This window comes from Prunus avium, chromosome 8 (genome assembly GCF_965620075.1).
Source record: "Prunus avium chromosome 8, drPruAviu1.hap1.1, whole genome shotgun sequence".
Classification (NCBI taxonomy): domain Eukaryota; kingdom Viridiplantae; phylum Streptophyta; class Magnoliopsida; order Rosales; family Rosaceae; genus Prunus; species Prunus avium.
In genome coordinates this window covers 32,276,447-32,331,038 of record NC_142291.1, presented here as the reverse complement: position 1 = coordinate 32,331,038, position 54,592 = coordinate 32,276,447, and the positions used below count along the sequence as shown (strand labels likewise).

The window sequence follows — 54,592 nt, the reverse complement described above, 5'->3', positions numbered from 1 at the left end:
CCAAATCCTAATCAACATATTGAATATCCATCAACATATTCAATATCCAAATCAACCAAATCCTAATCAACATATTCAATATCCATTGAATATAACATATTCAATATCCATCAACATATTCAATATCCAAATCAACCAAATCCTAATCAACATGTGCAATATCCATCAACATATTCAATAGAAAATTATATATCTGAATAGTATTCGGTACGGTACGGTATTGATCGGTACCAAATACTTGATACCGCTACCATATCATACTCTATTGGTACGGTACAGTACGGTACCGAATATTAATCGGTACCGAATGAAACGGTATGAAATCGGTATGGTACGGTTCGGTTAGGGTACGGTTTCGGTATTTCGGTTTTAGATGCCCACCCCTAGTCCAAACAATAATTTAAGAATTATTTTGTTTTTATTTAATAAAAAAGTCCAATCAGATATCTTCAACAACAACAAAACAGACCTATCAGGAAAACGAAACAGAAAAGAAAGAAATTAAAAATGAGTAAAGCCAGTGCTTATATCTATGTCTCATTCGCTTCTTCCATGAAGAAGCCAGTGACATCTTTGCGTACCAACTCCATAAGGAAGCCAAAACCATGAGACCTCCTTCTCCTCATCATCCTCAACAACTGCCCCACCAGTCAAACTCCAGCCCATCACCACCCGAAGACGTCCCGGACCGAACCCGACCCACACCAGCCCCGCTAATGGCCCCACTGCCCACTGGGGGCCAGCGGAAGAAGAGCTCCAAGGGAACGACCGGCGTCCGGGCCTGGCTGCTAATGGACTCCGGCGGGAAAACCCAAGTAGTGGAAGCGGGTAAACACGTCATCATGCGCCGGACGGGTCTACCCGCCCGGGACCTCCGGATCCTCGACCCGGTTCTCATGTACCCGTCGACGGTTCTGGGTCGAGAGAGAGCCATTGTGATCAACCTGGAGCACATCAAGGCCATCGTCACCGCCCATGAGGTCCTCTTGGTCAAGTCCGCCGACCCTTCTGTCAGTCCCTTCGTTGACGAGCTTCAGCGCAGGCTAATCAGCCATAACCAAGCAACCACAGCAGCTCTGGTTGGTACAATGCGATCTCTTCTTTTATTTCTTGAGAGATTTTGATGGATAAGAGTCTTTTTAGTAATTGCATGGGTGGTGTTTGTGAAAATGTGTAGGAGGGGAATGAAGAAGATGGGTCGAAGTCAAACTGGACCAGGCTGCATGATTTGGGAGAGTCACAGTCGAGAGGTGAGAGCCGTGAGAATTCCCCAAAAGGGTTTTCTGATCAGTTTGATGAACAGGGTCGAGTTGAGAAGAATCAATTGTATGGATCAAAGGTTCTTCCTTTTGAGTTTGTTGCATTGGAGGCTTGCCTTGAATCTGCTTGCAGTTGCTTAGAAAATGAGGTATAAACATCAACTCCAGTTACTCCAAATTTTATAACTTTTTTGTTTTTATTGTTTCATTAATTAGTAATTGTTTGTTTTTGTATATTATTTTGAAGGCAAAGAGATTGGAGGAAGAAGCTTATCCAGCTTTGGATAAGCTGAGTTCAAAGATAAGTACTCTCAATCTGGAACGTGTCCGCCAGATCAAAAGTCGCTTGGTTGCTATAACCGGACGTGTTCAGAAGGTGAATTGGGCACTTGGGTTTTGAGGGTTTTGATTTTTCTTTAATTATACACGTGATTATGTGTCTATTTTTGGGTATTTAAATGATATGGATGGTTCATTTTGTTGATCTGCAGGTGAGGGATGAATTAGAACATTTGCTAGATGATGATGAAGATATGGCCGAGATGTATTTGACTGAAAAGTCTGTTGAGCGAGACTTAGAAATTAATTCTTCTGCATCTTCATCCATGAACGAGCCGATTCTGTGCGATGAAATGGATGATGAAATTGTTCAAGCAGACATGGAAATCGACAGGCATGCACGTAGCTAATAATAATCTCTCTATCTCTACTTTGATATAAATATTATAGGTCAGCAATTTTTATTTTGCTTTACTTTTTTGCAGGGACGCCCAAATTGGTACAACTACTACTAATACAAGCAAGCAGCTTGATGTGCAGGAGCTTGAAATGCTTTTGGAGGCATACTTTGTCCAAATTGATGGCATACTAAACAAGCTATCCACGGTAAGAAAATAGGGTAATCTTTATACTTTGGCCAGATTATGGTTTTTGGTCCCCGACTTCTAGTTTCAATTGTCACGATTTTAGTCATATAATTTACTAGTCGTTGCAATTCAAAGACAATAGTTTGATTTTGTCAATTTTTTGAATGGGGAGCACACATGATGGGTACATTTGAGGTGTTTTACATCTCTAAAAAGCTGAACTTACCCTCGCATGTGTCGCTCGTATGCTAATTCGGTTGGATAAAAAACCTAATGACGAAATTAAGGCATTTGTCCTTGAATTGAAACAAATAGCAAACCACAAGTCTAAAATCGCAGAAATTAAAACTACAGGTACCAAACTTGGCTCAAACTACGAGGACCGAAATCATACTTTAGCCATTTAATCAGTAGAGTTCATCTCCTTGTAACCATTGTTTGACTTTATTTTTATTTGGTTTGTGTGTGATGGGCTTGAAAAATAATGATGAAGCTGAGGGAGTATGTGGACGACACAGAGGACTACATAAACATAATGCTGGATGACAAACAGAACCAACTGCTGCAGATGGGGGTGGTGCTGTCCACAGCAACCCTTGTGGTGAGTGCCTTAATCGTTGTGGCTGGAGTCTTCGGGATGAACGTAAGAATAGCACTCTTCAAGGAATCAACCAAAATTGGGATGCCAAAGTTTTTGTGGACTGTTGGGGGAGGTTCCATTGGGAGCATTGTCTTATTCGTCATCGCTATTGCCTGGTATAAGCATTCACGCTTGCTGGATTAATTTATGTGCTAATTAAAAGTTAAATAATGTATTTATTAAGTATATCTAATGTATTTATAAATTACTGATGTGATCATGTGGCTTTATAATATTCTACATTATGTGGAAAGTGGTGAGTCTACCTAACATTAATAAAATTAAAATAAAAACAAAAATCATCCATGAATTATTTTTAGGAACTTTTTTTCCCAACCAATATGACTTTGGGTCATAAACATTAGTTGGTTTTCCAAATCTATTTATGTAGTGTTCTAACAAAATGTCACATCTTTCTTCCGGGTTTTAAATATACTCAAATATTTTAAGAGTATAGCATGTATTAGAATATTTTAAAAGTATAGCATGTATTCGAATATCAAATGCTATGTCATAAAAAAAAAAAGCACTTAACTTAATAAATTGAGGGACAAATCGAGTAATAATGTAACAACTTGTAACTTTAGGTGTGTTTTTATCAAGTTTAAAACCGTTACATGTAATTAACCCTAATAATAAATGTTGTACTTTAGTACGTATTAGATGTATTAACTAGGAAAGTGACACATGACGACATGAGTGAACTTCTCACGTTAGAGTAAAAGGAGGAAAAATTAAAACAGAGCAAAGCAAATCTTCCCAACTCTTCAAAAGAGAGGGAGACAGAGACAGAGAGAGAGTACCCAAAATCCCAATCCCAACCCGCGAAGCCAAAAAGCCATGAGAGCTCCTAATCCAATTCACCACCCCTCTAAGTCGGGCGCAGCGGAGGACGACCCGGACTCGACCCGGCCCACAATGCCAGGGATGGGCATGTCGGTGGCCGCCGGGATGCGGAAGAAGGGCCTTGGTGTGCGCCCATGGCTGGTTCTGGACGCCAGCGGCCAAACCCAGGTGGTAGAGGCGGGCAAACACGCCATCATGCGCCGAACGGGTCTACCCGCCCGTGACCTTCGGATCCTGGATCCGCTTCTTTCGTACCCGTCTACTGTACTGGGTCGAGAGAGAGCGATCGTGATCAACTTGGAGCACATCAAGGCCATCATCACCGCTCAGGAGGTCCTCTTGCTCAATTCCAGAGACCCATCTGTGACACCATTTATTGATGAGCTTCAGCGGAGGCTTTTGCGCCATCACCAAGCCACCACCAAACCCGCCAAAACCCAGGTACCAAAAAGTCGTCATTTTTTGTCTAATTATGATTTTATGTGGTTGTAATTGTGATTTGTGGTATTGGGTTGTGTTGTTTATTGTGATTTTGGTGTTGTTAATTGTGATTTTGGTGTTGTGTGGTGTTGTTGATTTTGGGTAGGATAAGGAGGGCAATGGTGAAGAATCAAATTGGTATGACATGGAAGAGGCAGAGGCTGATGCACAATTGAGACGTGTTGTTGGTGGTAATGATGAAGATGAGGCAACAGGGAAGCAAGGTCTGGAGGAGAATCGTGATGCGTTGAAGGTTCTGCCTTTTGAGTTTGTTGCATTGGAGGCATGCCTTGAGGCTGCATGCAGTTGCTTAGAGAATGAAGTGAGTGAATATCTTATTCCTCATTGCCTCATTTTATGATCTGTTCCGTGCTTTCTAACTTGGTTTTATCTATTTGTTTGTTTTGTTTTGTGAATTGACAACAGGCAAGGACATTGGAGCAAGAAGCTCATCCAGCTTTAGATAAGCTCACTTCAAAGATTAGTACTCTCAATTTGGAACGTGTCCGCCAGATCAAGAGTCGCTTGGTTGCAATTACCGGCCGCGTTCAGAAGGTTAGCTTAACATTTGATAATACACATACCCTTTACTTTTATGGTGAAGATTAAGTGGTCAGGCTTAGCACATAGATGCTTGTGGTTGTATAATTACTTTTTGAATGAGATGATTTAGTTCAACTTGTTTTTTTTATTATGTTGACCTCTAGGTGAGGGATGAACTAGAACACTTGCTTGATGATGATGAAGATATGGCCGAGATGTATCTAACTGAAAAGTTGGTTCAACAACATTTTGAAAATTCAACCACTTCATCTTTGAGTGAGAGAGAGGACATGGATCATGAAGCTCCACGAAGAGACATGGATGACAGGCAAGGCAGCTCATAATCTCATTCTCATTTTAACTTATAGGCATGCCAGTCTTCACTCCTAAGTTTTCCCATTCTATTTTTGTTAGGATTCCTACTGAAATCTCATTGGATGCTTCCGGGGGTTCCTCCAATTTTGAAGGTGATCTTCAAAACCCTGACAATCCCCAGCCTCAATTCCTTAGCAGGGACAGCCATGGGACCTCTACTAGCTCCACTCATAGTGCTATGGGAAAGGACCTTGACGTAGAGGAGCTTGAAATGCTTTTGGAGGCATACTTTGTGCAAATTGATGGTACACTAAACAAGCTATCCACGGTACGCAAGTACATTTTATCTGTCAGTTTTTTCTATGTGAATATCTTTAAGTGAACATAATTCAAAATAGAGTGACACTATTGCCACTCACATCTTGCATTCTCCACCCACCTTAAAGCCTGTATTGAATTATACTGAAGGACAACATGTAAAAGTAAAAAATTTTAAAATGTCAGTTGAGATCACCGGCCAGTGGTGATGCGAGAAGCCAGCCTAGGCAGTAGAGGTCAGTTCAGAGATCTCCATCTTTAGAAGGCCAGCCAATGGTGGCCTCTGGTCATTGCTCCCATAGGGACTCCATGGCAGTGGATGGCCTCTGCTGTTCAAGTAAATAAAATTAAGGTATATATATATATATATTTATATATAATCTTAGGGTTAAGGGTATTTTAATAATAATGGGTTTAGAGAGTGGGTGGGGTAAGAAAACTGGGGATGAGAATAGCGCCACTCTAAAAATATTCAAGTACTCCTCTTTTCTTCTTTTAGGTGAACATAAAATATTCTGGTTCTAGAGGATACTAATGAGGGGTTAGTTGGAAAGAGGTTTGAAATCCCCAAAGGTACCTACCTAGCTATTTGCTAGTGTTTCCTGCCTCCCAAAGGTTGTAGGGTTCGGCGGGGGCCCCAGTTTCAAATCTGTGTCCAATTTGAGGATTGGTGGATTTCTGGGTATGAAAAAAAAAAATTAAGCATATTTGGCATACCCTTGACGTAGGAAATTATTAAGGCAGCCCTCTTAGTTGATGTTCACCTGCTGTGATTTATCAATTTTTTTTTTCTGAGCAGCATAGTATACATCATTTTGTCTTCTGCAAATTGCATGGCTGCCTCAATTACTTCTAATACCGTAACCTCAAAGCAAGCCGAAAGGGGCCGTGAATGCCTTAAATTAGATTTTCCTTCCATTACGCCAATTCTTCACAGTTAGATATGAAATTGATGTTTTTAGCCACAGTTTTGATTCTGTTGAAACTATCCCTCAATAGAGACTTAATCAAGATGTAGATAATTGTAACCAATTTTCTAGCTTGTTTGATCAAGTGAGAGATAGATCTTACTAATTGAATGGAAAAGGTGGGCTCATTATATTGTAATTTGGTTCCTTGGTGGGAAGAATTTCCGCTGTGACAGAAAAATCTGGGTCATTGTCTTCTCACTATGGTGCACTTTTATTGCACATTTCTCTAGCAGGAAGTGGGATGCAATAAAAGCTTATGTATACGAGGAAAATATTTTCAAGTTCTTTTCCTTTGTTTAAAGTGGGTAACTAAACCTTGATATTTTGTAGCCATCATATATGGGATTGCTGGGAAAGAAACGCATGTTGCAAGTCTGCTAAATCTTTATTGATAGTATTCATTAATACCTTCCAAAATCCTAAGACCAAAATTTCGGTTTTTCAACACCCTATTCTTCTTTCGTATCAAAATGTCTTATGAAGTTTATGCATTAAATCTTTTTACATTTATCTTTATATGTGGAATCTGTTCCTCTTGTCATGAACACATCTTTTCGTGCGTGTTACTGGTTTTTTTTATATTGGTTGTTTCTTGGCAGCTGAGGGAGTATGTCGACGACACAGAGGATTACATCAATATAATGTTGGATGACAAACAGAATCATCTCCTGCAAATGGGGGTCATGTTGACCACAGCAACCCTGGTAGTGAGTGCCTTTGTTGTTGTAGCTGGTATCTTCGGCATGAATATCAAAATTGAGCTGTTTGATTCAGAAAAAGCAGGGATGCGAGAGTTCATGTGGACTGTTGGTGGCAGTACTGGTGGGACCATATTCTTATATGTGATTGCTATTGGATGGTGCAAGCATAAACGCTTACTGGAGTAGTGATGCCAAGCTCCTTTATGAAAAGAACCTCAAATTGAAGTGTATGCCACCTTTTGGTAGATATCCTTTATACAGACAAACACCCAACTCTCCATACAGCTTACTTCTTTGTTTACCATACGTAATGCAAATATTCATGTAATAAATAATAATCAGCATTTGCGTTGTTCTTTAGTTTGGTAAGAGAATAATGTTTCAGGGTGTGTAGTTGATCTAAAATGGTGATCCCTCCTACCCTGTGTTCTGTGACAACTCCTGATCATTAAGTGGAGTTGTAGTCGAGAAATCGGTAGCTGCTTATGAAGATTGGAATCAAGTTGGAGGAATATTAGGCAACCTGAATTGGCCGAACTCAACTTGCAACCCTACCAGTCTAATAAGAGCGGTCGATAGATTTCATTCGGAGTTATGTTAGAGAAGTTAGCATTATACTTTTTACCTTTATTCACTCAATTTCAAAAGCCTTGAATATCCAAGTATGCTTATGAATGCATCTTGTATGGCATTGCAAGCTTTTTCATGTAAATATCTATGTACTCCGAATTTGAGATTGGTAAAGGAAGGTTGGGTTCCTTCTTACATTTGTTGCCTTTAGACAAATGTTTGTACTGATCACATCACTGACCATTCCATGTGTAAAAGTATTTACGTGGGACCAAACTAAGTAGGTGAATCTCATCCCAATATTGTCAGCAATGCGATCAATTAATGCCCTAAACCCTAAACCCTGAACCCTTGATTCGAATGCAGTATCAAACAATTCTAATACTTTGGTCGCTATAAGGAAAACTGCAATATCAAAAAGCTGTCTAAATAATACAAGTCTTCATATCTTTGGATCAACTAGGAAGGTCTGTATTTATTACAAGACTCCCTTGTCCCCTGATTACATGGTATAACTTTATAAGGAAGAATGATAAATATTTCCATGGAATTTAAACACCCATGAAATGTATTATTGTGTAGGTGGGTAAAATAAAAGGAAAAAGGAAATCAAACTCTTGACCTAGCTAATTCCGCAACTATTACTTTTTGTATGACTTGATTCACATAAATTTTTAAGAAAACTTATCTGTAATACTGATTTTAAAACCAACAAAAAGTTTACAGATAGGGAAATTTGAAAATAGAAGCTTATGGTAAAAGTAATAATAATATGCCTTCTTCAGGCTGAAGAGTGCTGACGTGGAATTGTAATCAAAGAGCTAAAACCCAAGGGATAAGTTGAATAATTACATGGACAAAGAAAGCCTCATCGTCGTCATCATAATCTACATGTTCAGAAAACCAGTGGTCGTAGTGGAAAAGCCATGAGCTCAATAGGCCAAAGCATATTGATGGCCCTGACTGTTACAGTGAACAAGTTTGCTTCATCTAACGTGCAGGCAGTCCATAGAAGGCAACGCAAAGATAGAAAGAAAACCACTTACTCCAAGGCAGCCAACGATTTTGGAAGAAGGGGGCTGCTCTTATCTGCTGCATTTGCTACTCCCACTGTCAGTGATTCTGGGGCCGAACTTCTTAAAAGTACAGCACATATTATTATCTTCTTGGGTTTTTTTTTCTCTTCAGCCGAAATTCATTGTGCTTATTTTGCTTGTTTATGGGTTGCCCATGTGTTTTTTTGGTCTTGTTGGGTTTTTCCTTCTTTGTTTTTCTTGGTTTATATGACTTAGTAGTAATTGAAATTTGTATCAGAGTATCTGAAGAAGTCAGAAGAGAACAAGGCCAAGAATGACAAGGAGGTAAAAATTTCTTGAATTTCCCTTTTCTTGTGTATTTGGATATCATGGCATTCTTCATAAGTTGGAAGTGTTGCCAAAGATTTTGAAATCATTCTTCAGCATTTTGCTCATATGCTAGAGGAACAATAATGCAAATTTTCATTCTTTTATATGTTTTGTTCTTACGCAAATATATTTGCAGAGAATGGACAGTTACTATAAGCGCAATTACAAGGATTACTTTGAGTTTGAGGGAGGAACTATAAGGGCGAAGCAAGGGGAGCTCACCAAATCGGAGAAGGGGATTCTTGATTGGCTTGAAAATAACAAGTGAAAACCACTTTTTTAGTTACAACAACTATTTGAAGTTCAAAGTAAAGAAGCTGCTCATATGGTGTCTTGGTTGTGCACCAATCTTTTTTATTTGAATGAAGATTCTTACTTTTATCAGCATTACAAATCTATATGTTGTGTCTTTGCAAGCACTGATCTCATAGTTTCTTCATCAGATACACTGACAAGTCATTTATCTTTGTTTCGATTTCACATCGTTACGATGCGAGTGGACATATAGTATTTCTTCCTTAAGTTGTACTGTAAATTTCTGATCAACCTTTTCCTTCACTAAATCTAGGAGGTCAAGCATGTCTTGAGAGGTTGAGCCACCACAATTTATGAAGAAATTTGCATGCATTTTGGATACCATTGCCCCTCCCACTCTAAAGCCTTTCAGCCCAGCTTTCTCAATCAATTCAGCTGCAGCAACTCCCACATCCAATGGATTTCGAAAGACCGAGCCAGCACTTTGTTCCCCAACTGGTTGAGAAATTCTTCTCCTGCAAATTTAGCCACACTAAACCCATAAGCATCTACAAGTTTAGGAGTCTTACAGGAGAACTTATCTCTCACTTTTTCTCTAGTTGATGTAGATTACCTTTCCATGTATTCATACTGCCTTCTCTTTGCTGATCCTGAGGGCTGCAGCTTAAATTTAACTGCAGTTATAGCTGCCAATTCTTGCATATCTTGAAATGGAGATGAACGGTACCCGAAATTGAGATCAGTCCTGTTAAGTCTATGAAGCCTTCCATCCATTGTTATAATGTCAACACTATGTATAGCATCAGCAGTCTCCTGCCCGTTTGCTCCAGCATTCATATAAGTAGCTCCTCCTACAGTACCAGGAATTCCTCCAGCAAACTCAAGCCCTGTGAATCCTTCATTTGAGCAGTGTACCCCTAACCGGTTAAATCGGAAACCACTTCCAACTCTATATAGACCAGGTTTCTCCTTCTCCAAGAACTCAATCCGGTTGAGTATGACACAACCATCAAAACCCAAATCATCAAATAAACAGTTTGAGCCTTTGCCAATGATAACGAACCTAATCGAATGCTCATGACAGAATCTGCAGAGTTGTCAAGAAAGCAAGGAACTTTACAGAATTTAATGCCAATTATGAATAAATTAGTGTACTTTATCAACTAAGAAAGAATCTTGACTGCAAAACAGAAGATAATGCCAAGTTTGTCTTTATGAAAAGCAAAATAGAAGGATCAAATGAAATGGTCTTAAACAGACAGACTACGTTTCAGACAGTGTAAAATGCATAAAATTATCTGATAACCCAAAAGAAAAAACCCAGAACTCAGCTTCCTAAATTTGAACCCACAATCAAAATCGCATTATATAACACATACTAGTACTAGAAAAGAAGAGCAAAGCAAAACCTGATAGCAGAAACAAGTTGGGTTTGATCCAAGACTTGGATAAAATAATTACAAGGGCCCCCAATGCCCCAAGTGCTGAGATCCTTCAACAGCTTCTTGCCCCGAATAAATTTCAACCCGGTCCAGTTGTTGTGAGTTTGTTCTTGTTTGCTGAAGCTGCTGCTGTGATTGCAGAGTAAGGGGCCTCTGGTTCTTGGTGAATGTAGCAAGAGCCCAGGAGGCTTGTAGCAGAGTGGGATTGACATGGAAGAAGAGCTCCTAGTTTACAGTTTACAGTTTTACATGCATTTTTTTAATGAACTTTTGGTTTTCACTTTTCACAACTCATTGTCTGAAACTTAACATGCCTGAAAACCCTCGTTTGTTGGAGAATGCCTTGCAGGTTTTTTCTTTTTTCTTTTAATAAAAAACTTCTCAACAAGGGCCCAGAATCAACCACTCTGGGCCTCAAGGGCCCAATAACAAATGTATAATTTCTTGAAAAAAGAAACTATATTGCAGTAATTATATTGGAAGCAGTAAGTCAAAGTTTTTGCATATTGCCATATGATATTGGGCAAGCAGACAGTGAAATTTGTCATTGGCTCAACATGTTTTTATGTTCCAAACTATTTGCAGTGGTGCTTCCTAGTTCTATCAAGCAGTAAATCTACACATTTTTATGTCTTGAGAACTTTTTTCCAGGATTAGCTTCACTCTGTATACATCAAAATCTGTAATTCTGAGACGGTGGTAGATCTTGGTATTGCTCTTAGCTGCAGGTGCTGTGCAGGTACCTTCTGACTTAGTTCATAATTTTCGCAGATATTTATCGTGACATGCAGGTCCATGGCAGAGATGATAAGAGCTGCTGAGACTTTGTCTTAGGAAATGGGAACACTTGGAATTAAAATGGCATTGTTTTGGCAGGAGCTCAATGTTACAACAACTCAAGTAAGAAACAACAAAGCACTCCCTTCCCCCTTGCTTGTATATATGTCTTGCAGGAATTGAAGGTTTTGTCTTGTAGGTGGTTGGAAGGGCAAATGATGTTTTCCCATACCTTTTGGGTTCTTCTTATCCAATTATCTGTGCTTTTCTGCAATATGATGGAATGCAGTGAGGCAAAACATGACTAACCATCACTTTTATATATCTTCAATTTTTAATTCAATGTTTTTTTTATTTGTATATTTTTTGTTTTTTTTTGGGGGTTTTGATTGACTGCATGGAAGACTCCCATTGCTGAACCACCAAATTTAAAAATACAAAAGAACATGTGGGTAGGACTTGGAATTTTGACAGCTTTGACATCCTAAATTCCCAATTGCATATCTCATCTTTATCCTTGTTCAGCCTTTTTAAAAAGAAAACAAAGTTTTTATTTCAATTGGGAACTGACTGGGAATAGTTTTAGCAATTTAAAAATGCCAAGAATGACACAGAATTGTGCTAGACATAAAGTCCAATGACAGCTTCACAGCAGACAGACTTGAAGTGTGCAAAATTACATTAATAAATAGTGTTTAAAATATTTGTTTAAAATGGGATCCTTCCGAATGAGATAAAGAGCACATATTAAACAAGATGGGGCATGTTCCATTGGGTCAGGGAGATCTCAGGCAGGATCTCCTGGGCTTAGAAAAAGAGTCATGAAAATGCATATGAAATATTCCAAGTTTCCAACATCAAGTTTGGCCTTTCCTCCCTCTTTTCTGTGCTCTCATCAGACTGCCCATCACTCATTACACTTTTGCATCATCCTGTCCCAATTTTCATATGCATTTTTAAGCCTTAATTTTTTTCTTTTTTGGAGAAGAAGAATATAATTCAGCATGGATGGAGCCTTGTCTGGACTCTAGGGACATGAAGCCAGGAAGGTCTTGTCTTTATTATTAATGCCTAAGCCTTTTCCAAGATTTGGTTTTACTTATTATGGATAGGTAGGAAGCTTTCCAAGATGTAGATTTGAGCAAATCCCACCTAATCCAATCTGATGATGATTAGTATTAGCTTGTTCTTTTGATCTTGTATTTTGTAGACTGGCCGACAGTTAGGTGGATGCTTCATTTTGTCCTACTATTTGATTTAGCCAGGTTAAATAATTAAGGAAACACATCTATCTACTTTGTTGGACTGCTAAAGTACATGAAATTAGGTGGAGAATAATGGCAGTTGACAAATTTTTTTTGTTATCTTTGATGGAGAGATTGTTGATGTTTAAGGCCTGTTTATTCATTCCATAGTTTTTTACTAGCTGAGTTGATTTTCACTGCAATGGCATGATTAAAAGAGCATGGAGCTCCATGGAAAAAAATAGTGCCAGTTTGGTCACACATAGGCTGCCTAAAGAAAAGGCTTAGCCTTTTTCTTTTTGGTGAAAAGAGGGATAAGCAAGAGAGGCCAGCTCATTTGCACCACCTGCTAGTTGACAAAAAATTTAATTTAATTTTGGAAGCATGAAAATTTATTTCTAACTTCTTCTCTCTTAGGTTGTTTCCCACTGCATTGACAGGTAAAGGGGAAAAAAAGAAAAAGAAAAGAAAAAGGAACATGCAAGATCCCTTTTGAGATCCAATTCCTTCTACTTTTTGCAGCCTTTCCCCACCATCTCTACTTGAGAAACTAATACAGCAGCTGCTGTAGTGGTAGAAACAAGAAGAGACCAGCAACTGATGATGAAGATATCCCTTTCCTTCATCTCATGCCAATCCCCTACCCTTGAAACCATCTGCATGTTAAGAAACAGGCTCCTTTAGTCTAAAGAACATAAGGAAACACTGCATTGTATTTGTAAAACTAAACTGGAAAAAAAAAAAAGGCACTCAACTGGTTGTTCTGAAGGTTATTTCCAGATAGAGTAGATTGTAGGAAACCAAAGTGGTCTTGGTATGCAGATCTCCCCTGCAAGAAGAACCTAGAAGTTAGTTTACCCAAAATATACCAAAAACCAAAACAAAAACAAAACTAGAAAACCAAGTACCTGAAAATGAGTAGATGAGAAGCCTTGTGAATAATCCAGGACACTACTACTACCGCCAGAAGCTTGATTATTGGACACAATGAAGTTATTCTGCAAAATTTGTCAAGCACCCATCAAATATAATTCAATCCCATTAACAATGGATCAGAGCATGTTGATCAAATTAGTCACATTAATGAAGTTAAACTGTGATTAATTAATTATTAATTACCTTGGGGTAGTTGAAGACAGGGGAGCTGGCAGTGTCATCTAGAAAAGATGGTTGTTGTTGTTGTTGTTGATCACCACATGAGCGCCTACCTTTTTCTTTGATTCTCTGCTTTTTTCCTCTAAACTTCAAAGGTCCAAGATCCTTGGATGGAGGATAAAAACAACCATTAATATTATTATTAGTATTATCATCTAAGTAAACTTCATCTTCATTGAAATGTGGAGGCCCAGAAGATGCATCAGAAACCATTGACTGGTCCTCTTCTTCTTCATCCTCCTCATCACCATCAGCTTGTTTACTTCTTTTATCCTTGTACTCCTCACAGAAACCACTATCTCTGTGTGAAGCACTTGGATTATGAGAAAGAAAATTAGACTGTTCCAAGTATAGAGTCCAACCAGACTCACAACCACTACTGCATTCTGAGGCCAACACATTCATCTTTTCCTCTTCTTTTTTTTTTCACAAAGAATACCCTCTGATGGATTTTCCTTTTAATAACACAAAGAGAGGTGAACAACTAAACATATATATATATAGATGAATATCAACAACTCCCTCTCTCCTCTCTCTCTCTCTCTCTCTCTCTCTCTCTCTCTCTCTCTCTCTCTCTAAGTAACTAAGTAGATAAAGATGAATATCTCAATGGAGGACTAATGGAATGTGTCTCTCTATATTTGGACTTCACATACCAAGTTATGTAAAGATATAGGAGTTTTTGGAGTGCGGTAAGAAATAAAAAGGTTTATAAAAAAGAAAGTGAAATCTTAGACTTGTTTTGTCCTGACTCTCCTCTTCCCATTCAGCTCTGTATGTGAATGAATCAAAAATGCCAGTTGGGAGGGTTATAGTGGGTGCATGTAAGAGAGAGAGAGAAATATCAAAAATAAGGCACACAATATCCCTTCACATGCTAAGACAGCTAGGCACTGTGTACCCTCTTAACCAAAACGGGGTACACGTCCAATTCCCCTTCCTCAGTATATGGACACCTATATCCCTTCATATCAGTACCATTCATGCCTCTCTGGCTCTCTCTCTCTCTCTCTGTGATGTGTTTGCCCTTCTTTTTTTGTTGAGCACATAGCTTGATTGGATCAGCATGGGTGGTTTTAGTATGAGATTTTTCTTGAGCTATCTGTGGTCCTCCTGCTAGAGATGTTTTAGTTAGTAGATGTAAAACAATAGTATATGCTGCATGTTATGTTATTGGACTTAATTGCACATAGTCTTCAAGATACTTTTATCATCCTTTCTGATATTAGTTAACTTATGTGTAGTGTTTACTGTTCAGCCAAGTGGACTTGGGAATCTCCTGCCTTTCGCACTTGAAAAAGGAACTTGGAAGCTAACTAGTTTGTAGTTTTTGTAATGGAAAATACCTTGGGAACCAAATTTTAATTTCAACTCTAACTGATTGACTACATATAAAAGAGTTAGGAAGAGTATTATGAATACAATACTACCATATTTATCAACATCTTTCCAGATATCATCAAATAATTTGATATGAGACAATTCATTACATGTCAATTATAAATTGATATAACATACGAATCAACAGGTCATAGTTATTCACGTTACGCATTTGCATAAACTCTATAGTATCATATAGTAATGAACAAGAAGTTGTGTATTATTTGTATGTAATTGTCTAGTCTCTCAAGAATCAAGTGAGAATTATTAAAAGGGTTTTAACACAAAAAGGTTAGGCATGACTGCATGAGTGGAGACTGTATAAATTTCTTGGGGCAAAGTGCAGTTGACTGGACTGGGTGTTTATGAATCCACATGCAATCACATTCAAACCTCTCTCTCTCTCTCTCTCTCTCTCTCTCCTTTTCAAGAAAGAATAGTGCAGTGCAGGGATTTACTCTTTACCTCTGAGGACTCACACACGCATGTGGGCACGTGTGCATATGCATATGCAGAATTCCCCACATATTTACACACATGTCTGCACGTGCACACGCACTTCAACCTAAATTGCTCTTTCAAAGCTCCATTTTAAATATTGTCACTTGTGAATTCTGATATATATTCTTAATTTTGGTCCTCCTTTCAAAGTTCCAATGTTAGCTTCCTTCCTATCTTCCTTTTGATTTATCTTCTTTTTTATTTTCTTCTTCTCCTCCTATTTTTATGTATAAATCACTGTGAACCACAATGTGCCCTAATATAGGCATCTTATTATATTTGAATAGATCACCATCCTAATTCTAAATTAAGGAAAGCAAAGTATATTACGCATGTGGTGGTCAAAATAACAGGTGTTAAACTTATCCATAGCCACATAAAGTATAATCAACAAGTTTAACCATAATAATTGGTGCATGGTCTATGAGTACTCAAGTCAATAGTGCCATGTAAGATGTACATATATGCATAAACATATGTTATGGTCGGCCGTCTATATGCATACATAGGTAAAATTCGAATATTAATAAATACAGAACTCACAATACATCAACAGTTAAATTTTGCCAACACGCACTAAACAGCTAATTTGGTAGCATTGAAAATGAAGGTAAAAAATTTAAAAACCCATGTGCCTTCCTCTTGGATCACTCATTATTAATAGCCCATCCAAATGATATTCATTAGGGACCTCCAAGTGTTACTATCAAACCCATCCAAATTGGGATACAGATGCTGTGTCTAGTAGTGTGTACCACCATCCAAGATTAAATTGTGAGCTCTCTCCAACTGGCCAAATCTCTATCTCTCTCTCTCTCTCTCTCTCTCTCTCAATTTGATTGAACCATGAATAGGTAACCCATGTCCCATCCAGCTCATATGGACCAAGCTTTGACAAATGCTGATTGAGGGGTTTAACAAACATTGGGTCCCGGACTGTTTTGACCTCATCTACCTCAATGAATTGGTCAACTTAATTAGATGAGCAGTTAACCTACTTAATTAGTTCATAATAACTACACACTTATCCTCAAAATGTAATGCTTGCCATAGGCCTCGGGGAATCACTAATTAATATGATAATCTCAGAAAACCAAAATCTTGAAATTAGCTATTATGATATAGTAATTTTTCACTAAACGTAACTTTAATCTCTGTCACAACTATAATTTATGAAACTTGTTGAATGTCTAATTCATAATTGTAACACTGTTCAAAGTTTGAATATCCAATACAATTATTTGTATCATATTTACCACTGAGCAAAGAAGCAATACTACAAGCAACAAATCATATTTAAAAAAAAAAAATTCTCTAATCACACATATATCATTCATCCTTAACTTCTTATTGTAATACCTGAATTTCTAATGAATATGGTATTATCATGTCATTTTCTATATCATTTGGTAGCAGTAATCAATTTTCAGATTTAAATCTTTAGACGCATATTTATATTGTCAGACTGTAAATATGATAGTTAGTAAAATATGGAACAAGAAAAGTACGAAGAAAATACATACGTGTTTTATTTAGCAAAATTTTGGCCAGATACAACTAAAAAGTTTGGCCACTATATGATATTTTAATATAATTTATTTAATTTTTTAATATATATTATTTTTATTCAATAATATGTGAAAAATATATGTATAATACGTGAATTTTGTATGTATTATTGAATTTTTAAAAAATATGTGTATTAAATATGAAAATATGTATGTACATATATTATACATTTAATTTTTTTAAAAATATATATTTTACTTATTGTTTAAGTCGTACACGAAAAATGAAAATATTATTAAAACATAGATTCGTACGTGTATATTATGAACATTACATTATTTAAAGGAAGCGATACACGTGGGCGATTAATAGACCCCAGCTGGTAAGCTCAGGTGGGTCCAAGACCAAAAGTGGGACCCTAACCACAATCACGATTTATCGCATAGCAAGAGTACATCGTACGGAGGGGTGTACGAGGGCCAGCTGCACCGACCACTCGCCATGCCCAGTATCTACACGAGGATTTCGACAGGGCGGAGGGAATGGTGTGGTTGGACGCCACGTGGATCCTTGCCCAATTATTTCGCCGGGAACCATGCGCTTGCGGACCAAGATTGAGATAAGGTCATCACTGTTTCTCTTCCACGCACATTCTGAGCGCGTGAGGTGGTGTGAGATTTTACCCATATTCTTGGGGCTTTGCTTAGCAAAGTGGACAGTGGTAGGATATGATGAATAGATGATCATAGGATTCTCTTTCCTCTCTCATATAATTTTCAGCTCCAGGTGGCTACCACTAGCGTGGTCCTAACCCTAACCCTAAGTGAAAACCTCCAAATTTCAATGGATATTCAGTACCATCCTTGAAGATTCTCATAATGTCCAATCTTTTGGAATCTTGTAACACATTGCAATCAAAACTTTACCCAAATTAAGCCTTAATTGCTTGCATATATACCTCAATTGTATTTCCAAATTAAGTATGATAGTGTTAGATGTTGATTCGTAAGTGGATGTGACAACATGTTAGATGTTCATTCGTTTCGTAAGCGGCTATAACCTGTTTGATGACTTGCTTGCTCGACAATGATTATAATAAACATTCGATGCATTCTGAAATCAAATTTACATATAAACGACTCATAATAACTCCCGCCTACTCCTTAAATTGGAAGATGATGTTGTTATGACAAGTATCAAGTGAGACTACTAGAAGTTAAATCCTTGCTATCTTTTACTGTACCATGTCTTTGTTCTTATCATCAGTTTCCTGGACAACCGAGTGAAATTAACTTTATCCAAACCATCAAGGCACAATTCCCTCTTGTTGTACTGTTCCACACCAATTAAGAACAGTAGTCGTGCACCTTTCACTTATTCAATCATGTGGAGGATAGAGATTTCAAAATTTAATTACTGAATATTTCTATTTTGGTGAAGATGATAGTGATAAACATAAATATGTGGCACCAAGAAACTTGTCCTCCTGCTTACAAAAGTGGGTGTTTGGTCACTCCCATGTGGGAAGTCTGCATCAGGAACAGCCATAATAAATATGGACAATCAAGAACTTGTCCTCATCACATGACAAAAATGGAGTATCAGTTTGTTCTTTCAAGAAAAGAAAAAAACCCTTACAAAATTAATTCTCAATCAAATCTTTTGGAAAGAGTGAGGCGTTTTGTGGTCCACAAAAAAATCTGAGGCGTTTGAAATTTTTTGCAAGTCCAGTCCACCTGCAAAGCAGTACAAATTCGTAAAGGCTCTGGGCCTAGCCAACTAAAATTTCATTTTCATATGGCCCATGCACTTAAAGAATCCCAACTAGCACTAAACATGTGGAAGGGAGGTGTCCAAACTTTCACTATTTGCTTAGCCATTCCTACAAATATTGAGCACATTTTGCATGCAACTGAAAAAGCCAATGGGAGAATAGAAAGTGCTATAGTTTAGCTAGAGAGAAACCTATATGGAGAGCAGTGACAATTTCTTCCATGAAGCTAGCTACCTAGACCAAGAAGGTCAATTTAGAACCTCAAGGGTGCCCGTGGTTCAAGAAATCGCTCGTCGCGGGATTAAACACTTGCCTAAGAGGTTTGCTAGGGTGTATTCTCAACACAATCGTGATCCGGTTACCTCATTTTTAGCTGATGATGTTTCGGAGTTCCTACCATCAGTAAGTATGGCCAACTTACGGGCCCGGTTCAAACCCGAGGACCGAGCCCAAGAGCTGGCCAAGCTAGCAAGTGGGGCAAGAGCTTGGGGCATGTTCGTAATCAAGGACCACGGTGTACCTTGGTCTGTGTTGCAAGGTGTGAGGGATGTGGTTAAGGAGTTCTTTGGGCTGTCGTTTGAAGAGAAGAAAGCAAGTGTTGGGTCGTATGTGAGTGTAGACAACATGGGTTATGGCCGGAACTTTGTGAAGTCGGAAGATCAGCCGCTGGACTGGATTGATCGTGTGACTATGAAAGCAGCTCCTGCTGGAGCCACCCAAGGGCTCCACGTTTGGCCTCAAAGGCCTGCCAATTTCAGGTGCCCTACTTTCATCACATAAATATGTATGTGCAAATGCAAAGCATACATTTTGACGTTCCTATATTTTTCTTATATCCATCTTCTCAAGGTCCACCGTTTGATTTGATCATAATGAAATAATCTTGCATCTAGTCATTTCTCTTTGGATTCAGGCGTCGTTTTATTCCCTCGGTCTATGTTGGACTATTTCAAATAAATAGGCTAATTTCGTTTGATGAACTTATAATTTATAAATGTTGAACTGAACACATTCAAAAATTAGAAATTAGTATGCCCAACCAGACGGCCATAAAAAGTAGCCCAATTGAAATTTTTTTTTTGTGTGGATATTGAGCCCAACTTTGTATTTAGAACACATTCTTGATCAACTCACAGAGTGCCTCAGATCAACTCAATTTTGTCACATTGTTAAGCAGGCATGCTATAGAGCAATACGTTGCAGAAGCAAGATCCATCTTGAATGACTTATTGGATGCCCTAGCCGAAGCCTTGTTGCTAGAAAGACATGCATTCCTCCAAAACTTTGACCCCAACGAAAGTGAGATCAATGTAAGAGTCAACTACTACCCACCATGTCCTAGACCAGACCTTGCCCTTGGTCTAACTCCACATTCTGATGCCAGCGCCCTCACCCTCCTCATGCAATTCGACCCGGGGGCTGCCGGAGGCCTCCAAGTGTTGAAAGACATGAAATGGGTCAGTGTGACTTGGCCACCAGAGGCATTGCTGGTGAATGTGGGAGATTTGCTAGAGATCATGAGCAATGGGAGGTTGAAGAGCCCATGGCATAGGGTTGTGACCCAAATGGACATAGATCGGTTTTCAGTGGCTTTGTTCTATAATCCATCTCCCCAAACTGAGATTGAGCCCATCAGGGATTGTTCCTCGAGTGATGAGGAGTATAAGAAGGTGGTTGTGGGTGATTATTTGCAGCATCTTTATAAGATTAGTCCTACCATGGAGAAAGAAGCTATCAACTTTTCTAAAACTCCAAAACCCTAATGGGGACATGTGTGTAAGAAGTATATGCTTTATAAATGTTGTTGTTATTGTAATAAATTATATATATGGAACGGTTTTCCCAAAGACACCTAGGTTCCGATTTTGTTTTTTTATACAAGCGATAATCTACTCTAAATTAACCTAATTTACACGGACAGAAATTCGAACTTGAATGCAAAGGGATAAAATCACTACCCTGACGAACTAGCCTAACCCAAATATGCAATTTTATTTGTTATTTATGTAACTCACAGAAGTGAAAGAAGGCCAAGGCAAATGCAAAGAAACATATATCGCAACGGAAGAAAAGGACTAACCAACATAGAGTTGAAGGCGGAGGAGAAGGCTGAGCTGAAGGCACAAGAATCTTAGGGGCGTGCTTAAGAAACTAACATATTCGGTAAATATGAATTTCCATGATCATACATCTATCAAGATTAAGATTCATGCCGTCGGCTCAAACTCCTCCCCCGCTGCAATATCTTAGAGAGCCATTTTCTTGATCTTAGTCACAATATTTTTCTTTGCATTTGCTTTGGCCTGCTTTTTCCTCGGTGAAGTCAAGATTTTGTTTTTTTATAATCTTTTTGCCTTTGTACTCTGCAAAACTTTTCAGTTATAGACTCATCAATTTGAATTCTAAGATCATGCCGATCTCCCTGTGTCATACTAGTGTTGTGTTCTAACAAGTTCTACAATAGCATGCCCATGTTACACATACTTCTGATATGAAGATCATTTATGTAAAAAATGTATGTAGCTTTTATTGCTTGAAACCCTTTTGACACATAGCGCAAAGGCCATTGGTTATTGATTGAATGTGTTATGAATATGAGCCGTGGGAGGAAGTGGCGGTCCTAAGGTTGTAAAGGCTCTAGGCGAACCATAAAAATGTGGCCCTCAATCTTCTATGTACATTCATTCGATTTATTTTTACTGTAATGGTATTTTATGAACTCAAATTTAATATTGTTACATTTAAATAGACAAAAAAACAAAAAAAACAAACAATATGTAATCACATTAGGCCTCCAAACACTGGATTAGGATTCTAGATCCAATTCACCACCAAACAGGCCCATTGTACACAACAAGATAGGAATAAACAAAATTTACTCAAATTCTAGAACAATAATACATATTTACTTACCCATATAAACCAAAGAATTTTTCAAAACTGCATATCTTTACTAGGCATTTGTAAATTCAAGATTAATTTCCCAAAAAACAAAACATGAAATTCAAAACTAAAAGAATCATCAATCACCATACATGTTAAATAACTTCAACCTTTATTAAATCATTGAGAAAGTATAAAGAGAAAAGTGTTTGTTGTTAAGAAATTTCTTTTTCATATTTCAAAATTTGAAATTGGGCTCAATGTATTTTATTTCTTAATTTTATTCAACTTGTTTAATTGACATAGATTATGAATTTAATGAATAAGCTGGTCTTTTTCAAGGCATTCTATGTTGATGCCTAAATTTGGTTCAACAGCAGGATGACATCTCATGATTGACCTAGGAATCCTTCCATACCAACCTCGCATGATCAAGCATGTTGTCCTCCAGAATGAGTTCCTATTGCTTAGGGATTGCAATTTGAAAATAGAGATTGAGTGAGAACATGCAATCGAGCGAAGTGAGATGATGAGCACATAAACTATCACATTTATTATCCCTAAATATATTTGTTAGTAATTGATTTTCTTACAATTTTAGTTAATTAGGTTTGTTTTTCACTTTTGCACTTGCTTACATACCCATTACATAATTGATGATGATTTCATCTTAAGGTTGAAGAAGATCATTGGATGCTAGTAGGCAAATGGATGCAACAACCAATGAAACAAAAAGATGAAGAACTTGGAGAATGGAGTCATCAACACTATGAAATAAATAAAGGAAGCAAATTGGCAATTGGTTTGATGGCAAGTGGAAGACATATTCAATTCATGCATGGAGTGGATGAAGCAACAAACAAGATGGTGGCTTGAAGATGTGGAATCATGAACTATTAAAATTGTGAGTTAAGCAAATGAAATGAAGGATGATGATAAGAGGTGCAACACTTAACCAAAAAAAAGGATTGAATAACAAAAGCAAGTAGAAGTGGAGCAACAATTGAAGAAAAGAAGAAATATTAAGATGAGGGTTACGGTTGTGCATTGAATGAGATGAGAATTTTAGATTTTAATATTTCCCTAGTTGTTGAGATTTAAGGCTATAAATAGGAAGCTCTACAAGCCTTCAAACCACACCAAGCTCACAATCTTCTCTTGAGCTCTCTCTCCTTCCTCCAATTCTTCTAATTCTAAATTTCTGTTTTAGTTTTATTTTATGGGGAACTAACTCCCTAGCTAAGGCTAGGGGGAAAGCTTTTAATATAAGTGTGTAATTTTTATTAGTTTGATCCAAACTTAAGCTTTAATGTGAATTTGTAGTTTTTGTTCAAATGGAATTTGTAGTTTTCTTTTTAATTAATTGATGAATGTTTGATAATCTATTTCATGGGTTCAATCATGTTTTTCCCATTGTGTAGTAAAAACTTTCATGCTTTTAAAAGAGAAGAGAATTACTAAAGATTAATAGAATTTTGATGAAGATTATTTTTTGATAGTTTGTTGCCAATGGTACAAGTTATGCTTAGAATACTTCTAAAGGAAATTAAAAAGGGCTTTAATTATTTTGAACAACTACAAAGGAAAATATTTTGTGGATCAAATTATTAAGAGTTGCATGCTTATGTTAAAAGTGGAAACCCAATGCCTTAGTGTTTTAATCAATTAAATTTTCTCTAAATCAAATCTTGCATAAATCAACCTCTCAATCACACTTGTTCTTTTTCATCTCTGTTATTTTCTTTACACTGCTCTCTGTGGATACGACACTCGGACTTCCGAGCTACACTGCTATACGACACCTCCCTTAGGTTTTGCAAAGTGGTGCGAACATGAGATATTTATGTGGTTCACCTTAACTGGGTTACATCCACTGACATGGATTGTTGGGTATTTTCACTATTAAATAAAGGAAGAACAAAGTACAAAATGTTTACACTCATAACACTCATAGTTATTATGAACAAAATAAGCGATAGTATTAAGATATGTATGAAAAAGTGAGATTTATGTCGTAGAATTGTGTTGCCTTTCAGAAGATCTCTTGTGAGTTGAAGAGTCGCCTTTATATAATGACTAGAATATGACCCGGACCTTGTAGGAGGAATAGGCTTCTTTATTAGGCTTAGAGTTAAAGATAATCTTCGAAGTAATCTCCTTAATTATTAAGAAATACGGTTACAATCACCTGCTTTACTTAATATTCAAAGAATATTGTTGGGAATTCAGAACAAACAATATATAGTCCCATACCAATTTTTATGAAGCTCGGCTATTGGGTAATTTTATCCCACTAATAGTATTGATTCTATTCCATGCACTTACTCCTAGTTTCCTCCAATATCTCATTATTTTGCTCATCAAACTTGAAAGTTCAATCATACTATTTTTGTACACATTAAAGAGAATGAAGATAAAGGAATTGAGAAGTTTAAGTTTAAATGAATGATCACAAAAATAAGTAAAATCATACTCATTTGAATTATAAAATCATGCAAATGCAAAGTTTATATTGCTATGACTTTGTAGTCACATAGGTAGTATGAGGATACTATTGTCAAAATTTTAAAATAAAAAATAGAAATTATAAGAAAAAACTCCATCCCTATTGTGAAAATATGTACGAAAAATAATTAGGCCCAGCTGGCCCAACTGTTTTGGTAGGTATTTTTAGTCAAATTAGTTGAATATGTTGAACCCTATCTCAGTCCGTGTGAGTCTCAGATTTAGGGACGGTGTTCTTTTTTCCTTTTTTAAGGGACGATGTTTTTAACGCACTGAAAAATGTCAAATCATAATGTTAGAGGCAACAGATTTATCAAATGATGTGGTACATGACACGTTATCACTTTTAAATTGACGAAATTTCCAGTGATTAATTTCCAACTCAACTTCAAGATAGCATTTTGGATTGAAGTTGATCCTATATGTTTACAAATAAATCACTTTCTTATTTATTTTAAAAAATCACAAAGATATTAAGGTCAAATATCCCACCTAATTGAGAAAAAAAAAAAAAGAAGAGAGAAAGGAGAATAACAACTACCATTCCTTTTTTGGCTCCTTTTCCTTTTACAGTATGTTGTCTTAATCTTATGATGAATGTAGTAAAACCAATAATGCACCCTTTTCAGGCAATTTGAGTTCGGACCCAATACCCAATTTCAAACACATAATCTATAGTTGAAGATTTTGTCACAACACATTTTGGATTTGCTACTTTATTTTTAGTGTAACAATATATGGCTCGTCTAATCTCAATACCAATGTCAATTGTCAAACGCAACTAGAAAACTCAGACAAAAGGTGAAAATATCTTTTACGGTTGCACTTGTGACTTTCCACCTTGATGTGGAACTTTGACTATTCTAATTTGCTTAATTTTAGGTCTTCTTTTTGTTTTGTTTTCTTCCTGTTCTTTGAACATATATGACACGCATAATTGAAAGTGTTACAACTTTGTAATTGAAAAGTTCACGAGCATCCTAAATTTAATGGCCGTAAAATGGTGTGTGCTAGACAAGCCGTAAAAGTTACAAGTTCTGAATTCGAATCTTCCTTCTTTACTAACGAAAAAGAAAAACCCAAAACAAGCCACAGATTTATGTGTACGGTGAAACAAGCCTGCAAATTTCTCGAAGAACACATTGATGAGGGGGTTCCTCAAGGGACAGAAGAAAGCTAGAGATGCCAATCACACAGGGGTGTGCAGAGCAAAACACTCGTTTGGTCTCTCTCTCATTTGATTTCTTATATAAAAGAAAGATAAGAAATCAGTAGAGAGCACAGGGGATGGTATCGGTGGGTGGATGGGTGGATTAATGGTTCTTGTGTACAACGTGAAGGTTGTTAATGCCCTTTTGTCTCTTGCTTTGGCCTCTTCCCATTTCTCTAAGGACGACTTTGGAAAGGTCCATTGTCCTACAATTGCAGGGTCATAATCTCTCTCTCTCTCTCTCTCTCTGGAGACTGGCCTTTATCTTAAGCTCCTTAACTGCCCTCTGTTTGTGGGCCTCTGTGGGGGGGCCCATTTCTTGTCCCAAGCCCAGATTTCACATGCACACAAGAACTCTTCTTGACCGCATTACATTACATAATACCAAGAATTCTATAGTGAGGGCCCTCAGGTGAGGTGAGGCATATCTCTTAATTGTTGGATTAAATTAATTAGTTGTTAAATTAAATAATGATTAGTAAATAGAACCTCACTTAAGAGCCATTTATAATACTCTCACTATAAAATGACTCACATGTATATAATTCATTTAAATGTGGTTAGGGACAGACCGAACCCCGAGCGGGTATTAATCTCACCCTTCAAGTGTAAGGACACCTCGTGGTATTTACAAATAATAATAATAATAATAAACAAAATTGGGTCCCATCTTTACCTTTCCATACAGCCTGGAAATGGATCCCACATTGCCTAATTTTTAATCTCTAATTTTATTGGAAATCATGAGACACAAATTTTTCTTGTCCCATTTGTTTATAGGTCATTTTCCCACCACATCAAGGCGAAAATCACAATAATTCAAAGGTTTTGCGCAAGGGCTGTAATCAAGGAAACACTCACTTGAAAATGGACGAGCTAAAATATATTTTATTTTTATTGATATTTTGATTATATTATCATGTGAGAGAGGAAAAAAATCTCTTCACTGCATATCATCTATTTTCATTTATCATGTGCTTAATGCATTAATGATTGAATGCGAGAGTCATCGTATGAAATGACAATATGAAAGATTTTCTTTATGGAACCAAATTTCTTATGACCGACAAAAAAATGGAACCAAATTTCTATCATCTTTCTTCGTATTTAAAGAGTTATCTCAAACAATAATCTCGTAATTCACACGAAAAAAGTAGAATTTTTCACATGAAGAGTCGGTTACATGAGAATATTGCGTTGTAGAATTTTTCTGAAAGTAAATGCCCTTGAACTAAAATTTGAAGGAACTGACAATCAAATCAAGCCATAACTTCCTCTCTAAACCTAAATTTAACCTCAAACCACATCAGAGAAAGCTCAGGAATCCGATCGTTGAAGCCAAGTGCACAACCATTAGTAACTCTCAAAAAAACAATAATGAGTGCCAACTTTTCCCCACAAAGACAGACAGAAATCCCTCTTCAATCAAGACCACCTTCCATTCCATGAATGATCCAACCTTGTAAGCTGTTTTTCAATTGTGGCCTCAATCGAGATACGAAGTTCATCGCATTCAATACTAGAAAAACTTTATGGACCCAAAAATATGATGCATTTATTTACCCAAAGAAAAATGAATATATAATGCAAGTGCACATACCAAAAATAAAAACCCCAAAAAGAGAAGAATAAAAAAAGAGCATGATTTGATACACAAAATAAATATAGCTTTGAAGTGACCCCTTGTGGTCTCCAGTCATCAAATCAAATCTTTGCCTCTCACTAGTCACATATAATGATATGGTCGTACCAGTTACTCTTCCCTCCTTACACGTGGACGGCTCCGATTCACCTCACCCCTCTGTATCCCATATCCCCAACTCCACTCAGATTCTTTCCCTCCAATTCCTCTCCTCCCCACATTACGTGTCAAGCACCTGTCACCCCCCACGTCATTCCCGCCAAACCTCCCTCACGACGTCACTCTCAAAAATCCTTTTCCTTTCCTAACCCAGCACAATTATGATTCTACCCTCCATTTTATTAATAATTTTCAATTACATTAATTAAACCCTCACCCGCCACGTGGCATAACCGTCACGTATTTCGTAGAAGATCCATAATTTACATGCACGACATGATTTAAAACATCATTACCCTAAATTAGACCCGTTAATCTAATTTACGAAAATAAAGCCCATCGTCCTCAAAATATATAAAAATTATATTAAATATAATCTCTAATCCCAACCGTCCATCTTATCATGATGAGAGTTGACAAAAAAAAATATAAGGACAAAAAATTAGAGACAGATTTAATTTAATTTAAATAGGTGGGTCTTTAATTTCTCTGTCTCTGTTTTATCTACGGCGGCTGTACATCAGCGGCAGAGGAGGGTCGGAGCCGCTTTGCTGGCGGCTCGGCTTGATCGGTGGAGCCGGGATTTTCTGACCTAGTGTCGCAACTTCCACAGGCAGCCGCGTCGAGCACACCGACTGGGCTGGCTGGGGATGAAGACGCCGTTCGAAAGACGGGCTCTTTATGGCGGGACGAGGGACACGTGTCGATCAGATACTCCTCCATGAGTTGGTGACAGCTTCTCGCCCTCTCCTGTCCCCAATAAAAAAGCAAAACAAAACAAAAAAACAAATTTTTATTACCGCGCGGATTTGTCAGTCTTTTTTCTCAACACAGCTTTCTATGCCTTCTAAACTCTTCGAATTCCTCAATTAAAACAAAAATTAATTATTTAAAAAACAGCCCCGGGAAAAGTCAAAGCTTTGCTAAGAAGACCCCGCGGTGGATTTATATACTTTGTTTACTCTTTCGTGGAACAACGACGCCGCTTCACGGTCTTCCGCCGCCGCAAAATCCACGCTTTTTTTGGCGGCGCAGAGCACCGCCGCCGCGGCAATCGTGGAAGGCGAAAAACCCAAGAAATCAATCACTGAAACACAATTATAAAAAAAAAAACGAAATTTAAACACCAAAAATCCAAAAACAAATACAAAATAAGAACTGGGTTATATTTATTTCTATGTATTACCACGTATGGTGCTGAGAATTAGATCGGAGGAAGCTGAGAAGAGAGAGGAGGAGGAAGAAGAAGAGGGGAGGTTGGCGATGAAGTGGTGGAGGAAATCGAAGGGGGTAATGGATCGGAGCCTCCAGTTGAGAATGGTCATGACCCGTAGCTCCATTCTCTGAACCGTTCTGGGCTCGAACACGAACTTGGGCTCGAAGATTTGGAGGTCCAAAATGAAGGGCACATTGGGCTCCTCCATCTTCGCCGCTAAAGACAGGCAGGCCACAGACAGCAGCTGAAACGGCCAGTACCCATTGTGCTGCTGCTGCGATAAATAAATAAATAAGCAAGCAAAAAGTCAGACACGTCGGCACATTTTCCCGGAAAATGCGACGTTTTATCGGAAAAGGGAGGAGAGTGATTTACCGGGAGAGAATGGGAGGAGAGGAAGCGGTCGAAGTAGTTGATGGAGAGGAAGGCGGTGAGGGGAGAGAAGCGATAGTGGGCGTGGACTTTTAAGATCCAGTTGATTGAATCCTGGCGAGCGGTGACGTCGATCGAACGGTCGCGGAGGCAGGAGATGTAGTTTGGGGAGGGGATGTGATTGGGCTCGGAGTCAATCAGACGGGTAAGGATGGTGGCGGTGTCGTCGGTTTCATCGGACGGTGGGGAGTGATGGGATGAGACGACAAAGTTGGAGGTGTCGTAAGAGGAGGAGGAGGAGGAGGAGGAGGAAGAGGAAGAGGAAGACATTGGGTGAGAGGAGATGTGGGTTTGGTCATGGCTGGGTTGCATAAGGAGGCATTGTGTTCTTGTTGGTTTCGCTTGCTGTCTCTCAGAGTGAGACTGTTGTGTGGTGGTGGTGTGTGTTGGCTCTTTTCTTTTCTTTATTTTGTTGCACTTTTTGTGTGTTTTCTTCTGTTTGTTTGTTTGTTTGTGTGTGTTGGTTGCTTGGTTGAAGAGAGAGAGAGACAGAGACAGAGAGATGATGCTGTATCACTGTATCACTGTATCACTGTATCAGAGATGGTGTGAAGGGAGGACAAGACGTAGTAGAGAATGAATGAAAGGTTTGCACTTGCTGCTATGCGTTTTGAATGAAAATGTTTGGTATCTTCTATTTCATTGCGGTATCTTCTATCTCATCTTGCATTTGCGGTATGATTATACAACATTGTAGAGAAAAACATATGTTCTATATGTTTACCTCTAGTATAGGATAATCATTTCAGTAGATTGCGAAAACAAAGATAAGGCCGCTAGCATTCCTCATTTCATTTGGTTAAAACGTGTTTCCAACAAAACAAATGCTGATGAAAACAATTCATAAACAGCACTCACCAGTAGACCCTATGTTCTAAGTGTGCGTAAAATTCAATCCAAACCTATTAAACCAACCAATCCAATCCAATTCAATTCAATCCAAAATTATTGCGTGCTAATTTCGAAACCCAACTTACATGAACTGAATGCTGATTATAGGGTGTGAAAACCTATTAAACCCGAAGTAATTCAACAGAATTTTTCGCAACTTATCATGATTCTACTTGGTTCTAAGCTAAATTATAATAACCGATGAATTCAATTGAGATTTTAATGAATTTTAATATGTGCAAAATTAAAATATAGAAAAACGTTAAAATGGATTTGATTTGACATACAGATAGATTTATTTCTCTCTCGTTATTTTTTCATTCAATGGAAAGAACTTTCCACGGGACAGCTGCAAGGTTCGGTACAATAGGTGGCATCCTCCTGGAGGAAATTTTGTTTTTTAGTTCCTTATTATGTCTTTGAACAAAGTTAAATTATTGGGTGCAAAATAGGATTTAGCAGCGCAACGTACCACCATTTGAACACTAGTCGGAAACCACCACCCGTGATGTTCGTCGAGTAGAGAGTAGCCCAATAGGCCCACTCCTAGTCAAAATCATGTCAATAAAAACCATGCTAAGAAATGTCAACCAGAAGAATTTTTTTATTTTTTTATTTTTCAAGCCTCAATTGACGCCACATTGAAAGCAGATTGGGCATGATGGCCACTACATTCTGAATTTTATGTCGCATACATTTAATTTTTCCCAAAAAAAAATTGCATACATCTATTACCCCCACGGGTAGTTGAGTGGTAAAATAACTAGCATATGACGAGCTGTAAACTTTCACGGTTTCGGTCTAAACCTTCGTGTGTCTATTTTACACGGTGATTATACATATTCAAAACTTATCTTGTGCAATTAGAGAGAGGGTCGCGAAGATTTTCGTAGTTAATCAAATAAAATGTGGCATACATTATAAGACATCTCTTTCTTGTACATTGGGATGAGATTGGAACCATGACTTATCTTAGTCTTAACCTTTCTCTTCACCCCTAGCTTTACATTATAAGACATTTCATGTGTACAGAAATAGATCAAGCTGTAGCATTGCCTGTTTTAAGCAAAATTTTAAAACTAAAAACATCATGGTCACTCCAAAAGTTGAAACGTGTTCTAGGGTTTTAGCTCAATTGGTGAGAGGAGGGGGGGTAGGTGGAGGAGACAAACCAAAAGTTGGGGCAAGGTAAGTTAGATATTTAATTCTTCAACAATGGCTCAAAAATATCAGAGGTGCACCGTCGTTATTTAAAATGACAGCTTATATGTTTTTTGTTCCCCCGAGTCTGCATCAGCTTAATGTAACTTGAAAATGATGGTCGAATGGTCATATTATGCATATGGATATCTTGTGGTATCAAAATGCCAAAATGATAGGATGGGGTGGAGATGGGTTGTTTTATAAAAATTAAATAATAAAAAATTCATTCTTCTTGTAGCCAATCTTGAATATGACCTATGACACATTTTTTGTGTGCACTTTAATTGTAATGATGTGGGCTAGTAGTTGTTAATGCGGCTTTTATCCCGCTCTAGTTTTGCTTTTTAGCGTGTTAGTCATGTTGCTCTCGTGAGCTTGATTCTTTGGATGTCATGTTGATATCATAGTTTATATTGTTCAAGATCATCTAATGAAGTTGTTCTTTGATAAAATAAAATAAAAACTACCATTGACCTAAAAAATTATGAGTTCTCTGTTTATATGAAAATTTGAAAGATTTACCCCTCTTCTTACTCATCTCATACTATACTAGTTGTGTTAAGGCCCGAACCTAGTTCTGGTGCTAGTTACATACATGATCATTTGGTTTAGTGACACCGATTTTTTACTTTATGCAAGGATATTTTTAATTCAAATATTATAAATGAGACGATAGTTGAATGAAAAAAAAACAAGTTGAGTTGAAGTTTTCATTTACGTGATTTACTCACATTCACAAGCATTGTCACTTCCAATGTAAGCAATGTGCACTGTGAATGATATGGAAGATGTCCAAGTTGGACTGTGCTTCATTTGACAGCAACACAATAGAGCAGAGTGCAGACAAAAAAAAAACAAGGAAGTGACACAACAGAGGCCTTGTGACTTTGGATCCCACTTAACCCCAGCAGTGTGGAATTTGACTTTTTTTTTTTTTTTGGTTAGGTTGAAATAGAATTTGAAATCATTTATTTACTGGTATGTAATTTTTGCTGGTTCTTTTTAGATACCAAAGTACTACAGCCAGCTAGCTTTGGGTTTGGATTTTGTTCTCAATTGGTTACCTGGATTCTACTTTGATTCCTAGGTACAGTTCTTTGTTTTAAGTCCATTCCCAAACCCAACTTTTGATGTGGCTCCAGTAATGCCAATGCAGAAATACAATTCTGAACCCCACAACCAATACTTTCTGCCTGCTTATTTAGGTAACCTTATCCTAATTCCCTAGGGGTTTATATGTTAATCTACTTATCTATTTATAATCAATATTCATATTGTATTGTGTACCTTAAACCCTAAGGAATTAGGATAAGGTAACCCCATATAAGCAAATCCATTTCCATTAAGATATAAGATAAACATTTACACCAGAACAAGGCAAAGACATCAGATTGACAGATCCTTTAATACCACAGAGAATAAAGCCAAACCCCAAAAGTGAACTAGTCTTTTGTTTGTGACAGAATGCCAGCAACAATTCCAATATAAAGTTGTTCTCTTCACAACATATCAAATTCTTGAAAAATCAGTAATTAGAGGGTTTCCAAGCTCCATTACAAATGTAATACCAAGTTTTCAGCTATAAGAACATAATTACAAGCTCAGTGTGTATTCAATTACCAAGATGGTTTCCCATTCCAAATTGCTCCTATACATATCCCTTTTTTTTTCCCTTCTGTCAACTTGACAACAAAACACAAGACGCTCTTCCTTAGTTTCCTCTATTTGAGCTGTTCATTAATGAAAAGTATTGGATGGAGTGAAAGGATGCTTAGCATCAAACTGAAGGGAAATGCCTATTAAGGTTGTATGGCAATGAGTAGAACTCTTCACTCCTAGTATCTGAGCCAAAATTCCTGAACTTTTCCCACCAGTGCCTGCCACTATCTCTCCGAGTTGAGCCGTGTCGGCGACTGACAGTTGAGTCCAAGAAGAAAGCAATTATAATTGCCACTGTTGCTGGGGATGAAAAAATTACTTGCACTATATTGTTGAACTGCAAGAGTAAATAAATAGCATTCGGGTGTTAGCACAGAGTTTTCTGTAAGACAACAGTGAATCTTTGAAGATAAATTTCAATTCAACTACTCACCCAAGTAGAACCAGTGTGAACAGGACCATGACCAGAAGTTGCGAGGTATTCGTTAAAGTATTGGGGCACAGAAAGACCCATGAAGAGAGCAAAGCCAACAATGAACTTTGACCTATAGCTGTTTAGGTTGCAGAACTGGAGCAAACCAAGACCAGCAGAAGCTGCACACCAAACAGTACAAATCATCAAAATTTCAAATCTACAGGTTATATGTGACCAAGCATAGACAATAAACTGAGAATTATTCATAGTATGTTCACATAAACTTTTTTAAAAAAGTCAATAATACATATTCATAGTTATGATATAGGAATGAAATGCGTACCAACATAGGCGTAGAGGACACAATACAAAGCCGCCACAATAGGTAATGGTATAGAAGCAAGAACAGCCCCAAATTTTCCTGTGAATGACATAATTAATGACACCTTAGGCCACATAATGTAAACAAAGTCAATAAGATGCTAAGCTCCTGCTTGCACTCACTTAGTTTATATCCTTATTGAGAAATTTAGTATCCAAATTAGATAAACAGTTAGCCCAGCAAAAATATAGAATATTCAAGATTTAGATTGCTAAACGGAACACCGAACCTAATACAGAGAAGAAGAGCATAAAGCCTGCCGATATTTGAATCACTCTCCGACTTCCAATATGCGTTAATCCCAAAAGACCTGCATTTTCACTAGAAAAACAGGGTAAGATCATTAGATCGCATGTTTACACAATATGGCAAATATAGTTTCTTTCTTCTTTTTCTCTCTCAGTTAACAATTATTTCATCTTCAGATATATTTTCACTAGAAAATGCAGTGAGCTAAAAGCCTACAACTGGGGCACCCACGCACTCAATGCACAAAACTATGGGCCCTTGTAATGTGGATCGAGAACTGTGACTAATGTACTGTTCTACAGGATTATATCCAGACAATCTTATCCAACAATCGCATAAAGCAATCTCCAGATTTCGTATAAATCAACATCTTTGCACTTTGTTCATCCTTTTTATATGCCCAGTGATAAAAAAAAATTGGTAAAGGTAATGTGACATTCTAGCAATATTTGAGCCAGAGAAGCATTTGTCCTTATCCCAGAATTCCACAACAAAGGATGTCATAACTTCATAAGTTAAATATTTACACTGATGCTGTGGAGCCAGTTAATGTGCCAAATATGCCATCCAGAAAAGTGTTTATGCCCTGAAATTTTTACAAGACCAAATAAGTGTCGCAGAACTAACAATTACAAAGTGTCTACAATCTTACTATAAAGTTGTGATTAACATGACAATTCATAGGACCACTTCCTACCAGCCAGCCAATACCTCTGCCGAGAACAGAAGGTGGTAGAGGGGTGGCACTCCCATATCTTGATGCCGCAATAAACGTACCGGTTGACTGCCCCAAATGAAAGGGAGAAGGGATATGTCAGGGCAAATGAAAGTACTGTGTATTCATTTTGCAAACCTTTCATAGAGAATCATATTTCAAATAAAAAGATAGCATTAGCATAAGATGAGAAAATTACAAAATGCATCCTTACAAATCACAAGTACATTTAATTTATATTTTATTCTTTGTTACAATGTCAAGAAAACCATATGTGAAGGCATACCAACAAAAGTTTCCTAAAGACATCTTAACAAAGATGTCTGGTCTACTTTATGTATATATACTATGTAAAATGAACATCTGTATGCATAATTGTAATCTTGATGTATCAAAAGTAGAATAGGAAATTCAATAAAGAAAACAAGAATGAACTTCATAAGTGTTTACCTCAACAATGGCAACAAAAGCTGCAGCCATCATTGAAAAAGCATCCCCAGCATTAAAATCAGGACGCCCCCATTGAAATGGATAGGGAACCCTTATCCTACATATGGTGAAAAAAAGAAACATTATTCAATGTCATACTATTGTTCATCTCTCTAAATTAAGAAAAATATTTATATAACTGTGTTACAATGATACAAGAGTTTTGACAATGCAGGACTAAACTTCTGGAACATGAAACTAAATAGGAGTGGGGGGAATTGTTTATGGAGCCTGAGTAAATGACCTATGATAATCAGACTTCAGTTTTTGCTTTTATTCCCAAACAGAAAAAGTAATAAGATCCTACGATTACTCAAAACAGGACTTTAAGTTAGAACTTTAAGCTTACCAACGAGCAGAGCTAACAAGCCCAGAACGATCAGTGCGGCAACTTCTTTGAGTTATAGGAGATCTTTTATCGTATGCACCAGCTGCAGTCAAAATTTCTGCATATACCCATACAATTGCAACAGAAAATAGTACTGCAAATCGGTGAAATATAGGCAGTTTTAACTTCATCGTGTACTGCAGTAACAAAGGTTAAATATTAGAAGAGAATTAATCAGAGTAGATATGCAGGATTTACATTCTATAAAACAATATAACTTGAGAAATTGATAATTAAATTGAAGATGACTGCAAGAAAATGATAGTTGAGGATTCTGCCTACCTGCGACAGAAAAACCAGTATAATCAATGCTGGTAGTCCAACTTCAACACAGTTTGCCAGCTGCAACCATCAAGCAGGAAGAAAGGATGTGATGATCCAAACAAAGCAATACCTCCATGTAGTTGAAAGAGAAACTAAAAAGAGTCTTTGAGATTAAAAGTTTAAAAGTTTTGCAAAACTATTCTCAACCACCTACAGTGATATCTAAATAAAAATCAACCAGAGCTCATTTATTATTAATGTATAACAATGTTTCAGAACATTTCTTTATTCCTATGCAAGTTCAAGGAACACTAACTGACTCATACCTCCGATGGGCCCTGTCAATTTGGTGGCTTACACCAGGCTTTCACATAGGCACAATCCTTTGGAATATAATCCATGTTAATTTTTACCCCAACATATCAGATTTGTTGACTTAACATGAATCAGAACTCATGGTGTGCATGAGGGAAAATAGAAGCAGTTTCATATATACCAATCATTTGCAACGAGCAATAGGGCAATGAAGGGTTCAGCATGGTTACCTGAGGGAAACCAAATACAAAGAACCCAAGTCCAGTAAGCGTCACAAGAGGAACTGCAGAGAGAGGGCTAAGAAACCTGCATCAAGCCACATCAATAATCAAGTTATTTCTTACACACAGTAATAACTAATAAGCACATCATCAGATTCTAATAGCTTTAGTGTCACAAACCTACCTCCCAAAAATTCTCACAAACCCCAGAAAGCCAAGAATCATCTGGAAGAAAGATGCAACTATGACTGCTCCTTGTATTGCTCTCATGGTTTGTTTAAACCTCTAACAAAGCATTCACAACCCATAAGAAAGACCATAAGTACAAATGAACTAAAAAATACAGGATATCAAATCCATCAGGCTCCCTTTATAAGTCATCAAACATGAAAGAAAGAAAGAGTACATGGTAATCCTTTCCATGTAAACCCTTTCCTTACCATCCATAAATTCTGCCCTAGAGTCCAATAGAGTGCTGAAAATAGGAGAAAGGAAAATGACAAATTGGATCAGACAAACCTGGTGGGGGTCTATATATACACTGAACCTCCTGGATAAAGCAATGGAGACAGCAGGGATGATGAAGGCATAAGAACCCCCTATCACAACAGGAAGCCTAGTCCCAAACACAGTCTGCAAGAGTGTGTTAATACCCGCAACAAAGAGCAAAGTTTCTATCACCTCAGCCTTCTCCACCTATTAACATAAAGGTAGAGCAATTACTGTTAGAAAGACCATGCAAGCATGAATCACAAATGGGAAACAAAAAGGTAAGATTTTTCTTTTGAAAGAGGTCTTACATCGCCACCACCCATTAGAGGGACGAGTATGGTTGGAATGATCACAGTGGTCCCAAGCATTACCAAGAAATGCTGAAATCCCAAAAGTATGGCTTCAGCTGCAACCAATCAAACAAATTTTAGTAAATAGTATAACAAGATATAATACTTTTAGAGGGAAGAGAATAAAATTTTAGAGAGAGAAAACAGAAAACAAGTGTTAACATACAGGGGAGCCTAATCAAAGGAATAGAACGTAGGCCAAAATGGAATTACTTTAATGCTCTGATTGGTTTGCCGGAAAATGCAGAAAAACAAGAAAGGCAGAGAGGGGTGATACTTGAAAGAGGTAGAATCATGAAACGTAAAAGACTCAAGAGAAAACACTGAAACACAAAGCGAAGAGAAAATTCATTGGATTATTGTGTATTTACCATTCGGAGATGAGAAAAAGTATTGTATTAGTAAAGGATTAGACTTTATCCAATTCCGAACTTCCTTTGATTTTCTTTTCTCACAAAGATTTGTCTTTGGAAACCATTTTCTTTTCTTACAATCCCTTTTTCTTGGTAGCCAAACAAAACTTAGGGAGTAAGAGAAAACAGAAAACACAATATAAAATACATGGGAGTCTTAAAAAAGGAACAGAACATTTCCAAATGGAATGCTCTGATATGTTTGCAGGAAGATGCAGGAAAACGAGAAAGAGAGAGAGGGGTGGAACTTGGAAGAGGTAGAATCACAAAATTTAAGGACTCAAGATAAAACACCAAAACACAAAGAGACGAGAAAGTTGATGGGATTTCTGTATTCACTATTTAGAGATGAGAGAAAAGTACCATGTTAGCAGAGGTTTCAACTTTATCAATATCCTCAGAGACTAGTCTTTGCAAACCATTTTCTTTTCTTACAATCCCTTTTTTTCTTGGTAACCAAACAAAACTGACATTACCCAGAAACCGAGAATATTTACAAGTACCATAACCAAAATGATACATATATTTACACACTGATTTTTGACCCAGAAACAAAAACGGAAACTTTATCCTATTAATCCATGTAAGGTAATGTAATGGAAACAGGGTAATGCTCTGTGTGTGCGTGTATTAGAGAGAGAGAGAGAGAGAGAGAGAGAGAGAGAGAGCTACGCCATGGAGGAGAAGATGTGACACAGAAGTCGACGCCGGGAAGTTGGTCCTTGATAGGGTGTGGTTGGAACTCATCCACCTTTTGTGCTCCACCTCCTCCAGCCATTGTTGGAGAGAAAGCAAAAGGCTAATGGAGCTCACGCTCTCAGACGCAGAGTCTCTATGCTTTCTTCAACTTCTGTATGTAATGTTACTCTGCGGTGGGGTGTGTTGTCTCTCTTGTCTAAAAGTGTGACATGAGTTGAGGGGTTGAAGGGGTACGATTTCGTCGATGTGAGTCTTTTATATTCACTAACCGGAGAGAGTGCGGGATTAGGCAGATGCGTTATGACTTAATTCCATCAAAAATTAAATTTATCACCAATTACATTTCTTTCAATTCAACAATGTCTTCTATCAGGTTTTACTCTAAAATTACTTTGTACCTCTCTAAAAACATGGATTTGACTCATATTTATCCTATCAACATCAATATAAGTGGCACCTTTATTAAAGTTGTGGTAAGTAAATGTGGTGTAAAATAAATATTAGCACTCATTTTTTAAGCATTTCCTTGTCCAAAATATATATTTATAATATTTAGACACTCATGTTGTCCAATTATCTTATAATTCAAGGATTTAAGAATGATTATTTGTGCATCTGAAGTCTTATGTTCGATTAACCTCTCTCAAAATTTTCTTGTATAAAAGAAAGGATAATAGAGACTCGAGCCAACATCAAAACTCTTGCAACTTTGTATGTGTGCACAAAATTACAATTTACAGAGACAACTGTTATCATATCTATGAAATACATGCATGTAGCATTATTTTTTGGTAAAGAGCAAAATTGACACAACATAACTAAGCCTCACACGTTTTTTGATAAAACCAAGTGCTTTTTTTGTTCCACGAACATTTGAATTGAACCTCGTATGTTGTACTCCTATAATGCCCCTACTATGTAATATTATTAAAAGGATATTTGATTTTCCAGAAAATATTTTCAAGATTCTCATGATTAATTTTTCTGTTGTGGACATAACAAGCCTGAATTACAGAAGTTGTACTAGTTTTTGCTTCAAGAGCAAGAACTTGAATTTTTTCTAATTTTATGTGGTTTTGGCAGCTGAGACTAAGAGCCCTACAGAGCAAAACCAAAACCATATCTCAGTGACAGACGAGCTGCAGGTTGCAGACTTTGCAGCAGCAGCAGCCTATCATATCCTCTGATCAGGTCAAAAAGAATATTGGACTTTTACCACCAAAAAAAAAAAAAAACCATGTTCCTCTTGTATAATCCAGTAATTAACCAGTTCTTAATTTTCTCATAAACAGAGTCATTAGCCATTAACTTTTGGTTTTTTGCCATTTTTTTGAAATTTAGTCAATTTTTTTGGTATTATTTTGTTCACCCAAGTCACCCAACACAGTCAATAACCAAGAAATTTTACACAAGGAACACATTGATTTTTGCCAATTTTGGGTATTATTTTGTGCATATATAAATATTTTTGAGACATTATCGAGTTGATGAGATAAAAAATGGTGGTTGGCTTGCCAAAGAAACCGTCCCCATTTAAGGACTGAAAAAAAGGGGCAGTACTCTTTCTGTGAGGACTGCAAAAGTGGCTTAACCCTTTTTTCAAACCTGCAAATGTTTGTTTATTTTGTCCAAAACTTGTTCTACTCTTGGAATTTCTCAATTCTCATTGGTTAGATTTTTGTGTATGGATGGATGGATGGAGAGCAAGTAAAGAACTACAGTCAAACAAGAAGGTGCACCAACCCTAATGCTCTTCCTTTTCCCAAAGTTGGGTTTATGTTTGGTGAACAATAATCCAAGTTAATTACCAACCCTCTTAAAGAAGAAGCTCAGAACATTCTTCGGGTACCAAGAAATGCCACATTTGTCTTTGTTTAGTATCACAAGCTTTGATATTGGCAATTTGGGTTAGGACTTTAATTTAATCTAGTCATAAAGTCATTGGATTTTGCCAAGTGCATGATATATAGACACATAGCTAAACTTACTTTCATACTTTTTTTTAAAACACAAGTGGTAGTCTAACTACAAGGAGGAATAGAGCTTCTCACACACACAGTGCCATAGAGATTCGAACATAAGACCACTAGTCTGCAAATCAATGGCTTTTTTTCACTGGGTTATATCATGTCGAGAAAGTTACTTTCATACTTGATGTGGATGGAAGGAAAAAATATATATAAATTAGGTTTTGAGTGGAAGTTTTGTTTTAGTGAGCATCTAAATACACTCAAAGTTTAAATCAGTACACCCATGCTTAGGCCCAGACAAGAAGCACAATGTGATGTATATATATTTTTTTTTGTGGGCTTGTGCAAATAGAAGTGCACAAAGAAAAATTGCTTAGAAATAACCCACACCACACACACAAAAGGAAAAATTAATTTAAAAAATCTGAAAATGATTGACTGTCCAATGCAAAAAGATACTTCTTTGGCTTTCAAGCCAAGAAACCGAGTTGATTTGTTCAGAAAATGATATGAGTACCCATCCTTTCTTACCTTCAAGGCTTCAACCTCTCATTTAGTCTTCTTTTCTTTTTCAAAACCAAGTAGATGATAAAACTATTAAAACAATTCATTATTAAGTAATTAGGTATGAAGGCTGATGATATATATTTTTTAACTCTTTTTTCAACTCACACTAAATAGGTCGACCCACAATATTTCCTCTCATTTTCCAATTGTTTGTGAATGTTTTTACTCCGAACAGAATAATATTTTGGAGCGTAAATTTACTTTAAATTTAATAAAAAATTCAATCCAATTCAATTCTACGTATCAAATTTGAATAAAAAGTATAATTTGTAGCTTCATGAGCCTCGTCAGTGGGGCTTGAATTACCTAGTAGTCCATGGTCTTGATTTATCAATTCTTCAAGTTGTATGTGGGTGTGCATAGGGAGTTTCTAAATACACCCAAAGTTTCAATCAGCAACCCAGCTTCAACAGTTGATCATTTTTCTTGCGGCCTTAGCTGAGGATTAAGCACACATAATATATATATATATATATATATATTTTTTTTTTTCTTTTTCTTTTTGGTGACCAACACACCTAATACTTAAGTATGTAGAAAATAAAATAAAACAATTGTGAAAAATAAAATAAAAGCTCTGAAAATGATTGAATGACCAATGCAAAAGGATATTCCTTTTCCTTTCGAACAAAGAAACCGTGTTGATTTGTTCAGAAAATGAGAATAGTCTCTTTATTCTAGTTAATCTATTATTTTCTCTCTCTCTCTCTCTCTCTCTCTCTCTTTTTGAAATATAAAAAATCTATTTTAAATCAAGTTAATCTTTCTCTTATAACAATTTATTCTTAAATAATTAGGTATGAAAGTAAAAATCTCTTAGTCTAGTGATACTTCTTTTCCGACTTTGAAACATGTATCATGATGCTATATTTAGCTCTTTTTTTAAATCTATCGCTAAATGTGTCTCAAAAAAAATTTGGAAGACTTATTCTCAATCAAATTATTTGAAAACTTGTCAACTGATTCTTAAACTATGAATAAAAGTTTCTCAAAATAGAAAATCATATTATGTTTAATTATTCTTGCATGCTACAAGCTGTGTCCACGTCTGTATGTGCCTGTGTGAGAAAAAATTAAGAGGGAAAAGAAGACGGATTCAATCGCTGATTGAAGCATATGGCTACGTTGAATGTGTCAACTTGTTTCGATCGAGATTGATTTAGGACTTTGCAATGGTTATTCTTATAAGGCTAGATCAAGTGACTCAATGAAATTTCCAAAAGTTTTTTATTGTTCGTTTTACTTAGGCATTGGTAACTTACAAAATTTCAATTTTGTTGTGCTACGGAGTAACTTTTATTTGGAACATAGAACCCCTATGGAACGGGAAAGTAAGAATAAATGCTTTCAACTATTGAAACTACAAGTTTTGACGCTATTTGTAGCTTTTGTGATGGTATAATTTGATATTTCCAATCTTTTCTTCAAGGTAGAACATTTTAATTATGTTGTTGAGTGGCGGTAGTTATTCAAGCATTCCTTAAGGTGATAATTTTGGCACTCCAGAAATCACTTTTGAAATTACCTCATAGACTCTTCGTGTGTGTGGTGTGGTGGGAAAATTTGAAGTGATAAATGCATTTCTTACCAGTTCTTAATCAAATGATACTTTTTTCCAACGATGAAATATGTCTCAAGTTCGAATCTCCATATTCTTTATTGATTAAAAAAAATTATATTCTCGAATAACAACGTAGACCATTTTCCAAATTTTACACATGTTATGAATTACTAATTCAAATGCAACACTTTTTCCGGTGGTGGTTAGCAGTTACTCCACACAGAACAGTTTGAAGTTTTCCTCCTCTTTTGTTCCGAAGAAAAAGAAAAAAAAACACATCTTTCTCACTAAAGAAAATCCGATGTGTCAAATGAAAAACAGATAGTTTGTTAGCCGCTATTTACTGCAGACCAGTTTAAATCAACAAACCTCCCTAGATTTTGGATACTGGTGGAGACAAACCTCCCTTGGTTCCTTGCCCTAATAAATACAAAAAGTAGATCCTAGCTTTTTGCATTGTAACCAAGACAGAATAAACATATTTTTGACTTAGCAATCATTCAAGAACGCCAAGAATGAGTGATCACAGCCACCACCAGCATCCTCCCAATGATGTTCCTCCTCGGCAGCAGCCTCCTCAAGGTTAATTATGTTTTTTTTTAACCTCTTTCCTTGTTTGTCCCTTATGGTTTCTCTTGCATTTGTATGAATATATTTGTTGGATATATAATCTTGGAATTTTCAAATCATATATATATAGGGTATGGTTTAATTTGGTTTTTGTAAATAATGAATTAGGTTATCCACCACCAAATGACGGATATCCCAACAACATTTATCCGCCGCCGCCACCACCTGAAGGACATTCCAAAGACGCTCATCTGCCACCTGCATATCCCCCACAAGGAAATTCATGGGACGTTTATCCCCCACCAGGACAAGGACAAGAACAATCACGCGATGTTTATCCCCCGCAAGAAAAATCAAGCGACATTTATCCCCCACAAGAACAATCAAGCAATGTTTATCCCACACGAGGACAAGGACAAGGACAAGAGCAATCGAAGGACATTTATTCCCCACAAGCACAAGGACAAGAACAATCGAGGGGCATTTATCCCCTCCAAGGACAAGGACAAGAACAATCAAGTGACTTTTATCCCCCACAAGCACAAGGAAAAGAACAATCGAGGGACGTGTATTCCCCACAAGGACAAGGACAAGGACATTCTCCACATCGTGGGTATCCTCCTCCGGGCTATCCTCCTCAAGGTTCTCCACCTCCTGGATATCCTCCTCAAGGTTATCCTTATCCTCCCCAAGGCTATCCTCCCCCGGGCTATCCTCCTCCCGGATATCCTCCCCATGGATTTCCTCCTCCTGGATATCCCCCACATTACCATCCACCGCCTCCCCATCATCAACCAAATCCTAGTACCAGTAGCATGGGTTGTCTAAATGGCTGGTACGTTATGCCCTTTCTTATTTTCTTTCTTTCTCTATGTGCATTTACATTATGTCCTAAAATCTTAACTCTTCTCCTCCCTCACTTCCTGATTTATGCAAGCTCATAGGCTCTTGACCCATATTATATTTAGGATTAGGATGCTTTAAGTTTGGTTTTTAAAAATAAAATATTTATATAAAAAAAAAAAATTGGTACGAGTCAATTCAATTTTGAGCTATCGCATAAAAACAATTAGGAAAAAAAAATAAAATCAATTTTTAGGTTTGATAGCTTGGTGTTTTTTTGTGGAGACTTGGGGATGTTGTCATTTGGCATGAAAAAAGCTTCTCCAAAAAAAATGGAGAAACTAAGCTAAGACTGTTGTTTTTGGTTGAGACTTATGGTAGCATGTTTGTCAAAATGTCATTCTTTTATGTCATATGATAAGCTAAGAATGATTGACCATTTCAATTTGTGACATTGGCTTTTAAATTGGGGTGTGAGATGCCGTACGTTTTCATTTGATGCAATATACAAATGAGTTTTTTAATAAATATAATGGTTTTTGTTTTTACAGGGAAGCCAAAGGGGATATGGAGTTCGTGCTTTGGCCATTTGGCTTTTATGTAGTGATCTTATTTTTTTAATTAGGAAATTTTGATTTCTATTAAGGAAACGTATGAAGTGGTCTTTAATTTTTTTTTACGACATTTCTTATTGAGATGGGTGATAATATACTAAACTCACACACACTACAAGGATGTTAGGACTCGAACTCAAAACCTTACATGGGGGAACAATTGCTCCAAACCACTATACTAATCAGTCCTTTACGAAGTGATCTTGATTATTAAGTTAGTGCATTCTCTAATTAATTTGGTTTCAATTTGATGAATGGTGCAGTATGGCTGCACTCTGCTGTTGCTGTATGTTGGATTGCTTATGGGGCGGAATATGATTGAAGTCTTATTTGAGCGGATGCCATACAAAAGTTTCCCTACCTTATAGCCTCACACAAAAACATATGATGATAGCGAAGAATGGAGTGCTATGAATTGTAAATATTAATTAGGAGATTTGTTACTCATAGTCGACTTATCGGGTGTAATTAGGGTTTAAATTACTTTTTTTTATTAGTACGACAATGTAATCTTATATATTTTCTTGCATGAAGAGAAAACACGGTATCAGAAATTGAGAAAAACACGTATAAGAAATTACTCAAATTGATTGTTTCACATGGTATCAGAATAAATATCTTAGGCTTGGATCTTATCTCTTATTACCCCTACCTTAAATACCTATCATCGTTTTAATTGCGAATATTAAACATGAATCTTTCACTGGTCCTGTCGGTATCAAACTGAATGGCACCAATTATTTCCTTTCGTCCCAAGTCAAGATTGAGAAGGACTTCCTCAACTCGACACCACATACCCAAATTACAACTTGCGAAGTGCAAATGTAGCATGCATGAAATTGCCACTTTAGCAGTAGCCTATATAGCAGGAGGATGTTGATGTTTTCTAAGTTTTACGCTATTTCTCCAGTGAGGATTGGTGTTGAAATTCTTAACTAATTCTTAATATAAAATACTTAACGGAATATTTCCCGTGATGAAAAATAAGAAGTAGTCGGGCGATACTTATGTTAAATGACTCTTTTTGGTTCAAACTTATGTAAATGACTCTAAAGATTACTTAATTCGATGATGAATTAACCCATCTTATGTTGTGAACAAAGAACTTAAAAGAAGTTCTCTTATTTCTAATAATTCAAATTTATTTATAAAATGATGCTAAATTTTTTTTAAAAAATTAACACTATGAGTCAGTGACTCATATAGTGCATACTTTAAATTGGAAAAATTAACTGGTTACTTTATACCGCACTAATTGAACATGTTTAGTTTATCAAAATCGAGTTATTGAATTTGAAATTAAACAGATTTATTTATTGTTTGTGTGAACCCATGTCAAATAATTGTCTATCTACACGAACTTCAATTCGTGTCAAATAATGATTTATTTAAACCCTTTTCAATTTGTGACTGTTAATATATTATCAAATTTACACCTAATTTAATTTTCACATTCACTGTAAAAATAAATTACTTTTATTTCTTTTTTTAATAAGATAAAAAACATGCGCTAACAAGGTCCAGTCCAATGAAAAATGGCTTTACTTGCATACCAGTGTGTGTGAAAAAACCTTGGTATTCTATAATTTATCGTAGTTAAGTCTATTATTTGTATTAAACTAATAATAATAAATAAAAGAAGGCGGCAAGTTACTTAGTGCAGGTTAGTTTAAACAAACCTTCCTTGAATTTGAATATTGGTAGTAACAAACCTCTCTTTGTTCCATGCCCAAACAAAAAACAAAAAACAAAAATAAAAACAACTCCGACGTCGCATTCAACCTTTGCTGCCTTCTTATCCTTATTTTATTTCATTAGAAAAAAGACCAAACAACGTACTTAAAACGAATCCCCTGCTCCCACATCCAGCCTGTCTCTCTCTGACTCTCCACCCATTAATAACTTCTCTCAACTCTTCCATAACTTCTCTCAACTCCTCCACAACAAGCACAAGAAAAAAAGAAAGAAAAAGGATCAGATCTTTTCTGAGTTTCTGGGCTTAATTTGCTACAGCAATCCATCAAGAACACCACCAAGAATGAGCTATTACAACCAGCAACAGCCTCCTGTTGGTGTTCCTCCACCTCAAGGTAAGCAAGCAAGTCACATCTTCTTTTCCTAATAATTTTTGTTTTTCTTGATTTTGTTCAGATCTATGTAAAAGCATGAAGAATTTAATATGAGTTTTGTTCTGATTTTGGGTTTTAATTCACTTTTGTGGTTTTAAATTGTAATGGAATAGGTTATCCACCGGAAGGATATCCCAAGGATGCTTATCCACCACCTGGATATCCCCCTCAGGGATATCCTCAACAGGGATACCCTCCACCTCAGGGCTACCCCCAACAGTACCCTCCTCCCTATGCCCCTCAGTATGCCCAGCCTCCCCCTCAACAACAAAGCGGTAGCACTGGCTGCTTGGAGGGCTGGTATGTAATTCCGTCCTCTCTTTCTACCTTTTTTGAATACAAATGATAATTGAATTTGAATGAAAAGGGACGGGCTCATTGCCCTAACTATTCCGCCTAATCTGCTTATTTCTGTAAAATTTGTGAAACTGAGTTGGGTGTTGACTCAGATCTAGGTTTATCTGAGTTGGTCTAGCTGAGTTTGGCGCGAGTCAACTCGGTCGTTCAGACTTAACAGTCAAACATGTTTTGCACGTTTCCCTAGAAAGATAGGTTCACATGAATAGTCTTGGCCTGTAGCCAGGATTTTTTTATTCCCAAAATTACCCTTTTCATGCCACCGGAGCCGGGGGGGAATTTATTTAATTTTGATTTGTCTTCCTCTCTTGTCGATGTGTTTAAGGTCGTACAAACGACAACAATTGTTCGATTTTTAAGAGGCGTTGTCAGATTTGTTTTTTCAATTGCATGAAATGCTGCAGTTTGGCTGCTCTGTGCTGTTGCTGCCTGCTGGATGCTTGCTTTTGAAGGGAGCTGTGGATCAAACATGAAATTGAAGCCCACTTGATTGGATGGCGCACAAAATTTAATTCCCTTATTGGGTTGTCAAATTTATCTATCTGTTACATTTGTTTGTGTAGTTTTTGTTTTTCATTTTTATTTGACAGTTTATTTTCATAAATAATATGAACTTCTACTTGAAAAGGTCACATTGGTTCTTTCTTGCATTTTCTTATGTGCTATATTATGTTATTATCAAAATGTAATGAAAATGTTTCTTTTGGGTTGGAGGCATTGGGGATGAAGGCAAAAGCATGGGAGATTTTGAGGTTCTTTGTGGTGGAAGTACATTCGGACAAAGATGCTTGCCTCCTTCCCTGTAAGGAGATATTACTCCTTCCTGTGAAGTTCGATACATATGCAAAAATAATTCGTAAAAAATACAAAAAGAAAAACTTATGCACACATGTCACACTGCTATTGGTATGACTGTAAAAGCTCATAGTTACATGGTAAGGGGGGAAGTATTTTACTTTGGACAACTATATGATTTTGGAAGCTTTTAGGTCCCGTTTGGTTCATGGGGAAGGAGGCTTGGGGATGGAAAATCAATTGTTTTCCCATGCTTAGTAAGTCCAGACATGGAAAATGGTTGCCTGGCATATGAGAAAATAGGGGCGAAAGTGAAGTCCTCCTTCCAACTTGAATTTTGGCTTTGTTGGGTTGTTTGAGGTGTAGGGTTGGATTTTGTCCTTTGGGATCATAAAAAGCTGGAGGAATATTACCTCCGAGCTGGGAAAAGCTTGTATTTTTTGGTTTCAGGAGGTTGGCATGGAATCTTACATCAAATCAAAGACATCTGAAGAATTAAAAAAAGGAAAAAGAGGGAGCAAAGCCAGAGTGGCAAGTTGGCAAATTTGTAAACTAGACTACAAAAGCTATAACCTGTAAATTGGAGAAAAGCTTATACTAAACTAGAAAAGCTATTTCCATAGTGGCAAGTTGGCAAATTTGTAATACCACGATTGGGTGTTTTGGGGTGGAATTTTGGTTCAATTGAAGCAATTGATCAAGAATTAGTTCGACAAAAACAAGTCTATTTGTAAAAGAGTTAAAAAAAATGAAGCTAATTTGTCAGCAAACAGATATGAAGGATATGTTGAAACTATATGCTTTGTCATCCAACAATAACTAGAATTGTTCAAGAGGTAACAACCCATAAGAAGGTGTATGTCAAATATATTTCCTTTCACGCATGGGGTGGCACCACAGTGAAAAAGTGGATCAAACTCTCCCCTCCCCCAAGTGCATTCAGATTCGATTCACATAGGAGATAATCTTGAGGCAATCCAATATATTTCCTTCTAGACCTTTAGGATTAAGTTATGTCAGGTCCAAACATGACTCTGCCCCTCGTGAGGGAGGGTAGATAGAAGGGGTTAGGACTAAGATCGGTCGATGCCTCCATCTTTTTCAGTGTGGTTCAAAACTTTCCTTTCTCATTTCAAAAATAACAAATAAAAATATTTCCTTCTTTTCCTAGACACTCAAGAGGTAAAAATTCTAACAAAAATAGACATTGAAGAGGTAAAAATCTAACAAAAATACACATTCATGGGGCTGAGTTGATTCAGATGCCAAGTAATATATCCACGGAAGGATTCATATATTCGTGTATATTGCAATTGAGTTGTATTATGTTGCGTATGGGTCTTGTCATTTCTGGTTTGTGATGACTTCGCACTAACATGGCATGTTTGAGCTTATCCTAAATGTTAGCAAGAGAACCAACTAAATGTTATATCTTTTAATTGGAAATTTATGATTAATACTCATTCTAAAAAAAAACCAACTAAATGTTAGCAAGAGAAAAAAAAAACTGTAGTTTTCCAAGAATAAACATCATACCATATATGAAGAAATGAAAAGAATAATAGTTTCTTGTTTCCTCAACCATAACTCACTAATGGATTCATTTTAGATAGTTTGTTTATGCCTCCTAACAATGCACATGATTTACATGTGACTCTATTGTAACATTAAATTACATGAATTACCGTAACATTAAACTACATGAAATGGACTGAAACAATTAAAATTATATGGATCAAATTGAAAACAAGATCAAGCTAGGAACCAAAATTGTTGTTTCCCACCGCTCCCCTCGCACCATTTTTTTCTTCTTCTCAAAGGGTAATAATACAAGTTAGGTAATTAAGCGAAAGCTCAGACGAATTATTCAATGGCTCATAAAAACACACCTTATTTGTAATTTATGCATGTATAATATAACTATATTCATATTTAGGGGTTTAACGTTTAGAGCTTAGGGTTTAAGATTTATAATTTAGGGTTTAGGTTGTAATATTTAGAATATGTAGTTTAAGGGTCAGGATTTAGGGTTTCCATCAAAATTGGTCTTTCCTTAATTCTTAACTCTAAACCCTAATCCTATCTATGAACCCTAAACCTTAAACTCTAAACCCTAACGGTATTTCAAATATCATGTATTGAAATAACTCTAAGTTTAACGGTATTTTAAATTGCACGTATCCAAATAAGTTTCAAGTTCGAATCTCCATCCTTTGATTAAAAAAAAAAAATCGTATGGAAAAGTTTCGAATGCCCTAATTTTCGTGCAATAGGCAAACCTCTCTGGACCCCACATGCGTGTACCCTTGTAATACATGTCACCAGGATAGTTAAGTTGAACGGAAATTCAACGTTACTTTTGCCCAGCAAGGCTCGAAACAGATTTTTCGTGTCGATCCGCAAAAAATCCCAGGTGGACAGGAGAGAGCGCCAGAGGGCAACCATGCCTTCACCTTCCCCGACCTCGAACTGAATTTCAAATCTCAGAGCCCAAAACACCAAATTAAAAAAAAAAACAAACCGCAAATCAAAATTAAATGAAAACCCGATAAAAATAGACCACGACGACGAAGAAATTTTAAATCATTCACCGTCACTTTGGCTTATCGGGTAATTTTCCTTTCCTGATTACTTTTTTTTTTCTTTCGAGCATTTTTTATAAATATTTTACAGGGAAATGGAATTGTATTGGATTTCCCTTTTGGTTATTAATTGTTAGGGATTTTAGGGTTACTGGGTTGTATGAAATGGAGTTTCAGGTTCAGCACTTGAATTTTCCCAGTGGAGGATTTTAGGGTTGAGTTTTTTCTTTTTTGAATTATGTATGAAGGATTCGGTTTTTTCATGATGATATTACGCATTTAAATTATGAAATTATTGTTTTCATTTTCGAAAATTATAGATAACTGTTGTTTGCACATTTGAGTGCTGCCGAGTAGAGGTAAACTTTACTGAACTGAGAGTAAAATAGATGCTAATTGTCAATAAAAGAGTCTTATAGGACATCCCTGTGAGCTTAAAACAGCTCATAATGAATCCAGTTATATGAAATTGAACAAAAAGAAAAAGAAACTGAAAGTAGAACAATGGATGAAATCCAGTTATAGGACTCCTTCTTTGTTTTATATTTCTTCACACAATTTCAAATTGTTGCATTTCAAATCTAGATCCTTATGCAAACTATGTTTAAGGGTTTTATTGCAAAACTCAGTAGCTGAAATTTTTTACTCAGTTATCTTAGTCCCTGTAGAATTTTACATTGATTTTCTGTTTTGATTATAAATATTGAGTGTTGTTAGTTAGTTTTAATAATCTACTGATTTTTGAAGTTTGTGCTTGAGTGCACGTTCTAATCTAGACCACTAATCTGCAGATTGATTCTCTGGTGGAGTTTTTTGTTCTACTCTTTATGGGTGCTCCAAAGCAGAAATGGACAGCAGAAGAAGAAGCAGCCCTTAAAGCTGGAGTTGTTAAACATGGGGCAGGAAAGTGGCGAACCATACTTAAAGATCCAGAATATAGTGGCGTCCTGTATTCTCGTTCAAATGTAGATCTTAAGGTAGGGTTCTTTTAACACTACTACTTGTTAAGAAGTATCGTTAATTTCTTTCGCCCTGACCATCAATAGGTTTAGCCAGTGCATTTATAGTTTTCATGATATCTGATATGAGGTTTGGCGATACTTTGATCAATTCTTTATAGATTATTAAATTGACGGTTTTGCTGGACTATGCTTCAGTAAATAGTTTATAATTTTTTTGTTTTGATGGTGGGTAGGATAAGTGGAGAAATATGAGTGTCATGGCAAATGGATGGGGCTCCCGAGAGAAGGCTAAGACAGCAGTTAGAAGAATGCATCCGGTCCCTAAACAGGAAGAAAACTCTATGGCTCTCAGTACTGTTGTTCAAAGCGATGAAGATGTCATGGATGCTAAGCCTATTGCATTTTCCAGTGATACACAGCAAACTTCTGGTCCAAAAAGATCCATTGTGAGGTTAGACAGTTTTATTGTATTTCGTGTTTTTCTTTTTAAACTATGCTGTATGTTTGAGAGTTAATTTCTGTTCATGCTTGGAGGCTGGACAATCTTATCACGGAAGCTATAACTAGCTTGAAGGAGCCTGGTGGTTCTAATAAAACGACTATTGCAGCATATATAGAGGTAGCCTTCTATGTCCAACAAACAAAATCTGTGGTATTTTGAATTGACTTGCTATTTCTATGACACATTCCACTTCAATCCTGTCATACAATTGATTGATTGTATAAATATTTCATGAAGTTGAGAAACTTCACAACGTAAGTGAGAGGTTGAGATGACAGTGATGTGTTTCAGTGTGCTCAGTCAGCTAAGGTTTTCATAGTGAATCATTTTAAAGGAGTTTAGTGTATTTTGTTTTTGATACTTGAGTTCAAGTTGCATTTTCGGTCATAAGGGGCTTTTGGAATATATGCCATCCTAACTGCTGTTCTAGAAAGGATCAGGGTTCCATAAAAAACAATTACTAGCCGCAGTAGATAAAAAGAAAAGAAAGGAATACATATATTAAGAAGATAACGCCCTGGAATCTGCTCTTCATTGCCCCTTGCAGGGGAGGCTCTGTAAAATACAGAGACATCCTTGATTAAACACATAACTCTTTTTGGGGTGCGGACATTTAGCTTTAAATTGTTTCCATTACTCTTTGTTTTTTATTCTTTCATTCTTTGTATGTTCTTTCTGATTCCTTGAGGACATTTTTCTCCTTCTTTTTTCTTTGAGGGATTCTAGAAAAAAGTATCGAATGGTGAATGTAATTAACCCGAATAGCCATTGATTGATTGGTTTTGGAGATTGACAGTTTTCAGTCATATCATGGTTCAGGACAAGTGGGCATTCTATTTTCATTGATAAGCCTATGCAACATTATGGAATTGACATTGCCATGCTCTATTGGGTTCCAATATTTAAAGAAATTGAAAAGAACAAAAATTTAAATAGTGGTTGGTCTGCCTAAAAGAAGACACCCTATCCACCAGAAATGATTTCTTATGCAGGGAACATGTCTTTCAAGCCTCCTTATAAAAATTATGAATGTTCAATTCATCTTCTAGCCATAGGGTAATGTAATTTGTAATGTAAACCCCGCGTATGATAGCCTAGCCTTTTAAAGAAGTGGTTATGAAAAGGAGTTTATGCCAGTGCATTGCAAACCCCCTCCTCCTCCTAAACAAAAATGCAAGTTGACTTTTTACGACACTGAATCAGTAACATTATCTCTGGGTTCACTGATATGTAATTGCATATCATCCCAAGGTTATACACTCCAATTATATGGTATGTGAAATCGAATACTTTAGATAGGTTTTTAATCATAATTTTCTAAATACGGCTGAATAAGATCAATAATTAATTTCATCTAATCAATAATCATGCTATGTACCTACTGTCCGTACATAGAGTATATCTAATCGTTCTTATTTGTTATTTTAATGCTTTAGAGTAATATAATATGCTAGCATTATTTTCTAGCTATTATTTGGTTATCTGCTCACCCTGAGAGTTTTGATTTGGTAGGAACAATATTGGGCTCCTCCAGACTTCAAGAGGCTATTGTCTGCGAAATTAAAATACTTGACGTCAAGCCGTAAACTGATTAAGGTAAATATATTATGTAATCTAATAATCTCAAAACAATGACCTGTATATATAGCCTTTATGATTTTTATTGGTGTTAGATTATGTGGTTTTTGTGAAATGAATAATTAATGACTTCTTAATGTGCATGGACTTGCCATTTTTATGAACTTACAAACAAGTGGGACTAAAATGGATAAAATTGTCTCATGCAATGCGGTTCTCGATTGTGGTACGGGTTTAAGTCATCAAATGATTTGCACATGCATAAAAAAATTAGGTTTCCTAAGGTTTATCATCATACTGGAATGTGCGAATGCTTTCTTCGTACTTTACATTATAGAACACTTTTAATCAATTGTGTATTTGGTTAAACAGTAATTTATTCTTTGGAACGGGATGGTTGGCCTTGGTTGTGGTTGTGGACTACTAAAAAGTTCTGGTTAATAAGAATAAGAAGAACAATAATAATATTAATGAGGCCAAAGGGGGATGGAAGGTTTGAACTGTGCCCTTGGTTGCAGGAGTAAATTCTCACTACCACTGGAGCTACAAGCCCCCACATGATAATAATAATTTGTATTATTTTAATAATATTAAGAACTTTGTCCATTTACTCTCTACATGAATGAAAGGAGCACAATTTTAATTAATGAGTAGTTGTTCTGGTTGAAATTTCCTTAAAGGTGATTGTCGGAATTAATTAATGAGGTTTAGAGGATCAAATATTTAAACAGTATCGCAGGTTTGTCATCCTAGATTTTCTCATTCTTTAACCATTCAATCTGTTTGGTCACATGATAAAGTGCAACTTCTAAATCTGTTATGGCCCATGTAGTACAGTAGCACCCTTTGCCCCTCGGTTCAGGGTGTCTGCTTCAACTCCTAATGGTGTAGAGAGTTGAACTCCATTTTTATGGGTGTGGGGTTCCTATATTCTTCTTCTTTTATTTTTCCTTTCTAAAATCAAGAAAAATAGTTTTATGTGTTCTAGTTTCCTCTAATCTTTCAGACTTTTTCTATATCTGATTAAATCACTATCTAGACACCGTGGATCAATAACTTTACTTTTTGAGTCAGCAGATAGCAATTTAAACTGGTATGTTATATCTCCTTTATTGTCCTGCTTTTCCCGGTCCATTTTTCCTCTTTTTACGTAGTTGCCCCCCCTCCCCTTCATGTTTTCATTGTTCAATTTGGGTACAAGGCCGAAAACCTAAGCCTGAGAGAGAACACAAAGCTCTTGCTTTGGGGTGATGGTCGAAGAGATTCAAGTCGGTATTTTGCTTTTCCCTACATTCCGCTCTCTCTTTCCTTATATTGCCTGCTCCAATTTTTCCCCCTTTTGTTAAACTGTGATTAGGGTTTAAGTTTTCATGATAAGGATTTCAGTCCGATCTCAGCGTTTCTGTAGTGCTTCCATG

The 54,592-nt window shown here is 36.7% G+C and overlaps 11 protein-coding genes across 16 annotated transcripts in view; 7 read left to right on the top strand and 4 right to left on the bottom strand.

The window, feature by feature from the left end:
- Positions 1–451: 451 nt before the first annotated feature.
- On the top strand, positions 452–2,977 carry LOC110763694 (magnesium transporter MRS2-3-like). The gene is made up of 6 exons (XM_021966538.2): positions 452–1,079; positions 1,178–1,408; positions 1,507–1,635; positions 1,751–1,932; positions 2,024–2,144; positions 2,619–2,977. The coding sequence occupies exons 1-6, from the start codon at positions 606–608 to the stop codon at positions 2,907–2,909; spliced, it is 1,428 nt and encodes a 475-aa protein (XP_021822230.1). The 5' UTR covers positions 452–605; the 3' UTR covers positions 2,910–2,977.
- Positions 2,978–3,504: 527 nt separating this feature from the next.
- LOC110763693 (magnesium transporter MRS2-3-like) lies at positions 3,505–7,704 on the top strand. The gene is made up of 6 exons (XM_021966537.2): positions 3,505–4,052; positions 4,198–4,413; positions 4,518–4,646; positions 4,799–4,962; positions 5,049–5,277; positions 6,838–7,704. Exons 1-6 carry the CDS (start codon positions 3,606–3,608, stop codon positions 7,123–7,125), a joined length of 1,473 nt encoding a protein of 490 aa, XP_021822229.1. The 5' UTR covers positions 3,505–3,605; the 3' UTR covers positions 7,126–7,704.
- A 659-nt stretch (positions 7,705–8,363) lies between these two features.
- Positions 8,364–9,302, top strand: LOC110763676 (photosystem I reaction center subunit N). Its single transcript, XM_021966511.2, has 3 exons — positions 8,364–8,652; positions 8,824–8,870; positions 9,052–9,302. The coding sequence occupies exons 1-3, from the start codon at positions 8,436–8,438 to the stop codon at positions 9,181–9,183; spliced, it is 396 nt and encodes a 131-aa protein (XP_021822203.1). The 5' UTR covers positions 8,364–8,435; the 3' UTR covers positions 9,184–9,302.
- On the bottom strand, positions 9,142–10,937 carry LOC110763675 (uncharacterized). The gene is made up of 3 exons (XM_021966510.2): positions 10,580–10,937; positions 9,784–10,257; positions 9,142–9,685 (listed from the first exon to the last, which is right to left on the bottom strand). Exons 1-3 carry the CDS (start codon positions 10,822–10,824, stop codon positions 9,376–9,378), a joined length of 1,029 nt encoding a protein of 342 aa, XP_021822202.1. The 5' UTR covers positions 10,825–10,937; the 3' UTR covers positions 9,142–9,375.
- A 2,060-nt stretch (positions 10,938–12,997) lies between these two features.
- LOC110763691 (protein SOB FIVE-LIKE 5) lies at positions 12,998–14,497 on the bottom strand. Its single transcript, XM_021966532.2, has 4 exons — positions 13,753–14,497; positions 13,542–13,631; positions 13,389–13,462; positions 12,998–13,289 (listed from the first exon to the last, which is right to left on the bottom strand). The coding sequence occupies exons 1-4, from the start codon at positions 14,191–14,193 to the stop codon at positions 13,274–13,276; spliced, it is 621 nt and encodes a 206-aa protein (XP_021822224.1). The 5' UTR covers positions 14,194–14,497; the 3' UTR covers positions 12,998–13,273.
- A 4,602-nt stretch (positions 14,498–19,099) lies between these two features.
- Positions 19,100–20,790, top strand: LOC110763720 (protein LATERAL BRANCHING OXIDOREDUCTASE 1-like). The gene is made up of 2 exons (XM_021966561.2): positions 19,100–19,710; positions 20,130–20,790. The coding sequence occupies exons 1-2, from the start codon at positions 19,148–19,150 to the stop codon at positions 20,713–20,715; spliced, it is 1,149 nt and encodes a 382-aa protein (XP_021822253.1). The 5' UTR covers positions 19,100–19,147; the 3' UTR covers positions 20,716–20,790.
- A 6,903-nt stretch (positions 20,791–27,693) lies between these two features.
- On the bottom strand, positions 27,694–29,555 carry LOC110763727 (cyclin-D1-1-like). Of its 3 annotated transcripts, none has more exons than XM_088244952.1 (4): positions 28,943–29,555; positions 28,541–28,841; positions 28,305–28,438; positions 27,694–28,101 (listed from the first exon to the last, which is right to left on the bottom strand). In XM_088244952.1, exons 1-4 carry the CDS (start codon positions 29,309–29,311, stop codon positions 27,856–27,858), a joined length of 1,050 nt encoding a protein of 349 aa, XP_088101078.1. In that variant the 5' UTR covers positions 29,312–29,555; the 3' UTR covers positions 27,694–27,855. The 3 variants fall into 3 exon arrangements, with proteins under 3 accessions (XP_088101078.1, XP_021822262.2, XP_021822263.2); XM_021966570.2 differs by having other exon boundaries at positions 28,538–28,841; positions 28,943–29,553; XM_021966571.2 differs by having other exon boundaries at positions 28,538–28,838; positions 28,943–29,553.
- A 2,957-nt stretch (positions 29,556–32,512) lies between these two features.
- LOC110763677 (Xanthine/uracil permease family protein) lies at positions 32,513–38,441 on the bottom strand. The gene is made up of 14 exons (XM_021966512.2): positions 38,118–38,441; positions 36,991–37,088; positions 36,710–36,886; positions 36,375–36,475; positions 36,200–36,275; positions 35,673–35,732; positions 35,352–35,527; positions 34,964–35,060; positions 34,496–34,582; positions 34,326–34,384; positions 33,779–33,870; positions 33,511–33,588; positions 33,186–33,346; positions 32,513–33,089 (listed from the first exon to the last, which is right to left on the bottom strand). Exons 1-14 carry the CDS (start codon positions 38,221–38,223, stop codon positions 32,871–32,873), a joined length of 1,587 nt encoding a protein of 528 aa, XP_021822204.1. The 5' UTR covers positions 38,224–38,441; the 3' UTR covers positions 32,513–32,870.
- Positions 38,442–42,643: 4,202 nt separating this feature from the next.
- On the top strand, positions 42,644–44,842 carry LOC110763671 (uncharacterized). The gene is made up of 3 exons (XM_021966504.2): positions 42,644–42,824; positions 42,981–43,647; positions 44,533–44,842. Exons 1-3 carry the CDS (start codon positions 42,758–42,760, stop codon positions 44,585–44,587), a joined length of 789 nt encoding a protein of 262 aa, XP_021822196.2. The 5' UTR covers positions 42,644–42,757; the 3' UTR covers positions 44,588–44,842.
- A 1,266-nt stretch (positions 44,843–46,108) lies between these two features.
- On the top strand, positions 46,109–47,387 carry LOC110763672 (protein CYSTEINE-RICH TRANSMEMBRANE MODULE 13). 2 transcript variants are annotated; one of them, XM_021966506.2, is made up of 3 exons: positions 46,109–46,359; positions 46,512–46,698; positions 47,081–47,387. In XM_021966506.2, the coding sequence occupies exons 1-3, from the start codon at positions 46,308–46,310 to the stop codon at positions 47,112–47,114; spliced, it is 273 nt and encodes a 90-aa protein (XP_021822198.1). In that variant the 5' UTR covers positions 46,109–46,307; the 3' UTR covers positions 47,115–47,387. The 2 variants fall into 2 exon arrangements, with proteins under 2 accessions (XP_021822198.1, XP_021822197.1); XM_021966505.2 differs by having other exon boundaries at positions 46,113–46,359; positions 47,160–47,387.
- Positions 47,388–49,892: 2,505 nt separating this feature from the next.
- TRB1 (telomere repeat binding factor 1) overlaps positions 49,893–54,592 on the top strand; it is a 7,121-nt gene continuing 2,421 nt past the window's right edge. For all 3 annotated transcript variants that reach the window (XM_021966526.2, XM_088245676.1, XM_088245677.1), the window contains exons 1-5: positions 49,893–50,160; positions 50,924–51,109; positions 51,328–51,545; positions 51,629–51,713; positions 53,109–53,192. In XM_021966526.2, the coding sequence (XP_021822218.1) occupies positions 50,960–51,109; positions 51,328–51,545; positions 51,629–51,713; positions 53,109–53,192 (537 nt within the window). In that variant the 5' untranslated portion in view covers positions 49,893–50,160; positions 50,924–50,959. The remainder of the gene's footprint in view (positions 50,161–50,923; positions 51,110–51,327; positions 51,546–51,628; positions 51,714–53,108; positions 53,193–54,592) is intronic.

Excerpts from the sequence above, each read along its gene's own strand:
- LOC110763694 (XM_021966538.2), top strand. The coding sequence starts at position 606 with ATGAGACCTCCTTCTCCTCATCATCCTCAACAACTGCCCCACCAGTCA. Across the intron at positions 1,080-1,177 it reads AAGCAACCACAGCAGCTCTG|GAGGGGAATGAAGAAGATGG; the intron begins GTTGGTACAATG and ends GAAAATGTGTAG. Across the intron at positions 2,145-2,618 it reads TACTAAACAAGCTATCCACG|CTGAGGGAGTATGTGGACGA; the intron begins GTAAGAAAATAG and ends ATAATGATGAAG.
- LOC110763693 (XM_021966537.2), top strand. The coding sequence starts at position 3,606 with ATGAGAGCTCCTAATCCAATTCACCACCCCTCTAAGTCGGGCGCAGCG. Across the intron at positions 4,647-4,798 it reads TTACCGGCCGCGTTCAGAAG|GTGAGGGATGAACTAGAACA; the intron begins GTTAGCTTAACA and ends GTTGACCTCTAG. Across the intron at positions 5,278-6,837 it reads CACTAAACAAGCTATCCACG|CTGAGGGAGTATGTCGACGA; the intron begins GTACGCAAGTAC and ends GTTTCTTGGCAG.
- LOC110763676 (XM_021966511.2), top strand. The coding sequence starts at position 8,436 with ATGAGCTCAATAGGCCAAAGCATATTGATGGCCCTGACTGTTACAGTG. Across the intron at positions 8,653-8,823 it reads TGGGGCCGAACTTCTTAAAA|AGTATCTGAAGAAGTCAGAA; the intron begins GTACAGCACATA and ends AATTTGTATCAG. Across the intron at positions 8,871-9,051 it reads AGGCCAAGAATGACAAGGAG|AGAATGGACAGTTACTATAA; the intron begins GTAAAAATTTCT and ends ATATATTTGCAG.
- LOC110763675 (XM_021966510.2), bottom strand. The coding sequence starts at position 10,824 with ATGTCAATCCCACTCTGCTACAAGCCTCCTGGGCTCTTGCTACATTCA. Across the intron at positions 10,258-10,579 it reads CAACTTGTTTCTGCTATCAG|ATTCTGTCATGAGCATTCGA; the intron begins GTTTTGCTTTGC and ends ACAACTCTGCAG. Across the intron at positions 9,686-9,783 it reads CAGTATGAATACATGGAAAG|GAGAAGAATTTCTCAACCAG; the intron begins GTAATCTACATC and ends CTAAATTTGCAG.
- LOC110763691 (XM_021966532.2), bottom strand. The coding sequence starts at position 14,193 with ATGAATGTGTTGGCCTCAGAATGCAGTAGTGGTTGTGAGTCTGGTTGG. Across the intron at positions 13,632-13,752 it reads CTGTCTTCAACTACCCCAAG|AATAACTTCATTGTGTCCAA; the intron begins GTAATTAATAAT and ends CAAATTTTGCAG. Across the intron at positions 13,463-13,541 it reads TCTCATCTACTCATTTTCAG|GGGAGATCTGCATACCAAGA; the intron begins GTACTTGGTTTT and ends TTCTTCTTGCAG.
- LOC110763720 (XM_021966561.2), top strand. The coding sequence starts at position 19,148 with ATGGAGAGCAGTGACAATTTCTTCCATGAAGCTAGCTACCTAGACCAA. Across the intron at positions 19,711-20,129 it reads CAAAGGCCTGCCAATTTCAG|GCATGCTATAGAGCAATACG; the intron begins GTGCCCTACTTT and ends ATTGTTAAGCAG.
- LOC110763727 (XM_021966570.2), bottom strand. The coding sequence starts at position 29,311 with ATGCAACCCAGCCATGACCAAACCCACATCTCCTCTCACCCAATGTCT. Across the intron at positions 28,842-28,942 it reads TCTCCTCCCATTCTCTCCCG|CAGCAGCACAATGGGTACTG; the intron begins GTAAATCACTCT and ends TATTTATCGCAG. Across the intron at positions 28,102-28,304 it reads TCCACGAAAGAGTAAACAAA|GAGAGGGCGAGAAGCTGTCA; the intron begins GTATATAAATCC and ends TATTGGGGACAG.
- LOC110763677 (XM_021966512.2), bottom strand. The coding sequence starts at position 38,223 with ATGGCTGGAGGAGGTGGAGCACAAAAGGTGGATGAGTTCCAACCACAC. Across the intron at positions 36,476-36,709 it reads TATATATAGACCCCCACCAG|AGGTTTAAACAAACCATGAG; the intron begins GTTTGTCTGATC and ends ATGCTTTGTTAG. Across the intron at positions 34,385-34,495 it reads GCAGAGGTATTGGCTGGCTG|GGCATAAACACTTTTCTGGA; the intron begins GTAGGAAGTGGT and ends TAAAAATTTCAG.
- LOC110763671 (XM_021966504.2), top strand. The coding sequence starts at position 42,758 with ATGAGTGATCACAGCCACCACCAGCATCCTCCCAATGATGTTCCTCCT. Across the intron at positions 42,825-42,980 it reads TCGGCAGCAGCCTCCTCAAG|GTTATCCACCACCAAATGAC; the intron begins GTTAATTATGTT and ends ATAATGAATTAG. Across the intron at positions 43,648-44,532 it reads ATGGGTTGTCTAAATGGCTG|TATGGCTGCACTCTGCTGTT; the intron begins GTACGTTATGCC and ends TGAATGGTGCAG.
- LOC110763672 (XM_021966505.2), top strand. The coding sequence starts at position 46,308 with ATGAGCTATTACAACCAGCAACAGCCTCCTGTTGGTGTTCCTCCACCT. Across the intron at positions 46,360-46,511 it reads TGGTGTTCCTCCACCTCAAG|GTTATCCACCGGAAGGATAT; the intron begins GTAAGCAAGCAA and ends GTAATGGAATAG. Across the intron at positions 46,699-47,159 it reads ACTGGCTGCTTGGAGGGCTG|TTTGGCTGCTCTGTGCTGTT; the intron begins GTATGTAATTCC and ends GAAATGCTGCAG.